The 72,089-nt window shown below is 44.3% G+C and overlaps 1 protein-coding gene and 1 non-coding gene across 2 annotated transcripts; both read right to left on the bottom strand.

The window, feature by feature from the left end:
* Positions 1 to 12,270: 12,270 nt before the first annotated feature.
* Positions 12,271 to 43,551, bottom strand: rp1l1 (retinitis pigmentosa 1 like 1). Its single transcript, XM_012964099.2, has 4 exons — positions 43,180 to 43,551; positions 29,032 to 29,681; positions 21,132 to 21,303; positions 12,271 to 18,523 (listed from the first exon to the last, which is right to left on the bottom strand). Exons 2-4 carry the CDS (start codon positions 29,665 to 29,667, stop codon positions 13,368 to 13,370), a joined length of 5,964 nt encoding a protein of 1,987 aa, XP_012819553.2. The 5' UTR covers positions 29,668 to 29,681; positions 43,180 to 43,551; the 3' UTR covers positions 12,271 to 13,367.
* Positions 43,552 to 50,097: 6,546 nt separating this feature from the next.
* trnal-cag lies at positions 50,098 to 50,180 on the bottom strand. The gene has a single exon. It is a non-coding gene; the product is annotated as a tRNA-Leu (tRNA).
* Positions 50,181 to 72,089: the final 21,909 nt, after the last annotated feature.

The following is a 72,089-nucleotide window of genomic DNA, read 5'->3' as shown; positions in this document are numbered from 1 at the left end:
CTATCCCTAGTCCCTATGGCCGTCCCTACCTATCCCTAGTCCCTATGGCCGTCCCTACCTATCCCTAGTCCCTATGGCCGTCCCTACCTATCCCTAGTCCCTATGGCCGTCCCTACCTATCCCTAGTCCCTATGGCCGTCCCTACCTATCCCTAGTCCCTATGGCCGTCCCTACCTATCCCTAGTCCCTATGGCTGTCCCTACCTATCCCTAGTCCCTATGGCCGTCCCTACCTATCCCTAGTCCCTATGGCTGTCCCTACCTATCCCTAGTCCCTATGGCTGTCCCTACCTATCCCTAGTCCCTATGGCTGCCCCTACCTATCCCTAGTCCCTATGGCCGTCCCTACCTATCCCTAGTCCCTATGGCCGTCCCTACCTATCCCTAGTCCCTATGGCTGTCCCTACCTATCCCTAGTCCCTATGGCTGTCCCTACCTATCCCTAGTCCCTATGGCTGTCCCTACCTATCCCTAGTCCCTATGGCCGTCCCTACCTATCCCTAGTCCCTATGGCCGTCCCTACCTATCCCTAGTCCCTATGGCTGTCCCTACCTATCCCTAGTCCCTATGGCTGTCCCTACCTATCCCTAGTCCCTATGGCCGTCCCTACCTATCCCTAGTCCCTATGGCCGTCCCTACCTATCCCTAGTCCCTATGGCTGTCCCTACCTATCCCTAGTCCCTATGGCCGTCCCTACCTATCCCTAGTCCCTATGGCTGTCCCTACCTATCCCTAGTCCCTATGGCTGTCCCTACCTATCCCTAGTCCCTATGGCTGTCCCTACCTATCCCTAGTCCCTATGGCTGTCCCTACCTATCCCTAGTCCCTATGGCTGTCCCTACCTATCCCTAGTCCCTATGGCTGTCCCTACCTATCCCTAGTCCCTATGGCTGTCCCTACCTATCCCTAGTCCCTATGGCCGTCCCTACCTATCCCTAGTCCCTATGGCTGTCCCTACCTATCCCTAGTCCCTATGGCCGTCCCTACCTATCCCTAGTCCCTATGGCCGTCCCTACCTATCCCTAGTCCCTATGGCCGTCCCTACCTATCCCTAGTCCCTATGGCCGTCCCTACCTATCCCTAGTCCCTATGGCCGTCCCTACCTATCCCTAGTCCCTATGGCCGTCCCTACCTATCCCTAGTCCCTATGGCTGCCCCTACCTATCCCTAGTCCCTATGGCCGTCCCTACCTATCCCTAGTCCCTATGGCCGTCCCTACCTATCCCTAGTCCCTATGGCTGCCCCTACCTATCCCTAGTCCCTATGGCCGTCCCTACCTATCCCTAGTCCCTATGGCCGTCCCTACCTATCCCTAGTCCCTATGGCCGTCCCTACCTATCCCTAGTCCCTATGGCCGTCCCTACCTATCCCTAGTCCCTATGGCTGCCCCTACCTATCCCTAGTCCCTATGGCCGTCCCTACCTATCCCTAGTCCCTATGGCCGTCCCTACCTAGTCTGCCATTTTGATTAATAAAGTTGTATATAAATGAGGAGATGCCGGGTTGGGAGAGTTTGGCTCAGGGTGGGGGATGCTTTTTTGAATCAGCGCAGAACTAATGTGCACCATATTCTAGGGGTACTTGTGGCTAATAATGGCCACCTATCCTGCACCACCAGTATCGAGGGCTAATGGAGCCTGCATTATGGTAGTTATGGTATATTATAGTATGTCATTGAGAACCCCTCCCCTTGAGAGCGCTATAAGCACCCAGTACAGACTGCTATGTTGGGGCACACGCGTGCTGATATGGAGCATGTGCCCCAGTTCACATTATGCACACGCGTGTAGCGTTGGTTGGGGGGCTGCGTCAGTGTAAGTCATACTTGGGCCAATAAAATCTTCTTCCCTCCAGACCAAATTGCCAGCTTATTGCTCAATGCCTGGGGCCACCCAGAGACTCCGCCTGATCATTATCTATGGGACATGTTAGAGAATCCCATTGCACAAGGGGCACTTTGGTGCCTTGATATGTTCCCCTCCCTCCCACAGATCGCCATGGCAGCCATAATGGCCAGTTATCCATATTTAGCCCAGCAGATTGGTGGCCAAATTAGGCAAAAATGCTCTAGTTTGGTGCCATTTTTGGATGATTCTATATTATGGTTTATTCCTACTGCTGTGCCAACTAAATGCCAGTCAGCAGCATGGAGGCCCAGCAAGGTATTGTCCTGTATTAATAAAAGGTTTTAGACTCTGGTTCGATTCTGGTTGGTACCATTACCATGTGGGTATTGTGCCCTTTAGCTTAAACCACAATCCCTATTTGTTTTTGCAGCTTATCAAGAGGAAGGCAAAAACCTCAACCTTCTGAATCAGCGTCAAGGAAATTCCTTCCAGCCTTTCAAATGGCATTTGGACTAATCCCCGGACCGACACACCTAAGCGTATACTAATACCAACAGCCCTGTGTGTTCTGATTGGCTTAGGCAGCAATCACCTCCCTGTCAGTACTACCCCTTTAGCGTGTTCCAGTATTACACTTTGCCTAAAGAGCTTTAAGCATCCCCCAAACCAATATATCTGTCGGCTGCGCCGTAGGATCTGCTTGGGTTGCACTTCAGCTCATCGTTAATGAACCTGCAATTAACATGTTCTAATAATTTAGAAAAGTCCTTTTTTTCATTGTGTTTCATCTTTGCTGGAATCCCAGGTGCTTTTACTGAGAGCGAAGGGCTAATCCTGCCGGGGAGATCTCACATCTCAGCAAAGCCGGAGCCATTAAATCCATCAAGGGCACAGGCCCCAACCTGTCCCGCCCTCGCCCCACTCACGCCCCTGTCTCTCTATCTGCCCGCTCGGCGCGGGGGCGGAAGGGTTTATGATGTAGGTGGCCAGGTGCCTGGAGTCAGGTTTATGGCTGATTCACTGCCCCGGGGCCAGGCTTCCAGCAGGAGGAAAGGATTTATAAACAAGTCAAGCAAACTTTCCACCCGTCCTTTTTATTTGCACAGCTCGTTTTTCATAAAGGCAGAACCTGAGATTAAAGGGGAAATTAACCCTTTTCTAGTAAACTAAGAAGCTAGAAATATTGTGTTCATTGAGACTTTTTACACAGAAATAAATAAACACCTATATATATGTGTGTGTGTTTTTTTGTTTCGTATGATTTTTGGAACATGCATGGTCTCCAAATGGCCAGAACTAGGGGTAGATAGTAGAGTAACCTGCCTAGGGTGCAACAATGGGGGGCTGCCAGCCCCAACCAGTGGCTCTGGGGGAACATGTTGCTCCCCAACCCCTTGGATGTTGCTCCCAGGGGCCTCAAAGCAGGGAGTTATTTTTGAATTCCTGACTTGGGGGCAAGTTTTGGTTGCATAAAACCCAGTGTAAACCCAAACAGAGCCTTCCCTTCTATAGGCTGCAAGTCCACATAGGGGCTACCAAATAGCCAATTATAGCCCAGGAACTTTTTCCATTCTTGTGTTGCTCCCCAACTCTTTTTCCATTTGTATAAAAGGTTGGGGATCCCTGCCCTAGTCCATGCTCCCTTGTCATTGCCCCCACCGATTGCCATTAAACGCCGGGGCAATGACTCCCCCACCATGACAGAACTGCTCAAGTACACACGCAAGTGGGGAGGGGAAGGTGCAGGGGCAAGGTGGCTGACGGGTGGGTTGCCTAGGGTGCCCGGTCAGCTTGGCCACCCTCTGGCTCCAAATGATCATCCCGATAATTTTGTACCATGGAAGTCATATAGGCCGGTCGGATAACGATAAAATCTGTACAGGAGGTGCAAATAATGAAGGATGGGAGAATAATATATGTTTATGGTAGTGTAGAACTGCTCAAGGTCCCCTATTAGAGAGGCCCCTAGAAGGGGTGGGGGAAGAATAAACACAGTACAAAAGACAAATGATATCATGCACCAATGATGGAACTGCAACTCCCCTGCAGTTGAGGCGCCTTGTAGAAGCATGTGATAGTTGATTGTAGTTCTGGTAGTACGCAAGATATAGTTTTATGTATCAGTCACTCTGCCCATCTCCGCATGAAAATATGAAGTCATTTTATGGGTAGGCCAGAGACCCATGTATCAGCAGGTTGGGCAGGATTGGGTCAGCATCCTAGGTACAGCGCATGGCATGGGTCAAACTAGTTAGAAAGCTCCTCCCTCATCACAACCTGCCTTCCTACTCCCAGCCGTCCCCAATGGCTAAGCCACTAAACAGCCCACTCTATCATCATCAGAGAGGGTAGGTAGGCAGAGGTAGTGAAGAAATGGTCTGCACTTACTGAATGTGTGTTGCCCTGGACCAACAGCCCTGGGAGCAGAAAAATGACTAAATGGCAATGGCACAAGGAAAACTAATGTAGAGCTCCTCCAGTCAATTAAATGAGTGGCCTGCCATGTCTGTAGGATGCTTCTGCCAAAACGTATCCCATATGTTATCCCTATCCTGGTGGGTCCTGAGAAAATGCTCCCATTCATCTCCAAACTGCTTGAGCGCCTAGTATACAACCGACTGGCGCTATTCCTCTCTGACAATAACCTCCTGGATCCCCTACAATCTGGTTTTAGACAACAACATTCCACCGAAACTGCTCTAACCCGACTAACAAATGACCTCCTTTCGGCTAAAGCCAAAAAACACTACTCGCTACTGATACTTCTCGATCTCTCTGCTGCTTTTGACACTGTGGATCCCCCTCTTCTCCTCCAGACTCTCCGCTCTCTTGGCCTTCGTGACATTGCCTTATCCTGGTTTTCATCTTATCTCTCAGATCGATCCTTCAGTGTCTCTTACAATGGGGAATCATCTTCTCCCTTGCCTCTTTCTGTCGGGGTTCCCCAAGGCTCTGTCCTGGGCCCCTTACTATTTTCTCTCTATACCTCCTCACTTGGCAAATTAATCAGTTCTTTTGGCTTTCAGTACCACCTCTATGCTGACGATACTCAGATCTATCTTTCCTCTCCTGATCTCAACCCAGAGCTTCTAACTCGCGTCTCTTCCTGCCTGTCCGCTATCTCCACTTGGATGTCCCAACGTTACCTCAAATTAAACCTCTCTAAAACTGAACTGGTTCTCTTTCCCCCATCCAACGCCCACATTGTTCCCGAGGTATCTATAACGGTTAACAATTCTACCATCACCCCATCTTCCCAGGCCCGGTGCCTTGGGGTTACCCTGGATTCTGCCCTGTCCTTCACCCCTCATATCCAATCACTTATCAAATCATGTCACTTTCACCTAAGAAATATCTCCAAAATACGATCATTTATCACCCAAGATGCTACCAAAATTCTTATTCACTCTCTTATAATATCTCGCCTGGACTACTGTAACTCCCTATTAATTGGCCTTCCCCTCCAAAGACTGTCCCCTCTCCAGTCCATAATGAATACTGCTGCCAGGCTCATACACCTCTCCAACCGCTCCTCCTCTGCCGTGCCGCTCTGCCAATCCCTGCACTGGCTTCCCCTACCATCCAGGATAAAATTCAAGCTATTGACCCTCACATTTAAAGCAGTCCATAACTCTGCCCCACCCTACATCTCTGAACTCATCTCTAGGTACCATCCAACCCACTTGTTACGCTCCTCTACTGACCTGCTCCTCAACTCCTCTCTCATTCCCTCCTCACACGCTCGTATTCAAGACTTTGCAAGGGCTGCCCCCCTTCTCTGGAATTCGCTCCCACAAACTGTCAGACTTTCTCCCAATCTCTCTGCCTTCAAGAAATCTCTAAAAACACATTTATTTAGAGAAGCTTACCCTAATCTAGTTTAGCAATACCCTGTGCCCCACCTCTCACAACTCTGGTCATGCCCATTCCCACACCTTGTGTCTCAACCCTTTCTCCTTGTAGAGTGTAAGCTCTTTTGGGCAGGGCTCTCTTCACCTCTTGTATCGGTTATTGGTTGCTTTATATGTTACTCCTTGTAGAGTGTAAGCTCTTTTGTGCAGGGCTCCCTTCCCCTCCTGTATCGGTTATTGGTTGCTTTATATGTTACTCCTTGTAGAGTGTAAGCTCTTTTGGGCAGGGCTCCCTTCCCCTCTTGTATCGGTTATTGGTTGCTTTATATGTTACTCCTTGTAGAGTGTAAGCTCTTTTGTGCAGGGCCCTCTTCCCCTCTTGTATCGGTTATTGGTTGCTTTATATGTTACTCCTTGTAGAGTGTAAGCTCTTTTGGGCAGGGCTCTCTTCCCCTCTTGTATCGGTTATTGGTTGCTTTATATGTTACTCCTTGTAGAGTGTAAGCTCTTTTGTGCAGGGCCCTCTTCACCCCTTGTATCGGTTATTGGTTGCTTTATATGTTACTCTGTATGTCCAATGTATGTAACCCACTTATTGTACAGCGCTGCGGAATATGTTGGCGCTTTATAAATAAATGTTAATGTAATGTAATGTAATGTAAAATGCCCATTTTGCCCATTTATTTAAACTGCCCTGGGTTCCTTAGCCCCTCCTCTACGTTGGCCTGGGTTGAGCTTATTATGAGAATCCTATGAGTTCCTTCACATTCTTGAAGAAAAAACAGTCTCTCTATGTAAAATATTGCCCTTGTATCTCTTCCTTGTCCTAGTATCTCCATCTTGCCCTAGTATCTCCACCTTGCCCTAGTATCTCCATCTTGCTCTAGTATCTCCATCTTGCCCTAGTATCTCTACCTTGCCCTAGTATCTCCACCTTGCCCTAGTATCTCTTCCTTGCCCTAGTATCTCTTCCTTGTCCTAGTATCTCCATCTTGCTCTAGTATCTCCATCTTGCCCTAGTATCTCCACCTTGCCCTAGTATCTCTTCCTTGCCCTAGTATCTCCATCTTGCCCTAGTATCTCCACCTTGCCCTACTATCTCCACCTTGCCCTAGTATCTCCACCTTGGCCCTAGTATCTCCATCTTGCCCTAGTATCTCTTCCTTGCCCTAGTATCTCCACCTTGCCCTAGTATCTCTTCCTTGCCCTAGTATCTCCACCTTGCCCTAGTATCTCCATCTTGCCCTAGTATCTCCACCTTGGCCCTAGTATCTCCATCTTGCCCTAGTATCTCTTCCTTGCCCTAGTATCTCTTCCTTGCCCTAGTATCTCCATCTTGCTCTAGTATCTCCATCTTGCCCTAGTATCTCCATCTTGCCCTAGTATCTCTACCTTGCCCTAGTATCTCCACCTTGCCCTAGTATCTCCACCTTGCCCTAGTATCTCCATCTTGACCTAGTATCTCTTCCTTGCCCTAGTATCTCCATCTTGACCTAGTATCTCTTCCTTGCCCTAGTATCTCCATCTTGCTCTAGTATCTCCACCTTGCCCTAGTGTCTCCATCTTGCTCTAGTATCTCCATCTTGCCCTACTGTCTCCATCTTGCCCTAGTATCTCCATCTTGCTCTAGTATCTCCACCTTGCCCTAGTGTCTCCATCTTGCTCTACTTTCCATTATAGATGCTGATGCCAAGCTCATACACTCATCAGCTGTCCATGACTCACATGATTTAATTTTTCATTCAATATATGTAGTAATAAGTCAAATCGACTGGACTTGATCTGTTTTTCTTGAAGACATGTCACCCGACTGGCTTTCTGAATTCAGAAATGTCAGTTAACCTCTGCTACCCGACTCACCCACTAACATCTGTGGCCATCACTATTTTTCAGGATGAAATGAAACAACTGTGTTGGATCCCAAGAGATACCTCCAGCATTGCTACACCCTTCACAAAGCCAAATTCAAAGTTGTCTCCTAACCACCATTTCCACCCAACCCATCGTCTATTTTACAGTTCCTTTCTGATTACCTCTTCCCCTGCAACCCCTCCAGACTTACCCCAGTATCTCTTTCCATGTTCCATCAAAGGTTGCTCTACTATATTCACCCCTTAGACATATTCCTCTGAGGAACATTTTCATGTCTTAGTCACACTCAAGGTTGGGTTTGAGTTCTTAGTTCAACGACAATGACTGCGGTGATGACTTTACTACTGTACCTCGAGGAGTAATCACTGGAATTTATAACAATGGATGGAGATATGAACAATCCCTTGGCTGTGACAGACCCCTAAAGTCTTCACTTGGACTCCATTAGTAAAGCAGGGTAGAAGATCAAATTATTTGTTCCATAGACTAGACCCAACCATATAGTTGAGCTAATATTCCGCTAATAAAGCTTGTTATATCTTTTTCCGAGAACACAAAAAGAACGTTTTTCCCCACCCCCCCACATTATTCGCACCCAGCTGACCCCTGCCATAAGCAAACAGATTGTCTTGTGTTGTTACGTTCTTAGATAATTCTCCCGGCGCCGAGCGGATTTTTGCAAGATTTATGAAAGTGGCGGAAAAATTGCTAACTGCTGCAATACGCTGATCAGGTTTGGAAGGCAGGCGTACATCAATGGCCGTCTCTACGGACCCCTGACAGGGTCTTCTTCTGTAAAAATAATGTCAGAGGTGTCCGTGGTCATTTTATAATTACTTTTCCTTGACACTCGCTTTGTTACCCCGGGTCGGGCTGCTCGGCTTAAGTGACAGGCGCCCATAAGTGCAGCTGGGTTGTTAGTTTGTCTTAAACAAAGGTCTGTCTCTTAATGGATTCCGACGCCCACGCTCCACCCAGAGGGAGAGCAAATCACATATGCACGGTGCTTGCTAGGCGTGGGCGGACTACAGCAGCTGGAATGGCGGCCGGACAGACCATTAATCCTTAATTCAATGAGAGCCATTTAGGGTAGTAATGCAGGCCTGCCTGTCTCCTTTATCGCATTAGAAAGTCACGGAAGATAATGAGAGACAGAATTTCATACAAACCTGATTAATTTATCAATTAGCCCACTTGCATAAATGACAGAACAAAAGAAAAAGATCAGGGCGGTGGAGGTTGTTAGAACATCAGCCATTATACATGAACTCATGGGCAGCCATGACAGTTTGGGGTGTAATAGGGCTTGGAACGTCCCACAGACTCCCTAGTTATATGGCAGTCAGACTGGAGTTTATTAAGAACCACGGCAAACGTTTCTGTAATGTTGCTTCCATCACCGGAACAAAACAAAATGGCAGAACTATTCTGTATTCACTGGGGAATTAGTCCAGCAGTGTATCATTAATTTTCCTAAAAGGGCCCCTACATAAAGGCATATTATCCACTCTGATTATAGATTTTTGAGAACAATAGGAGTCAGGTACAGGGTTTCCTTTGGAGATAATCAAGGGGTAGGTCCCTGGCCGGAGGTTGCTTTGTTCCTATGCTATTGCTTGGTTTGGTTTGAAAAAGGGAGCAATTATAGTTTTTCGTGATAGTTTTAGCTCCGAGGACATATACAATGTACAGGCAGTGAGTATGGGGAGCACCATCGTCCTGCTCAGTATTATTTATAAATACAAACGCCACACAGCCGGCTATATGTCTAAATGAAACTGTGTGCTGTAAGGAACAGATGTAACTCATGTTACAAACATATTTCTTTGTCTACATAACATTGTGCCGCATTTACAACAACTTTATTCCAGCAGCACAGTGAATACAGAAATATGGCCATAATGCGGCTCTGTCAGTGGGAGGAGGTGAATGTCAGCTGACAAAGACACTAGAACAAGATGGAGACAGTAGGATGAGATGAAGATAGTAGAGAAAGATAAAGACAACAGAACAAGAGGGAGACAGTAGGGCAAAATGGAGACAGTAGGGAAAGATGGAGACAGATGGACAAGATAAAGAGAGTAGGGCAAGATTGAGACCTTAGGGCGAGATGGAGACAGTAGGGAAAGATGGAGACAGATGGACAAGATGAAGAGAGTAGGGCAAGATTGAGACCTTAGGGCGAGATGGAGACAGTAGGGCGAGATGGAGACAGTAGGGCAAGATGGAGACAGTAGGACAAGATGGAGACAGAAGGGCAAGATGGAGGCAGTAAGGCAAGATGGAGCCAGTAGGGCAAGATGGAGACAGTAGGGCAAGATGGAGACAGTAGGACAAGATGGAGACAGAAGGGCAAGATGGAGGCAGTAAGGCAAGATGGAGCCAGTAGGGCAAGATGGAGACAGTAGGGAAAGATGGAGACAGATGGACAAGATGAAGAGAGTAGGGCAAGATTGAGACCTTAGGGAGAGATGGAGACAGTAGGGCGAGATGGAGACAGTAGGGCAAGATGGAGACAGTAGGACAAGATGGAGACAGAAGGGCAAGATGGAGGCAGTAAGGCAAGATGGAGCCAGTAGGGCAAGATAAAAACAGAAGAACAAGATAGAGACAGTAGAGCAAGAGAAAGACACTAGAACAAGTTAGAGAATGTAGGTTATGATGACAGTAGGGCATGATGGTGATTGTAGGGCAAGATGGAGATAGTAGGACAAGATGGAGACAGTAAGGGAAGATGGAGACAGTAGGGCAAGATGGAGACAGTAGGGCAAGATGGAGACAGTAGAGCAAGATGGAGACTGTAGGGCAAGATGGAGACAGTAGGGCAAGACTGAGACTGTAGGGCAAGATGGAGACTGTAGGGCAAGATGGAGACAGTAGGGTAAGATGGAGACAGTAGGGCAAGATGGAGACAGTAGGGCAAGATGGAGACAGTAGAGCAAGTTGAAGACCATAGGCACAGCAAGACAAGATAAAGACAGTAGGATTCCACGGAGACAAAAGGGCAACCTGATGACAATAACATTTTATTTTACCCCACCTACAGTATGGCTGTTTTTGAAATGCAAGTCCCAGTAACCAGAGAGAGACAAAGGCTAAAGAGCCATAGGTTGGATGATCCTACTTTAAGTGAATGGAGCCTTCTTAAAGTTTTTTTCAGCCTGGGTTCTGCCAAGATGGCCACATTTATGACACATATATTCCAACTGCACAGTGAATAAAGAAATATGTGTGTAATGCTGCTCTGCCAGTGATAGAAACTGGATTATAAGCATAATATTCTGCCATCAAAATGTAATATAGGGCAAGGTGGCAATCACATCAGAAGGACAAAATGGAGACAGTAGGCCAAGATGTTGACAGAGGGACAAGATGGAGACAGTAGGGCAAGATGGAGACAGTAGGCAAGATGGAGACAGTAGGACAAGATGGAAACAGTAGGGCAAGATGGAGACAGTAGGCAAGATGGAGACAGTAGGACAAGATGGAAACAGGAGGGCAAGATGGAGACAGTAGGCAAGATGGGGACAGTAGGACAAGATGGAGACAGTAGGCAAGATGGAGACAGTAGGACAAGATGGAAACAGTAGGGCAAGATGGAGACAGTAGGGCAAGATGGAGACAGTAGGGCAATGGGGAAACAGTAGGGCAAGATGGAGACAGTAGGGCAAGATGGAGACAGTAGGACAAGATGGAAACAGTAGGACAAGATGGAGACAGTAGGCAAGATGGAGACAGTAGGACAAGATGGAAACAGTAGGGCAAGATGGAGACAGTAGGGCAAGATGGAGACAGTAGGGCAATGGGGAAACAGTAGGGCAATGGGGAAACAGTAGGGCAAGATGGAGACAGTAGGGCAAGATGGAGACAGTAGGACAAGATGGAAACAGTAGGGCAAGATGGAGACAGTAGGGCAATGGGGAAACAGTAGGGCAAGATGGAAACAGTAGGGCAAAATGGAGACAGTAGGACAAGATGGAAACAGTAGGGCAAGATGGAGACAGTAGGGCAATGGGGAAACAGTAGGGCAAGATGGAAACAGTAGGACAAGATGGAGACAGTAGGGCAATGGGGAAACAGTAGAGCAAGATGGAAACAGTAGGGCAAGATGGAAACAGTAGGGCAAGATGGAGACAGTAGGGCAATGGGGAAACAGTAGGGCAAGATGGAAACAGTAGGGCAAGATGGAGACAGTAGGGCAATGGGGAAACAGTAGGGCAAGATGGAAACAGTAGGGCAAGATGGAGACAGTAGGACAAGATGGAAACAGTAGGGCAAGATGGAGACAGTAGGGCAATGGGGAAACAGTAGGGCAAGATGGAAACAGTAGGGCAAGATGGAGACAGTAGGGCAATGGGGAAACAGTAGGGCAAGATGGAGACAGAGGGACAAGATGGAGACAGTAGGGCAAGATGGAGACAGTAGGGCAATGGGGAAACAGTAGGGCAAGATGGAGACAGAGGGACAAGATGGAGTGGAGACAGTAACAAAAAATAGACAAAACAGAACAAAATGGACAAAGTAGGGCCAAATTGTGACAGAAGGACAAGTGGAGAGAGAAGGACAGGACATGGACAGCAGGACAAGGTAATGCAATCTCAGAGAACCAGACTGAAGAGCTGGGAGAGGTATCCACCCCTGTAGCCCTGGCCTTCTAACCAACATCACACAATAGTTCTTCATCTCAATACAAAGACGCTGTGGTGTTTAACGTTTTTTTTTTTTATTATTGTTTTTAGTGCAAATGTAAATATGCCCCATTCAGTTACAGGTGATAAAGTGCTTTATAACAAGGCTGTCTTGTAGCTTACAGTACATCTGGAGATAAATCTCTGCATAAAATATATAAATACTCTGGATTAGTCTGTTTCCCAGCATTCTAGGCTGCACGGCTGAGCCAATGGGGGTGCAGTTTCCTTCCCATAGAGTCCAAGCACCAGGCCTAATAATACTGTATTATAAGTCAGCATACATTAACACTATACGACAGGGTTCTTGGAATTTTCCACATTCTTATTAGATAAATTATAGGTGGAAAAAAAACATTATAGAACAGAAAGACGTAGAACAAACTGAGGGACTCTGTGAGTTGGATGGACATTTGTCTTTTTTTTCTTTAACTGAGGCTATAGTTTACCATAGAGAAGCCTTAAGGGATTTGGGCTATGACTGGTGTGATCTTCTTCAGGCCTTATTCTGATCTTACACTGATATCGAAACATACAATTCCAACTTGGGACCATGGCAGCCATTTCTGTGAACCAATATCCTGGGCATGGCACTTTGTTTTGTCCAAAGCACAGTACTTTTTTAGGGAATAATAAGCAAAAACTCAACTTTTGGAGAAGCAGGGTCCATATCTTCTGCCTGCTCTAGTCAGAGCCATCCCCAGCACATTGGATCCTGAGTATTAGTAAAAATGTAATTAAGCCAATGACCAATGGCTTTTAAAACTTCCCATGAACACACCAGTCGTCATAATATACTGTACATAATCTAGTGAGTGGGTTTGGTGCTGTGTTGAACAGAAGATCAGCCCATGGTTCCACTAAGACACATAGCTTTAAGTATGTAACATCTCCATCATCTACTAAAAGCCTTGCCTCAGTAAAAGCAGTTGTATTTCAAGTAAGTCTTTATATAATAAACCGGTTGCAGCTTTTAGTTGTCCTTGAATATGAAAATAGTACTAAAATAAATATGTACTCAGCAGTTATAAAACTATTATATACATATTGTTTTACCATTTGTAGAAATGTAATAATGAACTACATCAAGAAAGATGAATAAATGAGCACCTAAAAGTCAAATTCATCTTCACTGATATTATCTTCCCTTGGTGTCTGTTCCAGGTTGTTTGGACTTTCTCCTATGCTTCCCTGAGGTTTCACGTGTTTTTCCTCAACAGTTCCATTTTTATGCCCATCAACAGGGCTTGCCCCCCCTGAGGATGCAATATCCTCCTCAGAAGAACTATCAGGGTACATCTGAGTTTTCTTGCTGTCTGGACTGTCTAAATCACCATTAGGTGATGTCTCTGCTGTTTCAGCTTCATCTGGATCATCTACAGAGCCCTGGTGAGTTATGAGAGAAACCTGAGCAATGCGAGATTTCTGCAAATGTAAGTTATTTTCCTGATTTCCCTGGTGGCCATTTTCTTCGGCACTACTCACTTCTATTTCATCTTCATCTCCATGTTTTTCATTGCCTGAGCTTTCTTCTAGGCCACTTCCTTCTGTTTCTTCTGTCTCTCCCGTGTCCTCTATGTTCTCTTTTGTCTCTTCCTGTTCAACTGCTGATGCTGTATCTATGTCATCTTCTTTTATATCCGAATTGTTGTTTTCCTGGTCACTTTGCTGCTCATTTTGACTGACTCCATTGCTCCTACTCTCTGCTGAGCTTCCCCTGCTCATCGATTTGTAGCTAACATGTCCAATCTCAGAACATGTCTCTTCCTTGTCCATTGCAGCATCTTCTGTTTCATTCTCCATACTTTCATTATTGTTAGTTTCAGCATCTAGGTCTTTATCAGCATCGGGGACATCACTGCACTCTCCATTTTCCACAACAATGGATGGTCCTTCATTGATTTCATCAGCTTCATTTTCATCATTAGAAGGATTTAAGCTTAGTTTTGACTCTTGTTCTTCTAATCTACTAGAGGAGTCCTCCTCACCATTTTCACTTTCCTCTTCACCTAAACCATTTTCATTCTCAGTAGAACAAGCATTTTCACTGACTGCTTTCTCTTCTGGTTGTAGGTTGTTCTCCTTCTTCATCTTTAGAATCTGCTGAAGGTCAAAAGCTCGCGTGATGGGGGCATCAGATACCACCACTTTGGGCTGAGCTGATTTCAAAGCTTTCTTCTTTTTTATACATGTTTCACATGGGCAGAATTCATCATCATCTTGAAGTCCATTGGCATCGTTGCCAAACGAAGCACTAAACGTTAGGTCTTCTTCATCAGTTTCACACGAAGTATCATTTGTCCCAAGATCCTTATTTTTGTCCCCATTGGCAAGCTGCATAGCCGATCTTTTGTGCATTGTTTGCAAGCGTTTCCTCCTTTCATCCGCTTGAAGAGAAGACCTCCGCCTTGAACGGTCATCCGGAGGTCTCGGCATCTTCTGCCCAGCCCTACTTTTAATTTTTTTCAATTCATTTGCAATACTTTTCTGAATCCTTTGACCTACGTCGTTTTTAAGCTCAGAGATCATTTCATCCAGGTTTTCATCATGTTCTAAGTTCCACCTAACCTTGAATTCATGCATTGCATCCACATAATGGGTCATAAATTCATTCTCGATTTTTCTCAGCAGCTTTAGTGCCCAGATGGGATCCGCCTCATTTAACTGTTTGTCGTCTTTTTTGCCATTTGAATCAGAAGTGGAAATGATGGTGGACTGGACATCACTTTGTGAACTGATCCCATTAGTTTCCTCAGTGTTGGATTCATTGGACTCTGGGCTGTTTTCAGTTTGACTAGGGATGTTCATGGTGTTGTTTCTTTGTTCCGTATGCTCGATATTTTCTGTTATTTCTTCATTGACGTTATTCATGTTATCGGCATAATTTGTTGGCTCACTTTCGACAATGTCACTTTTATGGTCTTCTATAACTTTCTCGTTCATATTTTCATCTACAAGGTGTGTGTCAGTCTCATCAAGACAAGCAGATGGTCCTCCAACCAGGACTGGTGTGTCCTTCTGAGTACATTGTTCATTTTCTACTTCCAAAGTTCCAGATGTTGCTTCGGTTATTTCTGTAAGTTGACTATCGTTAGTTTTATTGTCTAAATCACTGGGAGTTATAGACAGTTTGCTTTCATCAGCTTTTTCAGCTATACCTGTAGAATCTCCACCACCTGTAATACTGCCGTCACCAGAGCCATCATAAGCACTATTGACATCAACTCCAGAAGATGAAGCGGGAGTTACTTCATCCTCCCTGGAAAAATGCTTTCCAGATTTTGTCTTCTTTAAACATTTGTTTTCCGGAGCTTTTGTCCACAGATCCTGTAATATGTTCAACAACTCAGTATATTTTGGTTTATTTGAAGTGTTTGACTCTACCCTGCAATCTGTTGTGCCTTCATCTAGAAGCTGAAGATTTACAAGACAAGAGATCAGTACCTTTGCCGAGTTACTTAGTTTTCGTCCCATAGAAGGAGATACTTCGGGTAAACTATTTGAACGGTCAAACTTGGATTCCTGTAAAGGTCTTAAGAGTGCCTTCATTATTTGCACAGAATTGTGTATGGTATTTGGGACTATTTTTTCATCACAGAGAGGTACTGCTGTGATAGTACCGTTGTCATCATTGGCTTCTATCCTATTTGATAGTAATGTGTCTTCTTTTTGCTCTTTGTTGCATGTATTTGTGTCTGGTATATTATTTATATCACTGGTGCAATTTTCTTCATCTGTTGTTTCCTCCTGAACTTGGCAGCTTTTTGGCATCTCATTCTCAGCATCTTTGTCTGTATTCCCTTCTTCTTCTGGCTTATCGGTTTCTGGCTGTGGATCTGCAGTTTGGGTCTCCTCGCCTACTTTTGTCGGACATTCTTCTACTTCATAATCAACAACTATTGTCCGAGAGGGGATTTTCCTAAGCCACTCATGAACCACTTCTTCCGAGGTTACATTTGGCAGTGCCGAAGGGTGGATCTCTCTGCTTATTTTGTCAGAGTCCAAAGATTCCTTTTTGAATTTTCTCTTTGAAGAACTAGAACTGTCTTTTCTTTTCTTGTGATTTGACATTTCCTCAGCACTGTTATTACTCTTCATTGAACTTTGTCTCTCCCTGCTTCCATTACCTGCCAAAATACCCTTTGATGCTGAGGTAGTGGACCCTGGGCAACCAGGATTTACACCATTTATAACCTTTTCTGGGTCGCTGCATTCACTGCTACAGGAGTATTTGAATGCTGATGATCTTCGTTGCCTCTGACTTGGCTTACCTTTTGGTGGGGAAGGGCTAAAAGCCGAGTTATGTTCACAGTCTGAGCCTTTATTAGAAACGTTTCCATTTTGGATGCTTCGTTTTGTGTTCTGCTGAGATACTTGACTCTCTTCATCGTTGGTTGAATTATTGTCGGTGGATTCTGCATTTTTACTTTCTTTATCACAAACTGAAGAGACCCTTGAACTGGCACTGCAAGGTTTCCCGGTTTTTGGAAAGCTCATACAATTGTGTCTAGAGCTGGCTGACTGTGATATGCTTGATGAACGTGATTTACTTATTTGACTGGTATTTCTGCCTTCTACTGGTCCCGACATTTTGTCATCTTCTGGTTTACACACCGCATTGTTATCACTGCAAACAGGGCTCTTTGTAATTGGTTGTCCTTCTTGATTGTGAGATAATGTAGATTCAGTTAAAGATGAAACAGAGTGAAATGAATTTTGAGCCTGCAGATTGACCTGCTGTGTTTCTGATCTGATAGAAGAACAAGACCCCTGCAGCTCTGAGGCCATCTCACATTGGTTAGGGATATTATTATCATGCCTGTGAATACTGTCATTGTCCTGTTGATTAATTGAAGAGCACGAGGAACTGGGAGGATCTTTTCCAACTCTCCTCTTTTCATGAGTGATGGAGTGGCGTGAAGACTTTGTTGAACACTTTTCACAGTCACTGAGACCCATTCTCACAGGTCCATTCTCCTGGCCACTGTCTATTTCATCATTGCTACTTCTGTTGCGCTCCAGGAGCTGCTTTGGGGAACTACTTAAGGACATTTCCTCACAATCGTTATTGACATTTGAGATACCAAGAAGGTTCTTTTGTGCAGACATACTAGGACTCTCCTGCCTTTCGCCCACCCTTAGGCTTAAATTTGATTGGCTACTGATTGTTTCAGCACTCACTCTCTTCTTCACTTTCCTATGACTGCCTCTACTATACCGAACTGGAGATGGGGACAGTACACTAACTTTTTGGCTACAGTCATCTTTATTTATCTCATGGCTGGAAGATGGTGTTGGGGATAACTCGCTCCACTCTTCAATACTGGCACTTTGGCTTTTCATATTAACTGACCCTTTAGCATCTTCCATTGCAGTGTTATTTTGCCAAGAATTTTCTGTTTTTAAACTAGACCTTGACTTTCTTTGTTTCTCCCCTGTGTTAATGTCTCTGTTAGAAGCAGCAGTAGATTGTCCACTGCAACTGGTGCATTGACTTACTGCAGAGTATGTCACCCTAGTCTCTCCGTGTTCTTTAGTTTCCGAATAATGTGCAGACCTGTGCACAATGCGCTCGGTATACTCTTCAGAAGAAGTCCTATGGAGGCTGTCTATCGATGTCTTTTGATTGCATATTACTCGCTTATGTGAAGAGGAGCTAGAGACAGATGATCGAGTCTGCCAGCTACCCCTATTGGTATAGTCTTGCTGCTGGTTAACGTGCAAGGGGTTTTTCCAAATATCATATTCTTGACATTGCAATCCACAATGGGCACAACAGACATCTTCCAGTTCTTCATCATTGGGCTTTGAGCTGTAGGACTCACCGTCACAGGGGTAAAAAGATTCATCTGTTTCGGAAAAAAGCTCAGGGTTCATATCTTTCTTGGTCGCCGTTTCATCCTCGTCACATAAGCACAGTTGTTCGCATTTGTTCTTCCCCGCATTGCTGGATTTTTTAATCTGCGTTGACCACTGAAGCGTTTCTTCGTTCAACAAGCGGAAACGTACCTTCATCTCTACTGAAAGGCTGCCGTCCTTATTGACATGAACTCTTTTCTCAATATCTTCATTGACTAAGGAATGGGAACTGTCGTCGGATTTTGTATGCGGGCACGGCTTGGAGAAAGACGCATAGCCGCTATTCAGCGGGGACATGTTGAGGGCGCTTGGGTAGGACTTCTCAGATGACAATGATAGCCTGGACTTGCCGCTGGATGCCGTCCGTGGATGAATGACGCTTTTTTTAGCTTTCAGCCCAAAGTTTACTGGATCACCATGATGTGCAGTAAGAAAAAAAGAAAAGAAAAATAGCATTAAAATGTTGTTTTCAAATGTTATTTTCATTCATACATTATGTTTTATGGGAAGCTATAAATTAATATCATGTACTACCTTGGGGTTTGCTGCGGATTTCTAAAGGAAAGATACAAATTAAACTTTGGGAACATGTTCAGTATATGACTCCAGTGGAGTCATCTAATGAGATCGTTGGTGTTCCACAAACCTTGCCCATTGGCCTTGTGCCTTGGTCAATGAACTTATCCCTTAAAATACATGAGAGTACTCAGAGATACTCAGAGTTCCCTGTATAACTCAGCCTGCAGCCTTGTGCCTTTATATGGGCACAGAACCCCTCAGTGACTGCTAATATCCTTATCATTTACAGTAGGGGGTACATTATCCCTTATAATACATGAGTGATACTCAGAGTTCCCTGTATAACTCAGCCTGCAGCCTTGTGCCTTTATATGGGCACAGAACCCCTCAGTGACTGCTAATATCCTTATCATTTACAGTAGGGGGTACATTATCCCTTATAATACATGAGTGATACTCAGAGTTCCCTGTATAACTCAGCCTGCAGCCTTGTGCCTTTATATGGGCACAGAACCCCTCAGTGACTGCTAATATCCTTATCATTTACAGTAGGGGGTACATTATCCCTTATAATACATGAGTGATACTCAGAGTTCCCTGTGTATAATTTTATACATACACCCACTTGAAAGCCATTATTTGCTTTAGTCTTTGCTACACTTGAGATACATGTTAATGGTACTTTCTAAGTTTATCTCGAGGTACCTTTGATGTTACAAGTTCCTACCTGTCGGGGATCAGACATTGCTTTATGGACTCCTGGATTAACTCTGGGTACTAAAACCCAAAGGGAATAGCAGTAAATGCCTTTCAGATGATCCCAAGCAAAACAAACAGGTTTAACATCTGACGGTGCATTTCCCTGCGCGAGTGAGTCGGGGGGCACATTAGCATCATTCAGTAATCTAACGCCATAAACATGATGAGCTGTGACACTGGGACGGGCCACCCATACAGAACAGGCATAGGGGCCCTGCATCTGGTTGCTAGGACCCAAATTACTTTAACAACCAGGGAGTGGTTTGAATGAGAGAATGGTTTATAAATAGGAGAGGGCCTGAACAGAAAAATAAGTTATAAAAAGTAACAATAAAACTGGAGGCTCAAAGAGAAATAGTTTTTTTGGCTGCCGGGGTCAGTGACCCCCATTTGAAAGTTGCAAAGAGTCAGCAGAAGAAGGCAAATAATTAAAAAAAAACATAAATTTTTTTTTTTTAAAAATGAAGACCAATTGAAAAGTTGCTTAGCATTCGCCATTCTATAACATACTAAAATGTGAACCACCACTTTAAGAGCCCATACCATAGTAAGGTATAAACCAGCTCTACTCCAGCCAAGACTACAATTCCCACAATGCCTTGCACACTCCTGTATGCTGAACATGGCATTATGGGAAATGGAGTCTTGGCTGGGGGAATACAGGCTACTCATAGAGGGGGTCATTTATAAAATTCGCACAGTGAACATATTTGCCCTTCTCGTGTTTATATTTATAAAGCTGGATAAGACTGGGGATTTAATGTGCAAACAAAATTGTGATTTCTTTTTTTTATTTACAGTGCGAAAGCTTTTTAAATATGGTATATAGGACCTGTTATAAAGGATCTTTCTGTAATTTGGATCTCCATACCTTAAGTCTACTAAAAATAATTTAACCATCATTTAAACCCAATAGGGCTGTTCTGCCCCCAATAAGGGGTAATTATATCTTAGTTGGGATCAAGTACAGGTACTGTTTTATTATTACAGAGAAAAGGGAATCATTTAACCATTAAATAAACCCAATAGGGCTGTTCTGCCCCAATAAGGGGTAATTATATCTTAGTTGGGATCAAGTACAGGTACTGTTTTATTATTACAGAGAAAAGGGAATCATTTAACCATTAAATAAACCCAATAGGGCTGTTCTGCCCCCAATAAGGGGTAATTATATCTTAGTTGGGATCAAGTACAGGTACTGTTTTATTATTACAGAGAAAAGGGAATCATTTAACCATTAAATAAACCCAATAGGGCTGTTCTGCCCCAATAAGGGGTAATTATATCTTAGTTGGGATAAAGTACAGGTACTGTTTTATTATTACAGAGAAAAGGGAATCATTTAACCATTAAATAAACCCAATAGGGCTGTTCTGCCCCAATAAGGGGTAATTATATCTTAGTTGGGATCAAGTACAGGTACTGGTTTATTTACCCCCTTATTGGGGGCAGAACAATCCTATTGGGTTTATTTAATATTTAAATAATTTTTAGCAGACTTAGGTTATGGAGATCCAATTATGGAGAGACCCCTTATCTGGAAAACCCTGGGTCCCAAGCATTCTGGATAACAGGTCCAGTACTAATAGGACAAGTAGCTTCTCATATCTAGGTGGGTTTTACCTTTACTGATTTAAAGATAAGGCCTGTAATGAGCGGATACATATAAGGTGTTTGTATATAATTGCACCAGTTACTGCAGTTGCCCCCATAGAACTGGGGAATTAGAAAACTCACCATTCTTTTTATTGTCCATGGTCTCACTAGTAACCGCCTGGTGGGATCGGAGGCCTGGAAGCTTTTCGGCAACGCTTTTCCTGACATTTTCCAGATGGATTGGTTTAAAGGGTTCCCGTCCGACGCAGACGAGGATGCTCGGGACTTGTAACAGGGCTTGGATGGTTTCAATCTGGAATTAACGAAGACACAGGTTACACAACTCCCAGCAAGCCTGGCTCAGCAGTGCTATTTAGTAATGGGCAATTGTACAATGATGTATCTGGCATTTTGAGATACTGAGAGCCCCACACAAATCAGAAACCCCTAATATCCCTATCCCTGTAATCTGTTCCTTCATACAGTAGGAATAAATCCCATTTATATACTGAAATCCAGCTGCAAAACTGTTCTTCTCTTTCTGCATCATTTGAAATCCCGGCAGGGGAGGAGGGACTAAAACACTGATGTTACAAATTGTAACAACTTCCCCACAGCTTACAGACAGCATGCAGGAACTACATAACCCACAATGCATTGCACTGGGATGTTCCTTTCCTTACTGACATTACATGTGCAGCAGGGAATTGTGGGATTGGGAGGATGCAGGCTGAAGGAAGGCTGAGGACAGGCGACTACTGTTCCATTTTATTTGAGTCAGATATTGGTCGGGTAGGCCCATCAGGGGTGCCCATACATCAGTCTGAAGGACTCAGATCTGTGCATGTAAGGCCACCTTAAGTAGTTCAAAAAAAGTAAGGAAGCCCAAGAGTTCTCAGTGTTTTAATCTAACACATGGCTGCTTATTATGCCCTAGGAAGAGACCATGAAATCCACCTCGGCAAAAATGATAGATGGGGGGAAACGGGGGAACCAAAGTAAAGGTGCCCATACACATCAAAATCTGCTCACTTGGCGAGTTTGCCAAGCAAGCGGATCTTCTCCCGATATCCGCACCTATGGGTGGACGATATTGGGTGAATTTAGTCTAATTCAGTCATTTGACCCTGGGGCCAAACGATCTAAACAGGCGCAATCGGGACTGCATCAATGAGCCGATGCGACTAAATTTTTTAACCTGCCTGATTTCAGGCCAGATATCGGTTGGGCAGGCCCGAATCGGTCTAATCGGCAGCTACAATCAGCCCGTGTATGGGGACCTTTATTCACTGTTAAGGGGAAATCAAACCAGTTGCCAAATCTGATGGGACACTTCCACACCAGTAAGCCAAGGTGTTACACAACCTTAAATCTGTTTGGGATACCACTGATGGACTGGCTACCAGCTGGTATAATTGTGGACTTCTGGCCATTCACCTTTAGCCACAACTTATCCCCAAACCGGTCCACTATGTCCAGTAATGCCCGGAGCAAATGTTCCACATCTTCCAGATAAATGGAGGCCTCATCCACAGAGTCACCGCTCAACCACTAGACATAAACCAAGTAACCCTAAATAACTTACATAAAAATATAAGGATTTTAGAAGCCATGACGTCGATTAGGCGACCCTTAGATAAAGGCTTTCCATTTGGTTCAGGCCAAAACCATTATATATGTTAGAACAAGTGAAAGGGCTTAGATTTAGTTAAGCTAAGAGGCTAAATGAAGCAAAATGTAAACGCTCATCACATTTATTTCTAAACAATATTACAATGTGTGTCAACGACAGTTTTATCCAATATTTTAGCAACTGTGTAAAGTGACAAATACAGCAATTATTAACGCCACTATTAAGATTAATAATATATTAATAGGATTATTATTTTATATTAGTAGCAAGTAATAGGGCATACAATGTTTATAAAAAAATATAGAAGGGGAATTTAGAAGTAAATATTCTTTTTTTGGTTCTGTATAATTCATGGTAACCTCTATCATAATGTTTATAAAGATGTAACTACAAACTCAACATGTCCTTTGACATACTGTAAGAGTGGCTTGGTCTCAGGGATACATATTCATGTAACTCTGAGTAGGCAAATAGTCCCTAAATAGCTCAAGTACTGTTAAGTAATGTACAGTTTGCACAGCCTCCATACCTAAACCTGCAGGCTTCTCCTCTTTGTTCCCTGTATAACTCAGCCTGCAGCCTTGTGCCTTTATATGGGCACAGAACCCCTCAGTGACTGCTAATATCCTTATCATTTACAGTAGGGGGTACATTATCCCTTATAATACATGAGTGATACTCAGAGTTCCCTGTATAACTCAGCCTGCAGCCTTGTGCCTTTATATGGGCACAGAACCCCTCAGTGACTGCTAATATCCTTATCATTTACAGTAGGGGGTACATTATCCCTTATAATACATGAGTGATACTCAGAGTTCCCTGTATAACTCAGCCTGCAGCCTTGTGCCTTTATATGGACACAGAACCCCTCAGTGACTGCTAATATCCTTATCATTTACAGTAGGGGGTACATTATCCCTTATAATACATGAGTGATACTCAGAGTTCCCTGTATAACTCAGCCTGTAGCCTTGTGCCTTTATATGGGCACAGAACCCCTCAGTGACTGCTAATATCCTTATCATTTACAGTAGGGGGTACATTATCCCTTATAATACATGAGTGATACTCAGAGTTCCCTGTATAACTCAGCCTGCAGCCTTGTGCCTTTATATGGGCACAGAACCCCTCAGTGACTGCTAATATCCTTATCATTTACAGTAGGGGGTACATTATCCCTTATAATACATGAGTGATACTCAGAGTTCCCTGTATAACTCAGCCTGCAGCCTTGTGCCTTTATATGGGCACAGAACCCCTCAGTGACTGCTAATATCCTTATCATTTACAGTAGGGGATACATTATCCCTTATAATACATGAGTGATACTCAGAGTTCCCTGTATAACTCAGCCTGCAGCCTTGTGCCTTTATATGGGCACAGAACCCCTCAGTGACTGCTAATATTCTTATAGTTTACAGTAAGGGGTACATTATTAACTGCATTTTTCATAATATGTTCCTAGAATATGCTATTTTTCATATTATTGGAACCTCTAGAGGACTGATTAAGTCTTTGAATACAACTGCCAACTGTGAAAGTTAGTGGCCCTCAATTCCATGATTTGGGGGGCACAGAACTGGCCTAATGCCTTGGGGCAAATGTGTGTAGGGACCCATATGGGCCTTATGCCCTACCACTTCCTAGTTGACTGTTACTATGCAGAAGTACATGTTACCAACTCTCTTATTTGCATCACCAATTAGTCGGAGCAGTCAAACCCAATATGACCCATATGTATATATGCCACAGCCAATGGTTTTACTAATAAGAATATAAAGGTAAGGCGAATGTCAAACACTAATGTGGGTTTATTAATGGACCTTCTTGGTTGGCCAACAATCCCCCATGAAACACTATCAATATGTTATGTAGGCCACAAAGTGTAATAATTGGCTTCCTGCAGGTAACACAATATAACTGAGCCGAAGCTTTGAGTGCGTCAAATCCCAGAGAACAAAGCCTGATTAGAAGTTAAACATGCCTAATCTGGTAATGCCATGGAATTTCCAGCACCGCAAAGTAACGTGACCAGTAAACACACTGCACAATGGCCCAACTAGAAGTTATTGGGCCCTATAGCAAAATCATTTTACAGCCCCCATACAGGGAAAGGCACAGAGTAACAACAAAAGCTGCAATCTGACTGCCTGCAAGTGGGCCTAAGAGAACAGAAGCACTAGGCAGTGATGGGCGGCACAGGATTTAGACTGAAACAGGCCAGTTTTTCAAGGTTCAGGAGAGTGGACTTTGTTAGAGTTCTCCTTGAAGTTTTAACCGTTGGTAAAGCTCGTTTTAAGGTGGTCATACACCTAACGATCTGCTTGCCTGGTGAGGTCGCCAAGCGAGCGGATCTTCTCCCGATATCCCCACCTACGGGGGCCAAACGATCAAATTATAATGACTGTTAAGGGCGCAGTCGGTTCGGGGACCGCATCAACGAGCCGATGCGGTTCCCGATCCGACTGAATTTTTTAACCTGCCCGATCGATATCTGGCCGATTTCAGGCCAGTTGTTGGTTGGGCAGGCCAGTTGTTGCTGCCCCTACACGGGCCGATAAGCTGCTGAATCGGTCCAAGAGACCAGTATTGGCAGCTACAATCGGCCTGTGTATGGGGACCTTTAGCTAACAACAAGGTTAGAGATATAGGAAACCATTGACATATCAGTCATTTAGCCCATAGTTTTAAGAATATCTAGGATATCAAATACATCTTACCCTATCTGACCTTCAAGATATTGTTTACTTGAGTAGCTAGGAGAGAAAATAGTAATTCTTCCCAACTCTCATCCCAAATGGCCTTCAGGCTGAGCCTCCCCTGACACTGATCCAAGCCCTCCCAATGGGGCAAGCCCCACAGTTTAGTAACTGATTTAGGAGACTGACGAAGACTTTTCCACAGGGTTAATTATTGATGATCAAGCTAATTACACAGAATGCTGATCGCCAATGACACTTCTTAAGTTCAAAAGAAGATAAAAATATAGTGCCAAATGCTGCTAGTACACATGGGTAAAAGTCTGTCTGATCCACAGTTGCCAATTGGACTCAACTTTCATTATTCAAACACCGATCAACCAGTTAGAGCTACCTTATTTGGGTATGGGCAACTGCAAATTAGGTCCATATTGCTATATAACCCCTGTTATATTTATTTGGCAGTGACTACAAAAGTAACATGGATGTCTTTAGTGGTGGCGGCACCAGGGTCAACACAGACTATGGCCGTTCTTGGCCGTTCAGTTTATGTAGTACCATTCCCTTTTGTCTGTCAGGGACGGCCAAGAGTTATATTTCAACTAAATGTCTGCATGGGCAGAACACATACAAGGTGTTACTGCTGACTTCTTGCCCTACTGTCTCCATCTTGTCCTACTGTCTCCATCTTGCCCTTCAGTCTCCATCTTGCCCTACTGTCTCCATCTTGCTCTACTGTTACAATCTTGCCCTACTGTCTCCATCTTGCCCTACTGTCTCCATCTTACCCTACTGTCTCCATCTTGCCCTACTGTCTCCATCTTACCCTACTGTCTCCATCTTACCCTACTGTCTCCATCTTGCCCTACTGTCTCCATCTTGCCCTACTGTCTCCATCTTACCCTACAGTCTCCATCTTGCCCTACTGTCTCCATCTTGCCCTACTGTTTCCATCTTGCTCTACTGTTATGATCTTGCCCTACTGTTTCCATCTTGCCCTACTGTCTCCATCTTGCCCTACTGTCTCCATCTTGCCCTACTGTCTCCATCTTGCCCTACTGTCTTCATCTTGCCCTACTGTCTTCATCTTGCCCTACTGTTACCATCTTACCCTACTGTCTCCATCTTACCCTACTGTCTCCATCTTACCCTACTGTCTCCATCTTGCCCTACTGTCTCCATCTTGCCCTACTGTTTCCATCTTGCTCTACTGTTATGATCTTGCCCTACTGTTTCCATCTTGCCCTACTGTCTCCATCTTGCCCTACTGTCTCCATCTTGTCCTACTGTCTCCATCTTGCCCTACTGTCTCCATATTGCCCTACTGTCTCCATCTTGCCCTACTGTCTTCATCTTGCCCTACTGTTACCATCTTGCCCTACTGTTACCATCTTGCCCTACTGTTACCATCTTGCCCTACTGTCACCACCTTCAAATTTGTTTCCATCTTAAGATATTGTCACCTTAAGCTTTTGTTACCATTATGCCTTACTTTTTTCCACTTGGCAGCTTCTGTATTTACATCGTACCATATTTTTTCTATCCAGTTTTGGAAACATCGCCATATATAAATAAATATCTCCAGGAATGTACCGTATTTCCCTGGTAATAGGATCTACTTATCGGGAGGGCTTGCTGCTCATGTAATGCTGGAGACACTGCTTATAGACTGGAACAAAGACTCAGAAATAACTTGGGGCTTAAGCACTCTTACTGTAAGTACCCTGTCATCTCCCCTGCCTCCCTCTTCCCTGTTCTCATGTGTAAACCTGTAGTTTTCTCTGTAAGGCAGAATACAAGCCAAGGAAGAAAATCTTATTATATAACATCTGTAGATCCTACTTGTACATTTATTAAACTAGATGTTGAACCTTCTGGCTTTTAGTCACGGATGGGGTCCTCACTCCTCAGTGGGCGTTTACGTTACGTTAATGGGATTACCATGGAACTCAGCACATACCACCTAAATATATCTGTTTTGTAAGGAGGAATGGCTTTCAGGGAAGGAGGGTGGAGTCTCAGCAGATGCTGGCTGGGTAGAACTGTCGACAATGAAGCAAAATAAATATTTATTGATAGCAATCAGCCCAACAGCCCTAGTAGAGTACCTTTAGGGCTCTGGCACACGGGGAGATTAGTCTCCCGCGACAAATCTCTCTTATTGCGGGCGACTAATCTCCCCGATATGACATCCCACCGGCGAAAATGTAAATTGCCGGTGGGATGGCATACGCGGCGCCGTAGGCAACTTCGAGAGGCAACTTTGGCAATCTCCGCAAATCGCGCCACCGAGTATGCCATCCCACCGGAAATTTACATTTTCACCGGTGGGATGTCATATCGGGGATTAGTCGCCCGCAACAAGGGAAATTTGTCGCGGGAGGCTAATCTCCCCGTGTACCAGAGCCCTTAGCCACTTGGCAAACCAGATTATCTTCACCACCACCCCAGTGTAAATTAGTGTTGCAATTAAATGTATATATATATATATAATGAGAATAAGACACAACATGAATATCCTGTAAAAGTTATTCTTATAAATTACACATAAGGTGGCCATACCCATTTACAATTGGTTGTTTGTACCCTCCACGGACGTTCAGGGCTGAATCGGCAGATATGGAGGTAAAAACAATAGGGATTCTACCCCATCTGACAATTCAGCCCTAAAAGCAGCTTTTGGTTGGGCGGCTTCAACAGCGCCTGATCAAAATCTTTTGCCCCAGCCAATCAGCTAGATGACCGGTATTCAAGGCTTTTGGGATATTGGTTGTCTTGTCAATCCACCATAAACACACTGGATATCGTATGAAACCTTGCTTTGTATGATAATATCAGTGCATGTATGGCCAGCGTAAGTGATGTCATCAGTCATAATCTGGGCTGGAACTAGGGGGCCAGCTTGGCCCGCCCCTGGTGGGTCCATTGGTGATGATGTAATTTGTGTCACATGAAACTTGTATATCATTTTTGTTTAATAAATTCTAAATCTGTGCTGACCCTTACTGGCCCTCTCCCAACCTGGACCCAGACCGGCGTGACATCCCTAGAAGGGACAGGCCTGTGTAAGTATATAAATTAAATGAAGAATGAGGTAGAGCAGGGAAGAACATCAGAGATGGCTAGGGGCTGGATATTAAAAGCACAGGAGGAGATGGTCCTAGGAACGCCACCCATCTGGCACCAACCCAAAAAGTAAAAAAGTCCCCCCAAACTGCCATCTCACAGGTTTCATGCTTGGCACACCCCTATTGCACCACCTGCGTAGAGCCATTCAGGTGGCTTCTTTTCCCAGCTTGCCTCTGGCACTGGATATAACCAACAAGCTTGCATTTTATGACATTTTTTAATTAACAAGCATTAAGGGGACAGTACTGTACCCAATGTATAGACCAAGGGTCTCCAAACTTTCTTACATGTGAGCCAAGTTTCTTTAGACTTGGAGAGCAACACAAGCACCATAAAAGTTCATGGAGGAGCCAAATAAGGGCTGTGATTGGCTATTAGGCAGCCTCTATGCACCCTATCAGCTTACAGGGGCTTTATTTGGTAGGAAATCTTGTTTTTATTCAACCAAAACTTGCCCCCAAGTCAGGAATTCAAAAATAACTACTGGTTTGGGGGCATTGAGAGCAACATCCAAAGGGTTGGTGAGCAACACGTTGCCCCCGAGCCACTGGTTGGGGATCACTGGTATAGACCAACTTACCCTTCTGCCATCTACAGTGTACAGTCTCCGCACGGTATATTGCAAGAGATCCGACGCATCCTCAAGGAATGTTCTCAGGTTTCGCCCATTGGTGCGGTTCAGGATAATAGAACGCCTAACCGTTGGGTCTCCATTCTTCACAAGAGTGATTTTCTTGCGCACCCTGGGAACTTGCTGGAAGTGTGTTGCAGTATATTCATCCTCATGCTGTTCTTGCCTACTTGGTTTTCGGGCACTGGCCGGGGGACCGGGCCGCTGTACAACCATCTTGCGTCCTGGCTTGCTGGGAGCAATGGGCTGAACGTATTTCTTATCAGAACATATATAGCTCCCACCATCTACCAGCTGTTCCAGTCTGTTAACGCTGTGCGTCCCACGAGGTGTCGTTATGGTCCTAACTCCAAATGGCAAAGGGACGCGGTGGGAGAGATCATCCATGAGAGCGCTGAAACTTTTGAAACTACGATGGCTGATGGCCATTTTGACTCCCCCAAACTGAGGGTCTCCACTCTTATAAAATGTTATCTTCTTGGCTGGGGCCACTTCGGTGACCTGATGGCCTCTGGGGACCATAGGGAGGGTCTGCTCAGGACTGGATACGGTATCCATATAGTGATCTCCTGTGGGACTGTTCATTGTAATCGCTGGGACTGAAATTAAAGTAGAAAGATAACATTTAGACTTTGCCATAGCAACCAATAAGATATTTATTGCCCAACCCTCATGAATACAGAGCTGCTGAACATAGAGACCGCTGTATTCATGGGCTGGTCTGTCCTGTCTGAAATGGAGTGCAGAGACAGCAGTAATTAGACAATTATAGGCAATGATTGCAATTGCATATTAAGGGTTATTGACTTTGGCAGCAAGTATTATTCTTTATTTATATTGTGCCAGCATATTCTGCAGCAGTTTTATAGAGATTATACATCATTCGCATTAGTCCCTGCCCCAATGCAACTTACAGTCTATGGCTCCCCCCCCCCCTCATACTAGGGTCATTCTTTATAAGGAGCCAGATAACTGTATGTGTGGGAGTACTGAAGGAAACCCCATGGGGAGAACATACAAACTCCTGGCAGATAGTGCCTTGGCTGGAATCGAACCTCGGACCCCCCTTAGATGAAAACATTGCTGTATGTGGCATTCAGCCACAAATATCAATATCTTCACCCCAGATATTAACCCTTACTGACATCCAAGTGGGGCTTCCAGGAATACCAAGGACAGCAGTCTCGCAATCCCACTCATTGTCATTTTAAATAATCTTGAGAGTGGGCCCCCCAGTCGCTGCTCCAAACCCCAAAAGGGCCAGTCCTACGGCTCGGGAAGCTGTGCTTTATAAGCAGGCCCTTTAACAAAAGTCTACATACTACTATGGCTTTAGGGTGAAGACACACAGAGCTACTAGTTGCAGCTACTTGTCATGGCTACTAAAACAGACAATGCTGATCATTTACTGATAATTGTCTCTACGTGTGTTTTAGCAGAGGCAGTTCTCAGTATTGTCTATGGCAGGGGATTTTCTGGAGTTTAGTATCCATGAAAAAGTAGCTGCTACTAAGTAGCTCAGTGTGTCTTTACCCTTAAGGATGTGGTTAATGGTAACCAGATACATCTCCAGAATGAAACCAAACCCATTTTATACAGCACCTCAGCACCGTGCCGACACTGTTACGGAATTTAAAGTTACAAATCATAGTCTCTCTTTTGTGCCGGTATCTCTTTGTCTATTTGACAAGGATTAACTGGCAGGGAGATCAAAACATGGTCAAACCCACATAATCCAAAATAAAAACAATATCTAAATATTTGTCTTTTGGGATCAGTCAGACTAATATGGGGCCACGGGGAGCTGCCAAGAGAGACGTGATTCCCCCTTTGTGAAAACAAATATGCCAACACATTGAATTGGCCATGTCACAATTTTTTCCACTTTTTTCACTTTGGAACTTTAATAGAATTTTTAGAAATCAGTCCAATCAACCAATCTATTAGGCCAGTTCAGTTCAAGCTTGCTAAATATCAATATTTATCATTTTCTCAGCCTTCAGAATTCATTATATCAGGCTGCCAAAATACTGGCCTGGGATGTCGTTGCATACAAGGCAGAATACAAGGCAAAATAATCTGGACTTTATATGAATGTGAAAAAATAACCAGATTTACATAGTAACATAGTAAGTTAGGTTGAAAAAAGACATACGTCCATCAAGTTCAACCATAATGCCTATATATAACCTGCCTAACTACCAGTTTGTCTTTAAGAGGTTTGTCAAGCAGATGTGGAGGACAGTAGATATAGTAGGGCAAAATGGCACAGTTGGAATCAAGGGGGGGCCAACCAGTCGTCCTGGGCAACCCGTCCGGCCACCTCCCCCCTGAACCCCCCCCGGCAGGTGTCTGCCTACCCTTAATTCTGGCCCTGGTTGGCATGGTATATCAGTTTTGGCCAACCTGTGACCCTTCAGCTGTTGTAGAAGGACCCTAACCAAAGAGAAAATAAAAGCTCTGGGAGGCGTTTGTATCACTATCCTTATGGCAGTATCCTGTTGACGTCGATGGAAATTCCATCAGGGAAGAATTATGGCTGCTCCCATTAACTAAACTGATATATGCAGAGCAGGAATGCACTTGTATTATGCTATAAACTCACATTTTTCATTGCAATTGGTCTTCATTTTTTATTATTTGCAGTTTTTGAATTATTTAGCTTTGTGTTGAGCAGCTCTCTGGATTGGAATTTCAGCCGCTACCTTGTTCAGGATCAGACTGGGCCACCGGGACACTGGGAAGAAACCCAGTGGGCCCCGGCCCTAGTGGGACCCAGCCACCCAGACCCGACCCTTGCCAGCACATCCCCTGCCCTCTGTTCCTCCCCTGATGCGTTAAGGGGAGGACGTTGGGTGGGGGAGGGTTAGTGAGGCTCAGCAAGGGCCCCTGCAGGGGGATAAGGGAGGCTCAGTTGTGGGCCCTGCGGGGGGGATATGGGAGGCTCAGTGGAGGTCCCTGTGGGGGGCTTAGGGGTGCAGGCGACACGGCCAGCGGGGGCACATTCAGGGCCCCTGGGGTGGCAGCCCCAGTCCGACCCTTAGCTTTTTCTGTTCAGCAGCTCTCCAGTTTGATATTTAGCCACTATGTGGTTGCTAGGGTCAAATTACCCTAGCAACCAAGCAGCAGTGTCAGTGAGTAATCAGATTAGCAATACAAAAATGTCCTGGGTTCTTTCCCATGTGTCCCACGTGAAATGTTTATGAAATACAAGTGGGTAAGGTGCTGGGCTGCTAAGGAGATCACGGCTTCCCAGTCTATAAAAAGCCAGAGAGCTGATCAGCTTGGCTAATGTCTACTGGGATAGTCAGTGAGAGCTTCTCATCCCCCTATACAGTCCCCAAGTCTTAGGCAAAGATTCAGGTCCATAAAGTGACTAATTCACAGGACAAATTAGCAATAATCAGGTGTATGCAGCGGCACACATTGGCAACCATGTGGAACAGGAACGTCTTTGCACTCCTTAATGAATTGCTTCAATATGTGCTCTCCATTATGTCCATTATAGATCCAGCGCGCTTGTGAATGACGCAAATGTTTTTTTTTTAATTTGGTGTCACCATACAAAATATATTAGTAAGACATATTGAAAAGTGGTCTAGAACAGGTCTGTCTATAACAGGGGTCCCCAAACTTTTTTTCCGGTTGAGTTGGAGAGAAACACAAGCTTGAAAAAAGTTCCTGGGGGCAATAAAAAGGAGTGTTATTGGCTGTCTATTATTGGTGTGTAGGCGCCATCTCAGTGCATTGTGCCTGAGTCTGAGCTTTCAGCCAGCGCTACACATTAGAACTGCTTTCAGCTAACCTATTGTTTCTCCTACTCCCATGTAACTGGAGGAGTCCCAAGCCGGACTTGGATTTCTTACTATTGAGTGCTATTCTGATACCTACTGGGAGCTGCTATCTTGCTCCCTTCCCATTGTTCTGCTGATCGGCTGCTGGGGGTGAGGGGGGGCGATATCACTCCAACTTGTAGCGCAGCAGTAAAGTGTGCCTGAGTCTGAGCTTTCAGAAGGAGCCAGCGCTACACATTAGAACTGCTTTCAGCTAACCTATTGTTTCTCTTACTCCCATGTAACTGGAGGAGTCCCAAGCCGGACTTGGATTTCTTACTATTGAGTGCTATTCTGATACCTACTGGGAGCTGCTATCTTGCTCCCTTCCCATTGTTCTGCTGATCGGCTGCTGGGAGGGGGTAGGGGGGTATCACTCCAACTTGCAGCGCAGCAGTAAAGTGTGCCTGAGTCAGAGCTTTCAGCCAGCGCTACACATTAGAACTGCTTTCAGATAACCTATTGTTTCTCCTACTCCCATGTAACTGGAGGAGTCCCAAGCCGGACTTGGATTTCTTACTATTAAGTGCTATTCTGATACCTACTGGGAGCTGCTATCTTGCTCCCTTCCCATTGTTCTGCTGATTGGCTGCTGGGAGGGGGTAGGGGGGTATCACTCCAACTTGCAGCGCAGCAGTAAAGTGCGACTGAAGTTTATCAGAGCACAGGTCACAGGTTTGCCTCAGAAACCCTACTATAGTTTATATAAACAGCCCTGCTGTATAGCCCCGGGGGCAGCCATTCAAGGAATAAAAGGCACAGGTTACATAGCAGATAACAGATAAAACATCATTATATTCTACAGCACATATCTGTTATCTACTATGTAACCTGTGCCTTTTCTTTGTGGGTTTCATTAGTATATCTGGGAACAACAAAATTACCCAAAAGAAGAGCTTCTAATTATTCTGGGCAGTTGGTGGAACTGGGGTAACTGTGGCATAATGTGACTGTCCCAGAAAAGTCCCAACGTTTCTTTTCATCTTAATACACACCTTAAAAATGAAAGGTATTGCAAGCAGTAATGACTCAATGTGAGCAGCTCAAGAAACTGGTGTGGCTCCAAGCAGGGCCGCTCCTGTGAAAGCCTTGCCTCAGGCGGCAGTGAGCAGCCAATTACCAGGGGCGGCTTCAAAACTGAAATTCACCTCTGCTAGTGCACAGAGGGCAATGGTGCTGCCTGCACTAGCGATGCATCCCCCCTACACCCGCTGCAATACTGAAGAGGTAAGAGTGGAGCTAGGTGAAGGGGGGTGGCATTGGGCCTGCTGCCCCAGAGACACCCCAGAGATGTGCCCAGGGACCCTGCACCCCCCCAAAGGAACCCCACGGCTGGGGGAGCTCCAGTAGGGATTGGGTCACTTGGGTCAAGCTAGAAGATAGGCTTTTATCTTGCACTTTTTTCCTGTTTGCAATAATTTTTTTTTTCCAACAATAAATTTTAATAGTATTTTTCTATTTTTGTACAAGATACAGTTGTCATCAACAACCAATATGAGAGTTTTCCAGGATAAAGGGAAACTTTAAATCAAATGGTGCTGGTGTAGCATTTCTCACATAAACAGATAAACAGACGATTATCTTTTAAAATTGTTCCAAATGTGGATCTAGACTATATTGTACTTCAATAAATACGATAAGACATAACACTGGATGACTCCGTTAGTTGATTGGTACCTCTATAGCCTTAAGGTGGCCAAACTCGAAAGGCCAACCCAACCAATATTTGGCCTAAAATATTTGGCCAGATGTCGATCAAGGAGGTTTGATTTTCCCATCGTATCAGGGACCGCTTCGTCTCTTTGATGAGGTCCTTAGTCTGACGCCCCATTCTATTGTTTGGCCCTAGAGTTAAACGAGGTGGGCATATCGGGAGACAATACGCTCATTTGGTGACAGTGCCAAACAAACGGATCTTAAGGCCACCTTAACTAAGGAATGCCAGACGTTTAAAAGTTTTACATCTGTTAATTTACTTGTTCGTTTTTTGCTCATCATTATCCATTATCGGTTTGAATGCGGGAAATGATATTGCCCTACTTTTCCATTCTGTGTGGTTCACAATAAATATTTAATATTTTCCCAGCTCCACTATGTACTAAACCACTTGTGGTACCTGGTGGAGCTTCTGCCTGCTCTGCTAGCTAGCCTAGTTATTTTCTCACTTCTAATTGAACTAGACCAGGGGTCTGCAAACTTTTGGATCGGAAGAGCCAAAAATTACATTTTACTAAATTTCAAATTTTTAAAGAGCCACAAAATTTTTTCTTGATCAATGATCAATATATTACTTAAAAGCCACTTGTCCACACACGGGCATAGTGGAACCAATCATTACACATGTCTCAATTCAAAGAGACAGCGTAAAAAATAATAAAATTGGTGGACATGTAGAGGGGAGAGAGGGGGAAGGAGAGAGAACAGCAATCAGGGGAACAAGGACTATTAATGACCATACATCAATAATCCAACTATCACCTTTATTCGGTCATTCATGGGAATCAAATTCCTTAGTGTGGATGCCCTGTGTATTATTTATGATAAATACACTGACTTAGGCTCTCAAATGATCCTGTGTTCTCTGCCAGATAATATTGCAAACCAGGCAAAATCAATTAATCATTTTAGCAAGGTAAATCGAGGGTTACGTGTAGCGATCTGGTCACAGCGTCCTCAGCGGCACTCTTAACATCAAGTATATACCATATATCAAGTGTGTCAATATTACTATAGAGGCGCTTACTCACAAATCAGCGCTCCTAATACCGCGCCGCCACTACCAACTGTGCATGGTCCGTACCAACGCCCACCCCCTCACTTGCATTCCGTGTGCAGAGCCTGAGCGCTCCCTTAAATTGGCCGGCCAACGGCGTCGGAAGCTACGAATCTTCCGATGGACTGACGACAGTGACGACGTGTGTCACGGGGGAGGGGTGTGGTGAAAAGCGAGTACAAGTGGCTGAGAGTCGGTGCCTAATCCTCGTTAATCAATTCAGAACGATTTTTAAATGTTTTTTTTTTTATAAAATAAATAATATTTATGTATGGAACTAAAGAGCCGCAGCTTCACATCCAAAGAGCCGCATGTGGCTCGCGAGCCGCAGGTTGCAGACCCCTGAACTAGACCATAGGATCTAACTTACCAATAGCTAACTCTCTTTCATTGGGTCTCCAGCTGCCAGTGGGTATGGGCCTCCTTCTACTGAGGCATCATTGCCTTATTCTGCCAGAACTAGACCATAGGATCTAACTTACCAATAGCTAACCCTCTTTCATTGGGTCTCCAGCTGCCAGTGGATAGGGGCCTCCTTCTACTGAGGCCTCCATTGCCTTATTCTGCCAGAACTAGACCATAGGATCTAACTTACCAATAGCTAACCCTCTTTCATTGGGTCTCCAGCTGCCACTGGGTAGGGGCCTCCTTCTACTGAGGCCTCCATTGCCTTATTCTGCCAGAACTAGACCATAGGATCTAACTTACCAATAGCTAACCCTCTTTCATTGGGTCTCCAGCTGCCAGTGGGTATGGGCCTCCTTTTAATGAGGCCTCCATTGCCTTATTCTGCCAGAACTAGACCATATGATCTAACTTACCAATAGCTAACCCTCTTTCATTGGGTCTCCAGCTGCCACTGGGTAGGGGCCTCCTTCTACTGAGGCCTCCATTCTGCTAGCACTATCCATTTATTTCGATGAGTTAATTCCAAAGTGGCCCAACAAGGTACTCCCCGACCTGTATACCATTAGGGTCATACCTCCTGATCCTAGGCAATCAGAGGGCAATCTGGGCATAGCAGAGGTCCACGCTGGCCAAAGTTCCTGCATTTCAATTTTGTGCATCTCTACTTCTATGCTGGCCCAAAAATCCAGAAGGCTTCTTGGCACTCATGATTTATTGATATCCATTTTATAGGTGGAGAGCTCTAAGAAAGATTTTGCTGATGGTGCCCAATCCTTCCTAGGGACATCCCTGATCATAATGATCCAGGTAAGACATTAGAAATATCATCTTCTATCACTTAAGATGGTTAAGTGATAAAGAAATTATTTGTCAAAAGCCAAAATTTAATTTAGCATTTTTGAATAATGAAGAGCCTACAAATAGGACACCGCACAGAGCTGTATAGTTGTTATTGGTAACGTCATTATCTCATGGCTTCTCAACATTAAGGTTTATCCAGTTTAATGCCAGTGTAATTGTTCTGTTTAGCAGGATCCAAATGAGCTTGTACTAGTCTCATTAAAGAGGGGGCTTTTGGGGTCTTAGTAAATAAGTAATATCAGAAAGTAAGGCCAAAGCTGAGGTTTGTCGCAGGCTGTTCCCGCTGAATTGTGCTTAATGTATCTAATATCTAAACTTGCATCATTTTATAGCATAGGCAGGCCCCAACATAGGTAAGCCGAGGTTCCTAATTAGAGCTGCTACCCAAGGGCATTTGATTTCATTTCGAAAAACAAAATTAATTTATAACTGTAACCACTCATTATAAACTTTCCTTTGATTTATATTGCTGTGTCTCAATCCATTTCTGAGCATTAATTTATGATCTTAAACATGAATGTTCCATACTTTACCCACAATCCTCTCTGACCCAGAAGGTAAGTGCATAATTGCAATGTACAACAGCCATATTAAAGCATGATAAAACATATTAGTACTGTAAATATATGTTCTGTAGGCAGCAAAACCTTTCAGGCCCTACATTCAGCCAAGGACCAAGGTTATTAATATATCAAAAGCGTCCGAATGCGTTTTTTTCGTAATGATCGGTACTTTGCGACTTTTTCGCGAATTGTCACGACTTTTTCGAGCTCTCAATACGAAAGTTGCGACAATTCGCGAAAGTCGTAATGGCTATGAAAAAGTCGCGACAATTTACGAAAGTCATAATGGCAATGAAAAAGTCGCGACAATTCACGAAAGTCATAATGGCAATGAACAAGTTGCGACAATTCACGAAATTTGTAATGGCTATGAAAAAGTCGCAGCAATTCAAGCAAGTCGTAACGGTTACGAATAAGTCGTGACGCAACGGCGACAAAAAAAATCGCAAAAAATACGAAAAATTTTCGTTTTCCAATCCGAATTTTTCTCATTCGGATTCGTGGATTAGTAAATCAGCCCCTTAGAGGCAGATTTATCAAAATGTGAGTTTAGAGCTTAATACATAAAAGCTCAACCACGTTCTATTCATTCCTATGGGATTTTTAGAAGGGTATTTATCAATCAGTTCATCATTTAATAAATACACTTCTAAAAACCCCATAGGAATGAATAGAACAAGGTTGAGCTTTTATGTATTAAGCTCTAAACTCACATTTTGATAAATTTGCCCCTAAGTGTAAAATAGTATGAAAATCTGCCCCTAAACTTTGTTTGGGGGGTGGACTAGTGTCCTGAATATAACTCCTAACTGGGTAACCCATAGCAACACATCATCAGTTCGGTGGCTTTCGTTTAAAGCAGTTAGAACAATAAAAGCAAACATCTGGTTGGTTGCTATGGGTTGCTGGCAAACTTTATCCATGTTTCATCGCAGCTTGAATTTTTGTCCCTAATCTAAAGTGAATATATGTGGAACAAAGAACCTATTAATATACAGGGTCAGACTGGGGTGTCCAGGGCCCACCGGGGCAGCCACCCCCAAAGGCCCCACCATAGTCATGCACCCCATTCGTTGCACTTGTGTCTTAGCCCCACCCCCACAAATGCTCTTTGCATCATGGTACTTTTATTTGCTGCAGAAGTTAAGGGCCAGGAGTGGACCTGGGCCAGCGAGGCCCACAAGTACCGGGGTAAACCAGGTTTTTTCCCAGTGTCCCACCGGGCCAGTCCAACCCTGTTAATATATATGCAAACAATAGTAAGGAAATGGATATGGAAATGCAGAGGTAGGATTGCAGTATTATCATGTACAGATTTCAATAGGTCATGTGACATAGGTGACATCACTAAGCATTACTTATAGCTAATGACATCACTAAGCATCTAAAATGAAAGCAGTTTCATTTCTTGCTTACAGACCATATTTCTTGGCCCAGAGTGATGCAAAATGGGGAAAAACAAAATGTAGAGTACTGAAGTACTTGGGAATTAGCAGCAGGACTGCATCAAAGCTGCATACAATGCAATAAGGTTGGGTTATTGTGTATAATGTAATATATCCCTTTCCCATTTACTAGTAATTGTATACTTGCAGTGTATTCAAATAGGGTTGTTCTGCCCCCAAGAAGGGGTAATTATATCTTAGTTGGGATCAAGTACAGGTACTGTTTTATTATTACAGAGAAAAGGGAATCATTTAACCATTAAATAAACCCAATAGGGCTGTTCTGCCCCAATAAGGGGTAATTATATCTTAGTTGGGATCAAGTACAGGTACTGTTTTATTATTACAGAGAAAAGGGAATCATTTAACCATTAAATAAACCCAATAGGGCTGTTCTGCCCCCAATAAGGGGTAATTATATCTTAGTTGGGATCAAGTACAGGTACTGTTTTATTATTACAGAGAAAAGGGAATCATTTAACCATGAAATAAACCCAATAGGGCTGTTCTGCCCCAATAAGGGGTAATTGTATCTTAGTTGGGATCAAGTACAGGTACTGTTTTATTATTACAGAGAAAAGGGAATCATTTAACCATTAAATAAACCCAATAGGGCTGTTCTGCCCCAATAAGGGGTAATTATATCTTAGTTGGGATCAAGTACAGGTACTGTTTTATTATTACAGAGAAAAAGAAATCATTTAACCATTAAATAAACCCAATAGGGCTGTTCTGCCCCAATAAGGGGTAATTATATCTTAGTTGGGATCAAGTACAGGTACTGTTTTATTATTACAGAGAAAAGGGAATCATTTAACCATGAAATAAACCCAATAGGGCTGTTCTGCCCCAATAAGGGGTAATTGTATCTTAGTTGGGATCAAGTACAGGTACTGTTTTATTATTACAGAGAAAAGGGAATCATTTAACCATTAAATAAACCCAATAGGACTGTTCTGCCCCCAATAAGGGGTAATTATATCTTAGTTGGGATCAAGTACAGGTACTGTTTTATTATTACAGAGAAAAGGGAATCATTTAACCATTAAATAAACCCAATAGGGCTGTTCTGCCCCCAATAAGGGGTAATTATATCTTAGTTGGGATCAAGTACAGGTACTGTTTTATTATTAAAGAGAAAAGGGAATCATTTAACCATTAAATAAACCCAATAGGGCTGTTCTGCCCCCAATAAGGGGTAATTATATCTTAGTTGGGATCAAGTACAGGTACTGTTTTATTATTACAGAGAAAAGGGAATCATTTAACCATGAAATAAACCCAATAGGGCTGTTCTGCCCCAATAAGGGGTAATTATATCTTAGTTGGGATCAAGTACAGGTACTGTTTTATTATTACAGAGAAAAGGGAATCATTTAACCATGAAATAAACCCAATAGGGCTGTTCTGCCCCCAATAAGGGGTAATTATATCTTAGTTGGGATCAAGTACAGGTACTGTTTTATTATTACAGAGAAAAGGGAATCATTTAACCATTAAATAAACCCAATAGGGCTGTTCTGCCCCCAATAAGGGGTAATTATATCTTAGTTGGGATCAAGTACAGGTACTGTTTTATTATTACAGAGAAAAGGGAATAATTTAACCATGAAATAAACCCAATAGGGCTGTTCTGCCCCCAATAAGGGGTAATTATATCTTAGTTGGGATCAGGTACAGGTACTGTTTTATTATTACAGAGAAAAGGGAATCATTTAACCATGAAATAAACCCAATAGGGCTGTTCTGCCCCCAATAAGGGGTAATTATTGTAGATATTGGTGTTTTAGGTTTATGCTATAAACACGTTTATTTTAGTTATTATCAAAGAACAAAGATTTAGAACAGGACACAGGCACAGAACAACTGCACTTGTAGGTTGATTTTAGACATAAAGACCAGAGGTCATTCTATTTACTGTACTTGGGCCTTAGAATGTTTACAGAACAAGGAATCCATCTGTTGTCTCCTGTCACAAGTATCCCTAATGCAAGGTTAAGATTAAGAATGTCACAAATAGTCTCAGAAACACCAACTGCACAAACACCATTTGGGACACTGCGCTGATGTAGATTTCTTACCAGAGAGATACCTTTTTGGGCTATTGTGCTGATACAGTGAGACACTTGAGCCTTTCCTAAAGATGGACAGAGAGACACAGTAATGCTAAAACAAGGCTAATGATTGGCTGCCATGGGATCAGCCCCAAGTAGGATGAAATGGTTAAATGGCAACATTTTTGTACTTGACTTTGTTCCCTCACGTCCTCACGAGCTTTCAGGATGTGTGAGCTATTATTTAATACTCTGTATTGTAATACTCTGTATTAATGTATACCTCTAATAAAGCTGTCTGGTTAATATCCTTTGTGAATCTGAATGGTTCAGGTCAGGCCCAGGGGGAACTTCGGGGCCAGGCTCGATTTGAGTAAGTATTTATTTAAATCCAAGAGCGACTTACTCACTGTGAGCGAGAATCCTATATCCCTAGTGGAGGATCATTGGAGTATATAGATACGAGCAAATTATAGAATTACGAGCATATTATATATATATATATATATCTCCGACAATTATATCTTAGTTGGGATCAAGTACAGGTACTGTTTTATTATTACAGATAAAAGGGAATCATTTAACCATTAAATAAACCCAATAGGGCTGTTCTGCCCCAATAAGGGGTAATTATATCTTAGTTGGGATCAAGTACAGGTACTGTTTTATTATTACAGAGAAAAGGGAATCATTTAACCATTAAATAAACCCAATAGGGCTGTTCTGCCCCCAATAAGGGGTAATTATATCTTAGTTGGGATCAAATACAGGTACTGTTTTATTATTACAGAGAAAAGGGAATCATTTAACCATTAAATAAACCCAATAGGGCTGTTCTGCCCCAATAAGGGGTAATTATATCTTAGTTGGGATCAAATACAGGTACTGTTTTATTATCACAGAGAAAAAGAAAATCTGTTTTGGAATAAAGTTGAGTCTATGTCTATGTTTCTGTAATTCGGAGCTTTCTGGATACCGGGTTCCCGGATAAGGGATCCCATATGCGTACTATATTTATATATAAATGGCCACTAAATATGCATTGAGTGCACCAGTAGTAGTTCCCCCGCTGTCCTGTCTTTCAGTCCCAGTATCTATAACATAGGGAGCCCCCAAGAGTTACTGGGGTGGGCCAGTCACAATATTAATGTGGATACGCTGTAGATCTGGGCAGAACCCCAGGGAGCACCCCAGTTTTATTCACACACCTCAGCACAAAATCCAAGGCATTGGTCAGAGAGTGACTTACATGTGCTTCTCTTGGCACTAATCCTCCAGCACAGGGGCTGTCAGGCTAATGAAGCTCAATGAGACCGGAGATTAAGGTCAAATAACTGTCACTCCACGGAGAGCCTTTGCATAATACTAATCTAATCCCTGCATCCCAAAAATGAAATTGCAGCAATACATTTCTGTGTCAGGTAAATGTTTCATATTCCTTTAATCCTTTCCTTTTCTGTGCAATCTCTTTCTAACCTTGCACTTGAACTGCTATCTGGGTTGCTAGGCCCTGTCTCCCTAGCAATCAGTACATACTGGGTTTTAGTTAAAATACACAATAAAATATAGACGCCAGTTGCATGGTTATGTACTGTAAATAACTCATTTTAGGATAAAAGTAGATTTTTTAAAATATTTTACCCTGTTTCATCTTCTCAGATGGTGCCAGGGTCTGGGAATAAAGCCGACCAGGATGCATATATACATATTTTATAAATAAGGCCTGAGCCCCCATGAAGCAGAGCACATGCTTTATAGAATATATGATTGATGTGTTATAATCACCATATTATTTATTTCTTTAGTATTTAATTTAGTTATTAGTTATTTTGAGCAGAAATTATATTTTTAGCATATTTCTATCTAATAAATGGTAGGAGAGACCATACTACTTGCTGTGCCAAGAAAAAATATACATTTTATCGGTTATTGCTTTATATGTTACTCTGTATGTCCAATGTATGTAACCCACTTATTGTACAGCGCTGCGGGATATGTTGGCGCTTTATAAATAAATGTTAATAATAATAATACATTTTAGGAAAGCCATTTTGGAACAAGAACATCTTTAGAGGGCGGTGGAGTCCTTAGCAAAACCAGAAAGTCCAATGTATGGTCCTATATGGTATCCTTACTATACAATATATGAAGTATACTTACCCTTTATACTTGCATGAAGGAATTATTAGCACTGGGGGAGTAAACTCTCTGCAGGACAGTTGGCTCCTGTTTTTGGTTCCTGGATTAGAGATTTTGGGCCCAGTCTACATTCTTCCCATCAGACTTCACCGCATTTATTCCCTCGGAAATAGAGATAAATTGGCAGAAATCTCCTGCTTGTGCCATTCAGTCTCATTGTGGCCCAGGTAGTTGTATTGCTCTGTCCATAGTTACAGCTTCCATTCCTCGGGCAGCACGAGTCTGCTCGCCAGGGCCAAGAAAGGAATCTGATCCCCCTTGAGTGGTCACTTTGAGATGGATTAGGATGACCACAAAGAGGATTAGTGCAGGGAGCCATCTGTGGGAGAGAGACTTAACTAATAGGGTTAGGGACACCTTTTCCTTGCTGTGACAAAATGTGACTCGAAAGGGTCTCAGGAAGAAAGAAACCATTTGAATTTCATCTTATTGTCTATGATACTAACGCATAGGCTCCTTCCGGCACAGACTGGGGGAAAGCCCTTCATTCTTTATCAGAATTCAGACTTATAGTTACATAATTTGGAAAAAAGACATATGTCTATCAAGTTCCACCCCTCCAAATGAGCCCCAGTGTGCATATATATATATATGTACAGATACCTATACAAACCCAATTGTACACTCACATATATAGAATATATATATATATATATATACACCTACCTATACTAATCGAAAGAAGTTACAAGTTCAAGCAGAAACTGCTTCTTCTGCTTTCCAAAAATAAAAAGCATACATCATATGTTCCATAGAGTTCAGGAAATTTTCATATACAGGTATGGGATCCCTTATCCGGAAACCCATTATCCAGAAAGCTCAGAATTACGGAAAGCCTGTCTCCCATAGACCCCATTTTAATCAAATAATTCAGAATTTTAAAACTGATTTCCTTTTTCAGTTAATCCTTATTGGATGCAAAACAATCCTATTGGGTTTAATTAATGTTTTATTGATTTTTTTGTAGACTTAAGGGATGGAGATCTAAATTACGGAAAGACCCCTTATCCGGAATACCCTTGGTCCCGGGCATTCTGGATAACGGGTCCTATACCTGTATCTGTCAGTGGTGCACTGTCTTTGTTCCATGTGTGCTGTTACTGCACCTTTAAGAGCAGACTGACGGACGCTGATAGGTAAGTCGGAAGAACAAGGTTCCCCCTCCTCCTGGTATTTTTAAAGATGCTGAGCAATCACCTGGGCAATGCAGCCGTGACCGTCAGGCAAAAAAAGGTAGATGTCTATTTCTGAACGTGCCTGGCCAGGACAAATTGAATCTGCTATTTTTTAATAGCGATGCAGCTTTTTTTTTTTGTTTGCTACATTTCCCCAAGGGGGCTGTTAGAATGTACAGTCTGTAAGTGGATAAGAGGGGCTATTCCATTCATTTTCTGCTCTTCCTTCTCGGTCTCATTCTAGTGGTTTTCCATATTCTCCCTGACCCATTTAAAGCTGCCCATAAATGCCCCAAATTTGGTCAGACAGTCCAGCCAACAGGGTCGGCCTTGGCCAGAGGGGCACCGGGCAAAAAACCCAACCCAGACCCAATCCAAAATATTGGTGCTCCCCCACTAACCGTCCTCCCCAGATTATGGGGGTTATTGGGGCCCCTGGGTTGGCAGCCCTGGTGGGTCCCGTATACCCGTCTAACATAGCCAACCGATTATTACCCTGCCCGACCATTTTGATATGTATGCCAGTTTAGTGGGCAGTGGTTTGACAAATCATCTTTTGGTTTTTTCGGATTGCAGATAATTGGACATGTTTGAAATTTTCCATCTACTCATGGCTACTTTGGAAAGTACATGGATCCTCACCAGATGCTGTTCCAATCATTCAGGATGTCGAATGAACAGACCAATAGAAAGTGGCCATCCACATGTAGGGTAGCCATCCCTTCAGACTGTGCACCTGATGGTTGGAGAGCATAGTATAGTGTAGCCACCCAGGTCTGGACTGGCAATCTGTGGGTTCTGGCAAATGCCAGAGAGGCTGCTGTAAGGTGCCATAGGCAGTCACTATTTATTGGGCTGGGGGGGGGGCTGTTTGTGCTTCTGGGTACTGGGAATGCCTGGGGGGCTGTAAGGTGCCATAGACAGTCACCATTTATTGGGCTGGGGGGGGGGCTGTTTGTGCCTCTGGGTACTGGGAATGCCAGGGGGGCTGTAAGGTGCCACAGACAGTCACTATTTATTGGGCTGGGGGGGCTGTTTGTGCCTCTGTGTACTGGGAATGCCAGGGGGGCTGTAAGGTGCCACAGACAGTCACTATTTATTGGGCTGGGGGGGGATTGTTTGTGCCTCTAGGTACTGGGAATGCCGGGGGGGCTGTAAAGTGCCACAGACAGTCACTATTTATTGGGCTGGGGGGGGGGCTGTTTGTGCCTCTAGGTACTGGGAATGCCAGGGGGGCTGTAAGGTGCCACAGACAGTCACTATTTATTGGGCTGGGGGGGGGGGGGCTGTTTGTGCCTCTGGGTACTGGGAATGCCAGGGGGCTGTAAGGTGCCACAGACAGTCACTATTTATTGGGCTGGGGGCTGTTTGTGCCTCTGGGTACTGGGAATGCCAGGGGGGCTGTAAGATGCCATAGACAGTCACTATTTATTGGGCTGGGGGGGCTGTTTGTGCCTCTGGGTACTGGGAATGCCAGGGGGGCTGTAAGGTGCCACAGACAGTCACTATTTATTGGCCTGGGGGGGGCTGTTTGTGCCTCTGGGTACTGGGAATGCCAGGGGGGCTGTAAGGTGCCACAGACAGTCACTATTTATTGGGCTGGGGGGGGGGGGTGTTTGTGCCTCTGGGTACCTATTTTGAATCCCAGTCCAGACCTGTGGCCATCCAAACAGGTTTGTGGCCAAATTATGCCATGGGTAACACAGTCCCTATCTTCATTACTGCTACCAGTGCCAATACCTGCTCTCTGGCCATTGACCCCTAGAAGCAAGAGTTAAAAAAAGAGACAGAAATACTTTGTGATCACTGTGGTGGGCACCCTGGCCTAGGGAAAGCTGGACTTACCTTGGCATCATCCCAATAACCACAGAGAGACACATTTGCCACACAGCAAAGCCAGATACTGCTCATCATTATAGATTTAATAAGCAGAAAATGATGTCTTTCACCAATGAAGGAGAAGAGGATGTACATCTATAATTATAGGCCAGTAGGAGCCAAAATTCAGATAAGGCACGGCCAACGGTAACTCACTCCCAAGTCTTTGCCAAACATTCTAACAGGCTGGAGCAGATCCTTTATTTATTGGAAGCAGAGGAGGTAATATAAACACCAATCAGTTGTCACGTTAATTTATTAGATTCATTTTTTGCCATTTTTGAGGAACAGGTTGGGCAAGTTGGAGGCCGGGAGGTGTCAGGGTTATAGGGAGGTTATGGTTAGGTTTCACCAATGAAATGGTTAGAGGCTCCCTGTGTGATCATACAGCAGAAATTCTACTCCCCAGCCTGTAATTTATATTCTCTATTTATTATAGAGTTACATTTATAGAGGCTGAAATCAGATCTCATCAAATCAAATTGAACGTTTCACAAGCATCGTTTTCCCCCGGCCTCGTGATTTACAGGAAAGTGAAGTTGTCCCAACACGACCACTGGGGATGAACTAGAATTTACCCTGATTAAATGAATTACTGTACGACTGCGTATCCGCTGTCCTAAATCAGACACCCAACCGGCTCCTCCCGATATCAGTTTTATCTACACGGACACAGCCGACCTTGGCAGCCAATCCCGCATTCTTACACATTCACAGATAAACCAGCGTTTCATGATCTTTCTATTCAGTAAAGTGTTTTTTTATTAAATTGTGTCAAGACTTGAATTGTAAAATATAAATGCAGTCTGTGTAAGGGGTTATAGTATGTGTATTCCAGTGTGTACCAAGAAAGGCCGCTGTATATCAGACACATTGGTTTGATTAATTGACTCAAATATAATATATCTTCAACATTTTTGTTTGTGGTTGCTATTTTGATACACAGGCAGCATAGGGCAGGCAGAGTATGGCACACACAGGCAGCATAGGGCAGGCAGAGTATGGCACACACAGGCAGCATAGGGCAGGCAGAGTATGGCACACACAGGCAGCATAAGGCAGGCACAGTATGGCACACACAGGTAGCATAGGGCAGGCAGAGTATGGCACACACAGGCAGGGTAGGGCAGGCAGAGTATGGCACACACAGGCAGCATAGGGCAGGCAGAGTATGGCACACACAGGCGGTATAGGGTAGGCAGAGTATGGCACACACAGGCAGCATAGGGCAGTCAGAGTATGGCACACAGGCAGCATAGGGCAGGCAGAGTATGGCACACACAGGCAGCATAGGGCAGGCAGAGTATGGCACACACAGGCAGTATAGGGCAGGCAGAGTATGGCACACACAGGCAGGGTAGGGCAGGCAGAGTATAGCATACACAGGCAAGGCACAGGAAAGGGGTTGGTTTGGGCTCTGGGTACCCAGTGACCACACCAGACCAAGAACCTGGCCACAGATCTATGCTGGTGTTAATGGAATGCACCTATTGCTGCCAAATAGCAGTCAGGGCCATTCACAACAGAAAGCTTTGAGCAGAAAGCTTTGAGCTTGGTTTTGGTTGCGCTGCTAACATGTAGTTGACATTTTAGTAAATAAGCTCCAAGTTTGACGCTGCACAGATCCATTAATCACACTAATGGCACAAAGCAGTATTAGCTGCCTGTGTAACCAAGGTCTTTGTTATGTCAGACAATTCCATGCACGCTGGAAATGTGTTTGTGGATAAAATGAGCCAAAACCAAGATAGGGTAACAATGTGTGAGCTTCGCGTTGGTATTGTGTCCCGCGTCACCTCTCTGTAGGGCCACCTACCCCCTGCTGTGCCCCATGATTTCCTTTCAATCCCATTCAGCAGCCTGACGTGTTATTTGTCTTTTTGTGTCATTCTGTAGATATGGAATATGTGTTTATTAGTTATAAGGAGCGATGTCATTACAGTACATGCCAATCTTTTAAAAAGAAAAGTTGTTATTGGGGATATGCACGGTGGAATTTGGGGGGTGCAGGGCCCCCGCTGAGCCTCCCTTACCCCCGACAGGGGCCCCCACTGAGCTCCCCACCCAACGTCCTCCCCTGAGTGTGCATACGTTTAACGTGACAGGGGAGGAACGGTCGGCCGGGGGCAGGGTCGGACTGGGGGGTGAAGGGCCCACCAGGGCTCCCGCCCCAGGGGCCCTGCAGGTGCCCCCGCCGGCCACGTCTCCTAACCCCCCGCAGGGTCCCCCAGCAGACGTCCTCCCCTGAGCTTGCGTAAATTTAATGCATCAGGGGAGGAACGGTCGGGCAGGGGGAGTGCCGCAAGGGTCGGGTCTGGGCCACCGGGGCCCACCGAGGTTTTTCCTGGTGTCCCGGTGGCCTAGTAAGACCCTGGCCAGTTCCCTGTTGATCATTTGTCATTGATAGGGCTGTTTATGTAAGTCATTTTTTTTTGAAGTTCCTAAACCTGACTGTTTTGCCAACCTGACTGTCCCTTCCCAACCTGTCAGTTATAGTTTCTAATGCTAACGGACTCCTGCTGCACAAATATGGCCGCCCCCTCATAGAGGAACACGGGGGATCAGACAGGCAATATAAAAGCATTTATAATATATTAAAAAACATGTTTGATTTCAGGTGTCAGTATCTCTTTAAGCTGTGAGTCTCAGTTCCCCCAAGAGACCTGTTTAGCTTATTAGTTACAATTGTATCTCAGTGCAGGGGGTGAGTATTCTGGGCTCTGCCAAAAGCTACTTATCTAATTAAGTTTGAGAAACTCTGTATCTTTTTTTTGAGTTCAGTGCAGGAGATCAAAGGGAAATGAGGGACTTTTCAATAAGAATCCAGGACTGAGGGCTGAGCTGTTAAAATCGGAACTGTCCTGTGAAAATCGGGACAGTTGGGGGGTATTTAATCTGGCTGCTACCCTGGGCTGGGGCGGTTCTCTCCTAACAGGAGCACCAGCCTGAGATTGTACCCACCAGTAATTGTGCCTTTCCTTCTCCTTTAGGGAGCGTGTTTGGCAGAAAGTGGCTTTAATGAATGTCGTCAGGTTGGGCAACTGTGCACAGGGTCGGACTGGGCCGCCGGGACACCAGGAAAAATGCCGGTGGGACCCGACCCTTGCCTGCGCTTCCTCTCAATGCGTTAAATTTACATGTACTCACGGGAGGACGTCAGATGGGGGGCCCTGCAGGGGGGCTAGGGGGGACCCTGGGGGGGGCTAGGGGGGGCCCTGCGGGGGGGCTAGGGGGGGCCCAGCGGGGGGGCTAGGGGGGACCCTGGGGGGGGCTAGGGGGGACCCTGGGGGGGGCCCTGCGGGGGGCTAGGGGGGGCCCTGCAGGGGGGCTAGGGGGGACCCTGCGGGGGGCTAGGGGGAACCCTGGGGGGGGCCCTGCGGGGGGCTAGGGGGGGCACTGCAGGGGGGCTAGGGGGGACCCTGCGGGGGGCTAGGGGGAACCCTGGGGGGGGCTAGGGAGGACCCTGCGGGGGGCTAGGTGGGACCCTGGGGGGGGCTAGGGGGACCCTGCGGGGGGCTAGTGGGGACCCTGCGGAGGGTTAGAGGGGCCCCAGTGGGAGGGTTAGGGGACGTGGCTGGCGGGGGCACCTGCAAGGCCCCTGGGATGGTAGCCCCGGTGGGCCCTGCACCCCCCAGTCCGACCCTGACTGTGCCCCATTTTGTGCTATTGCAAGCGCAAGGAGTGAGATCAGGCACAAGTACATGTTGTTTTAACATGATTAAAGCCTCTGTGCCAGTAAAAGAGCCCCTATGAGTTCCTGCTTCTCTGTCTATGCAGCTGTACCTGATGGCAGAGTTACTAATTATTTAGCAAAAAAAAAAGTTACTGTCAGAAGTGGGATTCGAACCCACGCCTCCAGAGGAGACTGCGACCTGAACGCAGCGCCTTAGACCGCTCGGCCATCCTGACAAGTTACTCACTAACGTTTTACCGTTCGCTTCAAGCCTGGAATAAACATTTTTATCCTATATATTCTTTAGCTTCGTATTAACTCGCTGCTACATATAACCTCTATATACCGCGCTTATCTCTCGGGGCACAGGGGAAAAGGCTGTTGTGACGTCACTAGCCGAAGGGGAAGGCACTTCCGCGTTGCTAGGCAACGTGACGCCCCGCCAGCCCGCAGGCCCATAGTGACGAATTAGGGCAATAAAGTGAACGTACAGCCCGGGGCCCTTAGAGATAATCAGTAGCTGTCAGCCCGGCGCCATTGCTTCCTAAAGCCCAACCGGAATAGCGTGTGTGGGGGATGTGGGAGTTGTAGTTCCACAACAACCGGCTGTTAGTAGTTACCCTATTCTGTGATCAATGAAGTACCTGCCTCCGCACTTATTAGGCTGAATGAGGGGATGGTTATCAGACCAACTGAATAATAAAATGATTGAATTTCAGCATGTTTTTATTGCCCATGTTCTATTGCAGTTTGGCTGAGTGTTCCCCTTGATATTATTATGACTTATTTATGAAGTGACAATAGGGCCGCCGCCCAGCTTGGCCTCGGGTATCCTAGCCGCCTGAGGTGGGCAAGTTGATGCCGCTCCCCCGCGTTTAGCTTTTCCGTGTGGGGGACCAGGGTCGGACCGGGCGCCGAGACATCGGGAGAATACCCGGGGCCCAGACCTGACCCCATTGCTGCTTCCTCTGGCCTCCGATGTCCCCCCCCGACACGTTTCACAAACACATTCAGGGGAGGACGTCAGAAAGGGGCCCCTGCGGTGGGGGCGGGTTTAGGGGTGTGCGACGGGCAGGCCCGGATTTGTGGAGAGGCCACAAAGGCCCGGGCCTAGGGCCACCCCGCCGCAACAACATTTTTAAATTTGGCTCCCATACGGAGCAGTCGGGACCTCTCCCCACTGCTCCGTATGGGAGTTTAAAGGAGCCTTTGCGCATGCGCAATGGGGAGCCGGCGCGTTGCGCATGCGCACTGGGGCGGCGTGTTCGCGCATGCGCACTGGGGGGCGCGTTCGCGCATGCGCGGGGGGGACACCCACAGGGGCGGCCTCGGGGCGCCCAGGATAGAAATCCGGCCCTGGCGACGGGGGACACAGCCGGAGGAGGCACCTTGGGGCCCCTGGGAACTACAGGTTGGAAGAAGAGGCAGCTGCCTAGGGTGCAACGATTGGGGGGCACCAGACAGGAGCCTCTCCTGCCCACCCCTAGTCTGTGCTGTGCTCTGGTTTCATTGCCCCCCACTGCTTGTCATTACACGGCGGGGGTAATGAACTATCTGTTCGCATCTCACACCCCCCCTCGCCGAACTGCGCATGCGTGCCAACACACGGGGGGGGGGGGGGTTTGTGCGATGCGATAGCACAGGTGCAGAGGCGAGATGGTTGCCTAGGGTGCCCAGTCGGCTAAGCCCGCCCCTGCCCCTGGGGTGGCAGCCCGTGCACCCCCCAGTCCGACCCTGTGGGGGAAGCATCGCTAGTGCAGAGAGTGTAATAGCGCTCTACACTAGAAGAGCTAAAATTCCAATTTGAAAATCACCCCCCTTTGCCACCTGTCTGGTTTTGACCAAAAGTTTTAGAAAGGGCTGTTCCAGTCAAACCTCCCAACGTTTTGAAAACGGAAAGAGGGACAAAGATAAACGGCGCACACAGCACGGCAATTTTTTTGACCCTGCCCCTTTTTTGCGACCACACCCCCTAATTACCACTCCCATTTGACTAAATTTGGAAGGTTATTTTAAAGTTTGAACACATTTCTGGGGGGTTTGGGGTCCGTGTTTTATGTGTTATTACAGTTTTGCTAATGAAGGTGAAGTTGCCCTTTAAGCTGCGAGTCTCAGTTCCCCCAAGAGACCTGTTTAGCTTATTAGTTACAATTGTATCTCAGTGCAGGGGGGGGCTTTTTACCTTTCTGTGCTCCCTGCCAAAAGCTACTTATTTAATTAAAAGTGAGAAACAATGTATCTAAGTGCAGGTGACGCTGGTTAAGATTGCTGGGCTCTCTGCCAAAAGCTACTTCTAATTTAGGCTGATGCCACACGTGGCGTTTTTACGCTGCATATTTTCTAATTCTCTCGGCGGCTGAAAAACGCCATCCATAGAAATAACTTGAAAAGACTCGAAGCAAACCACACAATGTGTAAATACGCTAGAAAACGCCTTAGCACGGATTTTTCAAGCGTTTGCCGAAATACGCCGTTATTTGCACAGCAAGCTATTCCTATGTATACACAAAGGCAGCTGCCAGACCTAGCGGAAATACGCGGCATTTTTTACTATTTCGCACTATTAGCACCATGGAAACGGGATTTGCTGCATCACCAGTACTAGGCTGAAAAACGCCATAGTCAGAGTCTGTGTGGCTTGTGCGGCGTTTTTAGGCAGAGAAAATACGCAGCGTAAAAACGCCACGTGTGGCATCAGCCTAAATTTGTATCTTTTTTAGTGTTCAGCGCTGGAGATCAAAGGGAAATTAAGGACCTTTCAGTGAGAATCCGGGACTGCGGGCTGAGCTGTCAAAAGAGAGACTGTCCCGCAAAAGAGGGGAAGCCCATACACGTTCATATTTTAGTGTTCTTTAGAAAAACGTTCAGATGTCGGTTGTACAATTAAATGCAACGATCTGAAACTCACATTCAGCCTAAAATTGTAGGATAAAGCCCCTAAAATACAAATGGGAGGATGTTCTGAATATGAAATAGTTTAGTCAACACATTATTTAGTGAAATAAACACCCATTTATTGGCTCAAAAACATTCAAAAAACAAACCATACTATACCACAATGGAAAGGTACATCCCAGTGCCTCATGGCACCCACTCTCCCAACGCGCCTCGCACCACTGGGTGCCCCATCAGAGGAAGTGAGGAAATAGTTACAGGCACCAATCGTACGAAAGTGACTCCCATTCCCCAAGGATAAAGTCCGATACACAATACACGCGCAGATTTTATCCTTATCCAACCGAAATGTTCTAGCCATGGCAATCAACTAAATGACGGTACGAAAATTCTCGAGACGATTATTCAGAACCCATAAATGGTCCGAAAATCATATGAATTTATCAGTACGTGTACCCTTGATTACCCTTGCACTCTGTAAGGTAACAATGGGATGGAGGGTAGCTCAATATGGGTTGGATATGCACTGAATCCACTTTTTTGAATTCAGCCAAACCCCAGAATGAGAATCCTAATTAGCATATGCTAATTAGGGTATGGAAGGGTTACATTTTCAAGTCACGTGATTTTTAGGGTTTGGTTCGGCCAGGAACGTGGATTTTGAATCCTGCCGAAAATGGCAGAAACTTGGCCGAATCCCGAACCGAATCCTAGATTTGGTGCATCCATAACAAAATGTAAACAATACTGCTACTTATGGAAGGGTCATGCCACCCTTTAGGCGTGAGTGACACAAACTGGCTCTCGGGTGTGGGCAGCAGGGGCGGGCCAAGTTGACCAGGCGCCCTAGGCACCCCAGTCGGCCACCTTGCCCCTGCACGTCCCCCCCCCCTCACGTGTGCACGCATGTGCAGTTCCGTCAATCGGGGGGGCAGGGGGGAGTCATTGCCCCCACCGTGTAATGACAGCCGGGGGGGGCAATGAGTAGGGATCATGGGTTAGGAGTAGGCAGGAGATGTGCCTCTTCTGCCTACCCCTAGTTCCGGCCCTGGTGGGCAGCTTGAGCCTAGCCAAGTTGTCGGCTGGCAAGTGGCTTGGGGCACTGACGCATGGGGAGTAATAATCTCCCTGAAATTCCTCCCAACCAGCAAGAATGTGAATCGCCAGTGGGATGGCATACATGCCTTTTTGGTTGCCTCACTTTGGACGACTTCTGGTAGCAAAGATTTATCCCGGGCAACTAATCTCCCCATCTGCCATCAGCCTTAGGGGCAGTTTGGTCATTAAATAAATTACGGGTTTGTCATTAGTAAATGACAGGTGCATAATTAGGCCTATGGAACGGTGCTCATGTTTGTGTTTTCTGGCCCCTTGTGCAACTCTTTTATTACTTTTTTTAACGAAACTTTTTTCTACCAAACTGTCCCTAAATCAATCCCCATGTCACTGGCATTTACCCCTGCGGACATTCCTTACAAGTTTTAGATGCCTGTACGCAAAAGCCACAGAAGTGGAGAACACGCTAAGTACGCCATACCATTACACATTCCTGTAGATCAGGGGTCCCCAACCTTTCTTACTCGGGAGCCACAGTCAAATGGAAAAAGACTTGGGGAGAAACACAAGCACCATAAAAGTTCATGGAGGTGCCAAATAAGGGCTGTGATTGGCTATTAGGGGCCTCTATGCACCCTATCAGCTTACAGGGGGCTTTATTTGGTAGGAAATCTTTTTTTTATTCAGCCAAAACTTGCCCCCAAGTCAGGAATTCAAAAATAACTCCCTGGTTTGGGGGCACTGAGAGCAACACCCAAGGGGTTGGGGAGCAACATGTAGCCCCTAAACCAATGGTTGGGGATCACTGCTGTAGATTCTGTAGTACTTTAAGATACCATACACAGGCCCCATAGTCACTGATCCTATTTAACCATCCATAAGGTACACTCCTTTCTCTAAAAAATACTGGGAAGCAAACAGCCTGATGCGTTTTGGGAAAAAACCCTTCATCGTAGGCTTTTTGCTTTTCAGTAGCCACTCGTGCTTTTATATTAAATGGAATAAAGATAATTTTTTTAGAAGAAGGAGAGTGGCTTTTTTCCCTTTTTTCTATGGTGTTACAGCAGTGAAGCACTATGTGTATATGGCCAGCACCCATCTCTAGTCCTTTCCCTGGGTATCGTGAGAGCACATAGGAAGGGGTGAGTCTGTGCAGAGTTATACATATAATTTTTTTTTCATTGCTCTTTTCATCCATTGGCCGGTAAAAATTATGTTTGATGCCAATGTTATTAATAGGCCAGAAAAGTTGGGAACTGATTTTAGGATTGGGCCACACATCCCTTTTAGTCTGTTCAATTGGCCTCTGGGTACTTTGGTCAGATCAGTGAATCCAAATAACATAGTATTCAGGATACTAGGGATGCACCGAATCCTGGATTCAGTTTGGGATTTGGGCCGAATCCAGGCTTTTTTTGAAGGATTTGGTTTCGGCCGAATCCATGGTCCAGTGGGTTTGGTGCATCCCTACAGGATACCGACTGATGGGATATCGCTAAAAGTCCCCATTGTGTGGCCAGCTTAACTCACCAAATACACGTTGAAAAGCCTTTTTAAACAAAACAACAACAAAAAATATCTGAGTGAAATGCTGCAGGGTGGTACTTACTATGAGTAAAACCCTTCAACAAGATCACAGAACCTTAAGCTCTTCGACAGACAGGAAATTCAGGTCGGACAAGTCTGGGCAATAGGTGAAGACACCAGACGGAAAGTTCTCGTAGCGTTCTATAAGCCATAACATGTGGAAATCCGATAAAAAAAAACAGAAGGAGGGGCTTATATGGATAAAAAGAATGTAAAAGGGTTTGTTAAAATTAACTTTTAGTATGACAGGGAGCTTGATATTCTGAGACAATTTGCAATTGGTCTTCAATTTTTAACTTCCTGTGTTTTCTGAATAATTTAGCTTTTTGTTCATTAGCTTTTCGGTTTGGAGTTTCAGCCTGTATCTGTTGCTAGGGTCCAAATTGCCCTAGCAACCAGACAATGGTTTCAATGAGAGACTGGATAATGAATAGGAGAGGGACTGAATAGAAAGATAAGTAATAAAAAGCAACAATAACAATAAAATTGTAGCTTGTGCAAAGCAATTGCTGGGGTCCGTGACCCCCTTTTGGAAAACTGGAAAAAGTTAGAAGAAAAAGGCAAATAATTAAAAACTATAAGAAATAAAAAAAAGGAAGACCAGTTGAAAAGTTGCTAATAATCAGCATACTAAAAGTTAACTTAAAGGAATACGGTCATGGGAAAACATGGGATGGGAATCTGTTTTTCAAAAACACAGATTTCTTTTATATTTAATATTGAAATTTCACATGGGGCTAGCCATATTTTTCATTTCCCAGGGTGCCACAGCCATGTGACCTCTGCTCTGATAAACTTCAGTCTCACTTTACTGCTGCGCTGCAAGTTGGAGTGATATCCCCCCCCCCCCCCTCACCCCCAGCAGCCGATCAGCAGAACAATGGGAAGGGAGCAAGATAGCAGCTCCCAGTAGGTATCAGAATAGCACTCAATAGTAAGAAATCCAAGTCCGGCTTGGGACTACTCCAGTTACATGGGAGTAGGAGAAACAATAGGTTAGCTGAAAGCAGTTCTAATGTGCAGCGCTGGCTGAAAGCTCAGACTCAGGCACACTTTACTGCTGCGCTGCAAGTTGGAGTGATATCCCCCCCCCCTCCCCCCCAGCAGCCGATCAGCAGAACAATGGGAAGGGAGCAAGATAGCAGCTCCCAGTAGGTATCAGAATAGCACTCAATAGTAAGAAATCCAAGTCCAGCTTGGGACTCCTCCAGTTACATGGGAGTAGGAGAAACAATAGGTTAGCTGAAAGCAGTTCTAATGTGCAGCGCTGGCTGAAAGCTCAGACTCAGGCACACTTTACTGCTGTGCTGCAAGTTGGAGTGATATCCCCCCCTTACCCCCTGACAGTATTCTGACAGTATCCCTTTGAAAGTTAACCATCCCCTTAAGCATGGACACATTGAGTCATTCTAGTTTATTTATTGGGTTTGCTCTATTTGCACCCGTAGCCCTTGATTTATAACGTATCTGTAGGCTCCACTGTTTATAATCAGTTAGATTCACTTAAACACAAGACCCTACCGCTGTAAAATGCCCGCGTCCGTCTCCTAGCAACGCATACCACATGCTCCCGTCAGTCACACAGCGAAAGCGCGGCAGGGGATGGGTCACGTGATGCGTACTCTGACAGTGGCGGGCTTGGGAGCGGAGAGTGGCGCGGAGGGATTTCCCGCCAGGTGGAAGTGATGGGGGCGGAACAGTAAAGCCTGAGGGTGAGAGAGCTTTGCCCCTGCAGGTAGCGCTGGTTTCCCGCTCACAGGGTTTGATTGACAGCTGTCAGTTCCAAAGCGCTTTAGGGAGAATTAGGGTGTCAACGTCAGAAAAGTTTTCTTTCTGTTTCCTTTATTTCTGTTTTATGTAGTACTACTTAGTGAGTTGTGGGACAAGGGAGCTTAGTGGACTTCATTATAACATTTTAGGCCCTAATAAAAAAAACTATTTTAGTATTAATGTTATTTTATTAGTAAACATATGAAAAAAGGTTAAAAGTACAAAATAATTCCATAGCCTGCCTGCCAGTCTACTATTACACAATACCCTATAGGTACTGTTTTATTACAGAGAAAAAGGAATCATTTTTAAACATTTGAATTATTTGATTAAAATGGAGTCTATGGGGGATGGCCTTTCCGTAATTCAGACCTTTCTGGATAATGGCATACCCCCCAACTGTCCCGCTTTCTATAGCGCATCCCGCTGTCCCTGATAGTTCCCTGAATGTCCCACATTTCTGTAATAGATTACGGAAATGCGGGACATTCATAGAAGGATCCGCGACAGCGGGATGAGAGGGCTTAAGCTGAGCGCTTCGACTCCCTGCGCTGCTTCTCTCCTTATGTGGCTCCTTTTATAAGGTTGCGCCCGTGCGTAATGACGTCACACGTACACACGGGGCGCAACCTTATAAAAGGGCCTGGGACCGCCAGAGAAGGAGCCACATAAGGAGAGAAGCAGCGCAAGGAGTCGGAGCGCGTATGGGGGCTCTGTGTATGAAGGGTACTGTGTATGGGGGGGCTCTGTGTATGAAGGGTACTGTGTATGGGGGGCTCTGTGTATCAAGGGCACTGTGTATGGGGGGCTCTGTGTATCAAGGGCACTGTGTATGGGGGGCTCTGTGTATGAAGGGCACTGTGTATGGGGGGCTCTGTGTATCAAGGGCACTGTGTATGGGGGGCTCTGTGTATGAAGGGTACTGTGTATGGGGGGGCTCTGTGTATGAAGGGTACTGTGTATGGGGGGCTACTGTGTATGGGGGGCTCTGTGTATCAAGGGTACTATGTATGGGGGGCTCTGTGTATCAAGGGCACTGTGTATGGGGGGCTCTGTGTATGAAGGGTACTGTGTATGGGGGGGCTCTGTGTATGAAGGGTACTGTGTATGGGGGTGCTCTGTGTATGAAGGGTACTGTGTATGGGGTCACTGTGTTTGGGGGGCTCTGTGTATGAAGGGCACTGTGTATGGGGGGCTCTGTGTATGAAGGGTACTATGTATGGGGGGCTCTGTGTATAAAGGGTACAGTGTATGGGGTCACTGTGTTTGGGGGGCTCTGTGTATGAAGGGCACTGTGTATGGGGGGCTCTGTGTATAAAGGGTACTGTGTATGGGGGGCTCTGTGTATGGGGGTACTGTCTATAGGGGAAATTGGAGGCACTGTCTATGGGGTAAAGTGGGGGCACTTTCTATGGGGGGGTACTTTCTATGGGGGGTACTGTCTATGGGGGACCTGGGGGGCACTGTGTATGGGGGGTACTCTCTCCCCTGTGTGGGGGGGGGAAAACTGGTAGATAGTTATAACTCACTTATAATTGACTGCCTTCTCTCTATATTTGTATTTACAGTGGTGTGAAAAACTATTTGCCCCTTTCCTGATTTCTTATTCTTTTGCATGTTTGTCACACAAAATGTTTCTGATCAAACACATTTAACTATTAGTCAAAGATAACACAAGTAAACACAAAATACAGTTTTTAAATGAGGGTTTTTATTATTTAGGGAGAAAAAAAATCCAAACCTACATGGCCCTGTGTGAAAAAGTAATTGCCCCCTGAACCTAATAACTGGTTGGGCCACCCTTAGCAGCAATAACTGCAATCAAGCGTTTGCGATAACTTGCAACGAGTCCTTTACAGCGCTCTGGAGGAATTTTGGCCCACTCATCTTTGCAGAATTGTTGTAATTCAGCTTTATTTGAGGGTTTTCTAGCATGAACCGCCTTTTTAAGTTCATGCCACAACATCTCAATAGGATTCAGGTCAGGACTTTGACTAGGCCACTCCAAAGTCTTCATTTTGTTTTTCTTCAGCCATTCAGAGGTGGATTTGCTGGTGTGTTTTGGGTCATTGTCCTGCTGCAGCACCCAAGATCGCTTCAGCTTGAGTTGACGAACAGATGGCCGGACATTCTCCTTCAGGATTTTTTGGTAGACAGTAGAATTCATGGTTCCATCTATCACAGCAAGCCTTCCAGGTCCTGAAGCAGCAAAACAACCCCAGACCATCACACTACCACCACCATATTTTACTGTTGGTATGATGTTCTTTTTCTGAAATGCTGTGTTACTTTTACGCCAGATGTAACGGGACACGCACCTTCCAAAAAGTTCAACTTTTGTCTCGTCGGTCCACAAGGTATTTTCCCCAAAGTCTTGGCAATCATTGAGATGTTTTTTAGCAAAATTGAGACGAGCCTTAATGTTCTTTTTGCTTAAAAGTGGTTTGCGCCTTGGAAATCTGCCATGCAGGCCGTTTTTGCCCAGTCTCTTTCTTATGGTGGAGTCGTGAACACTGACCTTAATTGAGGCAAGTGAGGCCTGCAGTTCTTTAGATGTTGTCCTGGGGTCTTTTGTGGCCTCTCGGATGAGTTGTCTCTGCGCTCTTGGGGTAATTTTGGTCGGCCGGCCACTCCTGGGAAGGTTCACCACTGTTCCATGTTTTTGCCATTTGTGGATAATGGCTCTCACTGTGGTTCGCTGGAGTCCCAAAGCTTTAGAAATGGCTTTATAACCTTTACCAGACTGATAGATCTCAATTACTTTTGTTCTCATTTGTTCCTGAATTTCTTTGGATCTTGGCATGATGTCTAGCTTTTGAGGTGCTTTTGGGCTACTTCTCTGTGTCAGGTAGCTCCTATTTAAGTGATTTCTTGATTGAAACAGGTGTGGCAGTAATCAGGCCTGGGGGTGACTACAGAAATTGATATTGAAATTGAAAATTGAAATTGATAAACCACAGTTAAGTTATTTTTTAACAAGGGGGGCAATCACTTTTTCACACAGGGCAATGTAGATTTGGAGTTTTTTTTCTCCCTTAATAACGTGAACCTTCATTTAAAAACTGCATTTTGTGTTCAATTATGTTATCTTTGACTAATAGTTAACGGTTTTTGATGAGCAGAAACATTTAAGTGTGACAAACATGCAAAAGAATAAGAAATCAGGAAGGGGGCAAATAGTTTTTCACACCACTGTATATGTAGGAGTTGCTATATTGTTTCCCTTAGGTAGTACAGTATGAGGGTATAGCACATTTGCATCTGATCCCACCATTTCATCTATATAAAAGGAGTATTTTTAGAAAACAATGGGGTGTGTTAATTGGGACGTGGCCACAAAAGTGGGCGTGGTCAAATTTTTTTGTCCCTCTTTTCGTTTTTCAAATGTTGGGAGGTATGTAATGGGTTTCCGGATAAGGGGTCCAATACCTGTATGTGCATATCGGTTGCCATTAGCCAACCAGTACATACAAACAGATGACTTATAAAACTTTTTTGTTTTCTACAATATTCAAATTCAAGTGACTTTTTAGTATCCAACCCTCAGCAATGTCTCGTTTCACCTGGTCGTCAAACAAGTGGATCCTAAGGTGGGTGATATCGGGCTAATTCAATTATTTGGCCCTAGTTATGCTGTCGTTCATAGCAAGTGTTGTGACAAATTCATTTTCATTGACCAAATGTGTCATATGCTTGCAGATCCCAAGCCAAAAAAACTAGCTATAAATCAAGATGTCTCTTGTGTTTATGCCTTTGATACAGAGGACGAACATGAAAGCAAATAATGTACATGAGTTATACTTACGGCACACCCTGCATGGTGCAAACTGACTTTTTAATACACAAGTCAATAGGTATTAGCAAAAATTTGGTTATAAGCTACCTGAGAAGAATTTAACTGACGTGCCTTAGGACAAGGTGAGGCTAGATTTGAAATATAAAATAATTCACCTCACCAATAAAAGTAAAACTGGGAAAGCATGTTTTGTTGGTTTGTTGAGTAACTCAAATGTTAACGTGACATCATTAGTCAAAAACTGCATTTAGTTTAATGGGCAAACAGGTCTCATGTAATCATAGTCATAAGAAATTAAGAATTTGTTTCATATCAGTGAGAGTGATTCCAATTAGTAAGGGAATTGCTTGACAATAGTCCGTTTGGTCAATTAACAATTAAGAAAATGAATACCAAGAACAGGTATGGGATCCCTTATACATAAAAATAAAGGCCATCTCCCACAGACACAATTATAAGCAAATAATTCTATTTGTTTTTAATGATTTTCTTCTTCTCTGTAATAATAAAACAGAACACTGTACCTGATCCCAACTAACATATAATTACCCCTTATTGGGGCAGAACAGCCCTATTGGGTTTATTTAATGGTTAAATGATTCCCTTTTCTCTGTAATAATAAAACAGTACCTGTACTTGATCCCAACTAAGATATAATTACCCCTTATTGGGGACAGAACAGCCCTATTGGGTTTATTTAATGGTTAAATGATTCCCTTTTCTCTGTAATAATAAAACAGTACCTGTACTTGATCCCAACTAAGATATAATTACCCCTTATTGGGGGCAGAACAGCCCTATTGGGTTTATTTAATGGTTAAATGATTCCCTTTTCTCTGTAATAATAAAACAGTACCTGTACTTGATCCCAACTAAGATATAATTACCCCTTATTGGGGGCAGAACAGCCCTATTGGGTTTATTTCATGGTTAAATGATTCCCTTTTCTCTGTAATAATAAAACAGTACCTGTACTTGATCCCAACTAAGATATAATTACCCCTTATTGGGGCAGAACAGCCCTATTGGGTATATTTAATGGTTAAATGATTCCCTTTTCTCTGTAATAATAAAACAGTACCTGTGAATTCAGTGGTTGAAATGAAGAAGGGGTAAAATAAGTTCTCTTGTCCTAATAGTAACACAAAAAATAAAATGTAGAAAGCTGAGGATCAGAATAGAGATAGAATAGAGATTATTCTCAGTGAACCAATAAATGCCTTCCTCTGTATTATTTTTTGTGTATTTTTTCCCCACTAACTGGTTGTTGCAAATAACTAAAAGTGTGGCAGGTTCACCTTAAAAGAAATACACTTTTTTATGCAGTATGAGTAAGTTAAAAAAGCCAGTCACCTTTTTTTGCAATCATTTTGCCAGACAGCAATCCTCGAGATATGATAAATCAGCCCCTTAGTGTGCTGTGCTTGGGTGTGAAGGCAATTGTGGGTGTTAATACTTTGCAGATTATGTGATGTTGCGTTATAGCTGTTGCATGAAAAATGGGAAAGACACCTTATTAAACTTAACCCTATTTACTGTACTGTATTGAAGAATTTTTCCGGTGTAATTGTGGCATGCAAAAAATTCTATGCAATGTAATGTCTGCTGGATTTGTTAATATGTTAATATAATTTGTCAAGAAAGTTGTGGCCATTTGCCAAATCTGGCACTGCTTGTAGTGGTGTTGATGGGGCCATGCCAATGCCTGCAGTGTCATTAAGGGCATGTTTTTTAATGTTATAAGTAATTCAGTTCAAATTTGAAAAATCCGGAGCAGCAGACAGAAATCCTCTGGAGTGATAAATGTCATTTCACCATCTGGCAGATACCAGGAGACCGCCACCTGCCTGAAAGCACATTTGCCAACACTAAGGGGTTGTGGATTAGTAAATGTGCCCCTAAAGGTGGCCATACACGGGCCGACTATAGCTGCCGATATCGGTCCCTTGGACCGATTCGGCAGCTAATCGGCCCGTGTATGGGGAGAGCAGAGCGGCCTGGCCGACCGATATCTGGCCTGAAATTGGCCAGATCTCGATCGGCCAGGTTAGAAAATCCGGTCGGATCGGGGACCGCAACGGCTCGTTGATGCGGTCCCCGATCCGACTGCCCCATTGCCGCCCACATAATCCGATCGTTTGGCCCCAGGGCCAAACGATCGGATTATTATTTTTTTTACCTAAATGGTCCCCGATATCGCCCACCCGTAGGGGGGGATACCGGGGGAAGATCCGCTCGCTTGGCGACATCGCCAAGCGAGCGGTTCTGCTCGTGTATGGCCACCTTTAGGGTGAAGACACACGGAGCTACTAGTAGCAGCTACTTGTCACGGCTACTAAATGCCAGAAAATCCCCTGCCGTAGACAATACTGAGAATTGCCTCTGCTAAAACACATAAAGACAGTTATCAGTAAATGATCAGCATTGTCTGTTTTAGTAGCTATGACAGCTAGCTGCTACTAGTAGCTCCGTGTGTCTTCACCCTAAGGGCTCTGGCACACGGGGGAGATTAGTCGCCCGCGATAAAACTCCCTGTTCGCGGGCGACTAATCTCCCCGAGTTGCCTACCCCTGCCATCCCACCGGCGAACATGTAAGTCGCCGGCGGGATGGCAGACGCGGCAGGGCAATTTCAGGGAATCACCGAAAAAGACTCGCGAGTCTTTTTCGGCGATTTGCGCGAAATCGCGCCGCCGCGTCTGCCATCCCGCCGGCGACTTACATGTTCGCCGGTGGGATGGCAGGGGTAGGCAACTCGGGGAGATTAGTCGCCCGCGAACAGGGAGTTAATCGCGGGCGACTAATCTCCCCCGTGTGCCAGAGCCCTAAAAGTTTGGTGGGGAAGGAGTAATGGTTTGAAAAGGTTTTTCATTATTTGAACTGGGGCTTCTGGTTCCATTGAAAATAAACCTCAAAACTACAGCGTACATAACATTCAATTCCATGCTTCCTAATTTTGGGGCAAAAGTTTATTAGCACAATAATACCCCCATGCACATTGCAAAGTCTGTACAAAATGGGTTTGCCGAGATGGGAGTGGAAGAAGTTGACAAGCCTGTACAGAGCCCTGACTTCAACCCAACTGAACACCCCTGGGATGAGCACCCTGAGTTCCAGCCCTTCTATCCTCTCTAGAGCTCACGTTCCTCCCCTGGCCCCCAATCCCCGATCTTTAATTCACATACATAGGGAGGAAATTGGTGAGAGGGAAGGAGTGGGAGGTAGGGTGACGAGTAGGCGGTGCGGCAATCTGGGTCTTGCCATGGGGAGGAGCTGGAGGGAGGGTGACAAGCGGCTGGAGGGTTGGTGTGGTGAACTGTGTCCTGCCTTTGGTGCTGGAAAAGCTTGGTCTGGCACTGAACTTAAGGTCCCCATACATGGGTGGGGGATATCGGGAGAATCCAGGCTAATTTGATCAAATTATAATGACAGGTATAGGAAAAGTCGGTCCAGGGACCACATCAACGAGCCGATGCGGTCTCCAATCCGACTAGATTTTCTAGCCTGCCCGATCGAGATCTGCCGGATTTCAGGCCAGATATCGGTCGGTCAGGCTTGTCGTTGGTGCCCATACATGGGTCGATTCGCAACATTCCAACACCTTCCCAACAGTAGAAAAGGAGAGGCTGTTATAGCAGCACAGAGAGACTAATGCCCTTGGTTTGGGAATAGGTTGCTGGACAGGCAGGTGTTTGGGTCATATAAAGAGTCATTTTATATTCCCCTGGGACAAGGTGCAGGAGCACTGTCCCACTGCTTGTGGGAAATACTGCACCGTACAGCGTGAGAATCTGCCCTGTGTGGCATTGTCCTATACTGTACATGTCTGCATGCTAGCTCTGTGTAAAAAAGTAAGGCCTCTGCTTTCCACACTGAATATCTTGGTGTCTTCTATTGCTGGATTGTCTCCCTGCCCCCTTCCCTTTGTGTAAATTACTCATTTTATTATTCTATTCTATTCTACTGCTAAAACTAGACTTTTGCAGGGAAAGACAAAATAGTGAGTGTATATGGCAGTGCTGTAAGTACACTAGCTTAGTGAACAGATTAAAGTCGGCCAAACACGATATCCGCAGCCTTTGCACCAAATATTGTACAAAACAAGGTTTCATACGATATCCGGAGCTCGAAAAGGCGACCGATATCGCAAAGGCTGCGGATATCGGTTGTGTCGTCGATCGGCCAGGTTGAAAGATTTTCATCGGGCGCCAGTTAGAAGGAGGTTGTTTCTACCTCCATATCTGATGATTCAGCCCTGAATGTCAGTGGAGGGTGGGAACAATCTTTCATGGGACCGATGGTCACACAAAAGATCGTTATCGCTACGTGTATGGCCACCTTAAAAGTTACTTTTTAATTAATTAATTTTAGTATAATGGATAACGGTTTCCGGATAATGAATCCCATACCTGTAGCAGGTAGTCTTTTTCAGAACAAATTAGAAAGCCAATACCTGCATCGTTGCAGAAAACGGTAGGTGGTAGATTGTGAAATATTCTAGCCCACATATGCTATTATCATTATCCCAAACACAGTGGTATATTCCCAGCTAGACAGACTTGTAATACCTTTCCAAAACTACTAAACAGATTGTCAAGGTGGAGCGTAGATTAACAAAACAGTGGAGATAAACCCGCCTCACAAAATATTTTGTAATATGTGAACTGAATCACACCCTTTGTCTGGTGACTGATTATTTTTATCCTTCCCTTAGCGATGTCTGCAGGCCCCAACCTCTCCACAGCAATATCCCCGGTCAGACCTTTCACTGAAGAATTCATTTTACTAGCTTTCTATTAGAATGCAGCTAAATTTGATTTAGATTATACATATCAATCCTAGAAAGTACGCCAGAACCCAGCATATTTTACAAATAACCCGAGATAACATTTATTCACATATACAGGTATGGGATCCCTTATCCGGAAACCCATTATCCAGAAAGCTCCAAATTACAGAAAGCCTGTCTCCCATAGAGATTGATTTCCTTTTTCTCTGAACAGTCCTATTGGGTTTATTTCATGGTTAAATGATTCCCTTTTCTCTGTAATAATAAAACAGTACCTGTACTTGATCCCAACTAAGATATAATTACCCCTTATTGGGGGCAGAACAGCCCTATTGGGTTTATTTAATGGTTAAATGATTCCCTTTTCTCTGTAATAATAAAACAGTACCTGTACTTGATCCCAACTAAGATATAATTACCCCTTATTGGGGCAAAACAGCCCTATTGGGTTTATTTAATGGTTAAATGATTCCCTTTTCTCTGTAATAATAATAAAACAGTACCTGTACTTGATCCCAACTAAGATATAATTACCCCTTATTGGGGGCAGAACAGCCCTATTGGGTTTATTTAATGGTTAAATGATTCCCTTTTCTCTGTAATAATAATAAAACAGTACCTGTACTTGATCCCAACTAAGATATAATTACCCCTTATTGGGGGCAGAACAGCCCTATTGGGTTTATTTAATGGTTAAATGATTCCCTTTTCTCTGTAATAATAAAACAGTACCTGTACTTGATCCCAACTAAGATATAATTACCCCTTATTGGGGCAGAACAGCCCTATTGGGTTTATTTAATGGTTAAATGATTCCCTTTTCTCTGTAATAATAAAACAGTACCTGTACTTGATCCCAACTAAGATATAATTACCCCTTATTGGGGCAGAACAGCCCTATTGGGTTTATTTAATGGTTAAATGATTCCCTTTTCTCTGTAATAATAAAACAGTACCTGTACTTGATCCCAACTAAGATATAATTACCCCTTATTGGGGGCAGAACAGCCCTATTGGGTTTATTTCATGGTTAAATGATTCTCTTTTCTCTGTAATAATAAAACAGTACCTGTACTTGATCCCAACTAAGATATAATTACCCCTTATTGGGGCAGAACAGCCCTATTGGGTTTATTTAATGGTTAAATGATTCCCTTTTCTCTGTAATAATAAAACAGCACCTGTACTTGATCCCAACTAAGATATAATTACCCCTTATTGGGGCAGAACAGCCCTATTGGGTTTATTTAATGGTTAAATGATTCCCTTTTCTCTGTAATAATAAAACAGCACCTGTACTTGATCCCAACTAAGATATAATTACCCCTTATTGGGGGCAGAACAGCCCTATTGGGTTTATTTCATGGTTAAATGATTCCCTTTTCTCTGTAATAATAAAACAGCACCTGTACTTGATCCCAACTAAGATATAATTACCCCTTATTGGGGGCAGAACAGCCCTATTGGGTTTATTTCATGGTTAAATGATTCCCTTTTCTCTGTAATAATAAAACAGTACCTGTACTTGATCCCAACTAAGATATAATTACCCCTTATTGGGGGCAGAACAGCCCTATTGGGTTTATTTCATGGTTAAATGATTCTCTTTTCTCTGTAATAATAAAACAGTACCTGTACTTGATCCCAACTAAGATATAATTACCCCTTATTGGGGCAGAACAGCCCTATTGGGTTTATTTAATGGTTAAATGATTCCCTTTTCTCTGTAATAATAAAACAGCACCTGTACTTGATCCCAACTAAGATATAATTACCCCTTATTGGGGCAGAACAGCCCTATTGGGTTTATTTAATGGTTAAATGATTCCCTTTTCTCTGTAATAATAAAACAGCACCTGTACTTGATCCCAACTAAGATATAATTACCCCTTATTGGGGGCAGAACAGCCCTATTGGGTTTATTTAATGGTTAAATGATTCCCTTTTCTCTGTAATAATAAAACAGTACCTGTACTTGATCCCAACTAAGATATAATTACCCCTTATTGGGGGCAGAACAGCCCTATTGGGTTTATTTAATGGTTAAATGATTCCCTTTTCTCTGTAATAATAAAACAGTACCTGTACTTGATCCCAACTAAGATATAATTACCCCTTATTGGGGCAGAACAGCCCTATTGGGTTTATTTAATGGTTAAATGATTCCCTTTTCTCTGTAATAATAAAACAGTACCTGTACTTGATCCCAACTAAGATATAATTACCCCTTATTGGGGGCAGAACAGCCCTATTGGGTTTATTTCATGGTTAAATGATTCTCTTTTCTCTGTAATAATAAAACAGTACCTGTACTTGATCCCAACTAAGATATAATTACCCCTTATTGGGGCAGAACAGCCCTATTGGGTTTATTTAATGGTTAAATGATTCCCTTTTCTCTGTAATAATAAAACAGCACCTGTACTTGATCCCAACTAAGATATAATTACCCCTTATTGGGGCAGAACAGCCCTATTGGGTTTATTTAATGGTTAAATGATTCCCTTTTCTCTGTAATAATAAAACAGCACCTGTACTTGATCCCAACTAAGATATAATTACCCCTTATTGGGGCAGAACAGCCCTATTGGGTTTATTTCATGGTTAAATGATTCCCTTTTCTCTGTAATAATAAAACAGCACCTGTACTTGATCCCAACTAAGATATAATTACCCCTTATTGGGGGCAGAACAGCCCTATTGGGTTTATTTCATGGTTAAATGATTCCCTTTTCTCTGTAATAATAAAACAGTACCTGTACTTGATCCCAACTAAGATATAATTACCCCTTATTGGGGGCAGAACAGCCCTATTGGGTTTATTTCATGGTTAAATGATTCTCTTTTCTCTGTAATAATAAAACAGTACCTGTACTTGATCCCAACTAAGATATAATTACCCCTTATTGGGGCAGAACAGCCCTATTGGGTTTATTTAATGGTTAAATGATTCCCTTTTCTCTGTAATAATAAAACAGCACCTGTACTTGATCCCAACTAAGATATAATTACCCCTTATTGGGGCAGAACAGCCCTATTGGGTTTATTTAATGGTTAAATGATTCCCTTTTCTCTGTAATAATAAAACAGCACCTGTACTTGATCCCAACTAAGATATAATTACCCCTTATTGGGGGCAGAACAGCCCTATTGGGTTTATTTAATGGTTAAATGATTCCCTTTTCTCTGTAATAATAAAACAGTACCTGTACTTGATCCCAACTAAGATATAATTACCCCTTATTGGGGGCAGAACAGCCCTATTGGGTTTATTTAATGGTTAAATGATTCCCTTTTCTCTGTAATAATAAAACAGTACCTGTACTTGATCCCAACTAAGATATAATTACCCCTTATTGGGGCAGAACAGCCCTATTGGGTTTATTTAATGGTTAAATGATTCCCTTTTCTCTGTAATAATAAAACAGTACCTGTACTTGATCCCAACTAAGATATAATTACCCCTTATTGGATGCAAAACAATCCTATTGGGTTTAATTAATGGTTTATTGATTTTTTAGTAGACTTAAGGTATAGAGATCCAAATTACAGAAAGATCCCTTATCTGGAATACCCTTGGTCCCGAGCATTCTGGAAAACGAGTCCTATACCTGTATTGAAAAAATAATAAATGAAGAGGACAATACAGTAAGTGGTGCAGTTGTGAGGGTGTAAGAGCAATAATAATTCTATCCTTCCAATTATTTATGCTTTTAACACCGCTGTTATTAATATTTATAGTCTGGAATTATTTCTGTCATGCTTATCTTAGTTTGCCTGTGTCAATTATAAAAAATACCTTAGAGCCAATTCTCATACAGATTGAGTAGATAAACACGCTAAGTTATACGGAAAGTATTTGGGTGGGGATTTAAATAAGGAAGTGCCAAGAAAAAGCATTATTTTTGAGGGCTGGGCTGCATAGATCCTCTTTGTATTTTGCAAAAAATATACTGTCACATACATATGTGACCTGTTGATTGGGTCTAAGGCCTGCAGCACGTGGCCTCTTATGACTGGCACTATGATCTAAGGGTGGCCAATACGTCGATCGGGGTCCACCAGTCAGTCCCCTGTGAATTTCTAGTAGGCAGCTTCTAAAGGTGGCCATACGCGTGGTGAGGTTGCCAAGCAAGCGGATCTTCTCCCGATATCCCCACCTACGGGTGGGCGATAATGGGAGAATTTAGGCTGATTCGGTCTTTGGCCCTGGGGCCAAACGATCGAATTAGAACGCCGGAATAGGCGCAGTTGGTTTGGGAACCGCATCAACGAGCCAATGCAGTCCCCGATCCGACTAAATTTTTTAACCTGCTCGATCGATATCTGGCCGATTTCAGGCTAGATACCGGTCGGGCAGGCCCGTCGTTTGTGCCCCTACACGGGCCGATAAGCTGTCAAAACGGTCTAAGGGACTGATATCGACAGCTACAATCGGCCCGTGTATGGGCACTTTAAGCCAGGGGATGCGGCGTGTTAAATGGGAGTGTGTATGTACGCTGCATCTTGGGGGAGGAGTCAAAAGTAGATCTCAGGGGGACAAAGTCTGGGCACCCCTGATCTAACAGAACTAGGATTGCCACCTGTCCGGTTGTGACCTGGAAAGCCCAGTTTTCGGAAGGGAAGAGGCAGAACCATGACATCATGGTCTCACTGAAACCTATCGTGGTGTCATAGCCCCACCCAGTGATGTGACAGCCCACCTCTTCCCTGTCCCCATGATGTCACGGTCCTGCCTCTTTCCAGCTCCCGTGATGTCACTGCCCACTCCCTGCCCAGCGACAAATGCCAGCAGAGACAGCAACCCAAGGTAGAACACAGGGAAGGCCAAAACACCACTACCTGCCTGTTACCGCTTATTGCCCAACACAAATGCAAGAGGTTATATTAAACAATATGTAATGATAAAAACAACTATAAAACAAAAATCCATGTACTTGAATTCCCACGTCATGTGCTTAAGGTCTGCCCGGAGTGGCGTACTAGGCAGGTCTTGGTCACAGAGAGCTTGGAGTCTACAGGCCGTATTCGCTGGGCTTACCGATACATTTTAAACATTTGTATATTTCGGAGACATTTAATGGTTTCCCGACTCAGAACGTACATGTTGTACAAAGCACCTGTCCCTTGCCACGGGCAGCTGTATAAAGTCCAAATTTAGATTTGGTGAGTGACGGGTCTGATTCTCTGCCTTATCTGCTCTTCCTGCTGGTCTCCATATGGCTGCATTTCCTTTTTCCCTTTCCTGGGTATTTGTTCAGGACAGTAGGTTGATTGAGGCACAAACACTAAGGGTGAAGACACACTGGGCTACTAGCAAATGAAGAAACACTTGACTACTTTCTTAATAAATAAAACAAATTAGGTGCAGAGGGTTTGGCCTCTATTTCTGTATATGTACTGGGTCGGACTATATACAGGAAGAGTGGGACATGTGTGGAAAAGATGGAAAAGATAAGAAAGATGATGCAAAATTCAAGTTTATTTATTGGGAATGTATGATTCCATACCTCCCAACATTTGAAAAGTGTTAGGAGGGACAAAAAGTAAATTTTGCCACGCCCCCATTTTTGCGACCACACCCCCTTAAACACCACTCCAATTTGTACAAAATTTGGCAGGGTATTTAAAGTTTGAACACATTTCTGGGGGTTCTGTTTTACGTGTTATTACTAATGAAGGTGAAATGGCATTTTAAGCTGCAGACCTGTTTAGCTTATTAGTTACAATTGTATCTAAGTGCAGGTGTGACTTGTTAACATTCTGGGCTCTCTGCCAAAAGCTACTTATTTAATTAAGTTTGAGAAACTTTGTATCTTTGTGTTCAGTGCAGGAGATCAAAGAGAAATGACGGACTATTCAGTAAGAATCCAGGACTGCGGGACTGTCACGCGAAAATCAGGACAGTTGGGAGGTACGTTCCTATATGCATAAGACTATATATCAAATATGTTGCAAGGAAAATTAATAAAACGAAAAGAAAAGAGAATGATCTCTGCCCTAAGGACGTTAAGCTTTAAGTGAGTAAAAGAGAAACTTACACAACTGGAATGTACTTAGTATGCAAAGCAATTACTAACATAGTGAGAGGTAAAGAACAGATGAGCTGAGACACGGAGACTTCCCGCTTCCAACACACAAGGGTTATCAATGTTTACCAGCCACTTGTGCAGCTGTCAGCCAGTAGAGGTCTCCAGTGAGTATATAGATCATACCTGGTGCTGATCGGATAGATTGTACCGTTAGGTTGGTG

This window comes from Xenopus tropicalis, chromosome 5 (assembly GCF_000004195.4).
Source record: "Xenopus tropicalis strain Nigerian chromosome 5, UCB_Xtro_10.0, whole genome shotgun sequence".
Taxonomy (NCBI): Eukaryota; Metazoa; Chordata; class Amphibia; order Anura; family Pipidae; genus Xenopus; species Xenopus tropicalis.
The sequence above is the reverse complement of the archived record's forward strand: the minus strand, read 5'-3'. Positions and strand labels throughout refer to the sequence as shown.

Coding starts and splice junctions, on each gene's coding strand:
- rp1l1 (XM_012964099.2), bottom strand. CDS start 29,667: ATGAACAGTCCCACAGGAGATCACTATATGGATACCGTATCCAGTCCT. Junction 21,304..29,031: donor ACACTGTAGATGGCAGAAGG/GTAAGTTGGTCT, acceptor CGTTAATTCCAG/ATTGAAACCATCCAAGCCCT. Junction 18,524..21,131: donor CATGGACAATAAAAAGAATG/GTGAGTTTTCTA, acceptor ATGGTGATCCAG/TAAACTTTGGGCTGAAAGCT.